General features: G+C 41.6%; 1 protein-coding gene across 1 annotated transcript; it reads right to left on the bottom strand.

Annotated features, from left to right (window-relative positions):
- Positions 1 to 34,481: 34,481 nt before the first annotated feature.
- Positions 34,482 to 51,520, bottom strand: LOC311127247 (zinc finger protein 518A-like). The gene is made up of 2 exons (XM_084159048.1): positions 51,475 to 51,520; positions 34,482 to 39,045 (listed from the first exon to the last, which is right to left on the bottom strand). The coding sequence occupies exon 2, from the start codon at positions 39,025 to 39,027 to the stop codon at positions 34,639 to 34,641; it is 4,389 nt and encodes a 1,462-aa protein (XP_084015174.1). The 5' UTR covers positions 39,028 to 39,045; positions 51,475 to 51,520; the 3' UTR covers positions 34,482 to 34,638.
- Positions 51,521 to 53,541: the final 2,021 nt, after the last annotated feature.

The following is a 53,541-nucleotide window of genomic DNA, read 5'->3' as shown; positions in this document are numbered from 1 at the left end:
GAACTGAATTTACGAACTGACAATCTGACAACGCTCTGAGTTTACGAACGCCCAAAAACATTTTATGAACACACCCGTAGTATAAACCAACCTTTAGTCTTGAAATATTTGGTTGTTTAGTACATGGCCTCACATGTGAATCCTTAAAGAGATGGGTGGGGCTAAAGCTTAAGAGGGTGTGAACGATGCTGAATGGATGTAGAGCTTTCCAGTATGTGTACCAAAACGTTCAAGGGCCATTTTCTCAAAAGTGATTTTACAAGTTTATCAACTTTCAAAGCATATACTTTCCCATTGTTCCTCAACTGCAGTGTATGATATACCATTTTCTAGCACTGAGTCTCTACTTTTATCCAATGTAAAAAACACAATATCAAATTTTGCTACATAAGACCGAATCGAGCCGGTCGGTCACATATGTTCTAAGTTAAGATAGGACACGGTGCCAGACACATGCAGGAACCAACCCTATACTATTACCGGATATGCTGTATGAATAGAACACTAGTGTAAATATTTAAACCCCTGAATGAATAGAACACTAGTGTAAAGGAGGTCTAATGGGTTACTAGAGATTTGATAAAGTAACAATAATAATAATAGTAATAATATACAACTTGCACACCCACACGTAGTTGTACGTAAGTGGTTTAAAAGGTATTCTGAGAAATTCAGAGTGGTCCCTTTTTGGATAATTTGATAAAGATAAGGTTAAAGCATTGTATGACTGTCTAAAGGGTCTGGGAAATAAAGTCTCAGACAAAGATTGGTTCGTATCCACTTTTGGTAAAGGTATGGGACTTGACTTACCCCTAACCAATAAAACTATAAACGCGTATGAGATTTCCTCCACCCCGGTAATACATTTTGAAACAAAACCCATGCCCTGTTAAATAGAACCAAAGAATGTTGAACATGTAGAGACTTGTTAACTAAACTTAAGGCTACAAGTTATTGTACTCCCAATGGAGTTTTCGTTGATATCCCAAATGATTAAGTTCTAAACCGATTCGTGAGTAGGCTAAATTTAACCACTCCCCGAGACAGAGTCGGAAACTGGCTCTGTTTCCCAGTCTATCCTTTCTCAGGTGCCAGACTTATTATGGACAGAGCACTCCATCTACAGTGGACTGATAGACAGTGCCAACCCAGTTATAATACATTTTGATCCCAGAAAGTTTATCTTCCCTTCTGAATTAGCCAATGTATTTTATAAATTTGGCGCATTACATGTTAATTTTAAAATAATAGCCATTTAATAAGTGTGAAGAAGAAATTGAATATCCAACAAAATGTTGGTTTTGTTTTGTTTTTAAACCTTACCATAGGTGTAAAAGCAGAACATTGTTTGAGAGTGATATGTGTGTATTAGCAGTAGTAAGAATGTTTTTTTCTACAGGAAAGAGTGAATGGTAGTATTTTTGGCTTTAATATAGCACTCTAATAATGCAATATCTTGGTAATTTGAAGAAGTAAATGTTTCAATACAAGGTCAAATCAAAATTAAATCAAATTGCATTTGTCACATGTGCCGAATACAACAGGTGTAGTAGACCTTACCGTGAAATGCTTACTTTCAAGCCCTTAACCAACAGTGCAGCTCAAGAAATACAGTTAAGAAAATATTTACTAAATAAACTAAAGTAAAAAATTAAATAACATTAACAAGGCTATATACAGGGGTTACCGGTACAGAGTCAATGTGCTGGGGTACAGGTTAGTCGAGGTAATTTGTACATGTAGGTAGGGGTAAAGTGACTATGCATAGATAATAAACAGCGAGTAGCAGCAGTGTAAAAACAAAAGGGGGGGGGGTCAATGTAAATAGTCTGGGTGGCCATTTGATTAATTGTTCAGCAGTCTTATGGCTTGGCGGTAGAAGCTGTTAAGGAGCCTTTTGGACCTAGACTTGGCTCTCCGGTACCCCTTGCCGTGCAGTAGCAGAGAGAAGTGTATGACTGGAGCCTTTGACAATTTCTAGGGCCTTCCTCTGACACCGCCTAGTATATATAGGTCCTGGATGGCAGGAAGCTTGGCCCCAGTGATGTACTGGGCCCTACGCACTACCCTCTGTAGCGCCTTACGGTTGGATGCCTAGCAGTTGCCATACCAGGCGGTGATGCAACTGGTCAGGATGCTCTCGATGGTGCAGCCGTATAACTTTTTGAGGATCTGGTGAACCATGCCAAATCTTTTCAGTCCCCTGAGGGGGAAAAGGTGTTGTCGTGCCCTCTTCACGACTGTCTTGGTGTGTTTGGACCATGATGGGTTGTTGGTGATGTGAACACTAAGGAACTTGAAACTCTCGACCCACTCCACTACTTCCCGATCTATGTTAATGGGGGCCTGTTCAGCCCTCCCTTTCCTGTAGTCCACGATTAGCTCCTTTGTCTTGCTCACATTGAGGGAGAGGTTGTTGTCCTGGCACCACACTGCTCCTCCCTATAGGCTGTCTCATCGTTGTCGGTGATCAGGCCTACCACTGTTGTGTCGTCAGCAAACTTAATGATGTTGGAGTCGTGCTTGGTCATGCAGTCGTGGGTGAATAGGGAGTACAGGAGGGGACTAAGCACGCTCCCCTGAGGGGCCCCAGTGTTGAGGATCAGTGTGGCAGATGTGTTGTTGCCTACCCATACCACCTGGGGGCGGCCCGTCAGGAAGTCCAGGATCCAGTTGCAGAGGGAGGTGTTTAGTCCCAGGGTTCTTAGCTTAGTGATGAGCTTTGTGGGCACTATGGTGTTGAACGCTGAGCTGCAGTCAATGAACAGCATTCTCACATAGGTGTTCCTTTTGTCCAAGTGGGAAAGGGCAGTGTGGAGTGCGATTGAGATTGCGTCATCTGTGGATGCGAATTGAAGTGAGACTAGGGTATCCGGGATGATGGTGTTGATGTGAGTCATGACCAGCCTTTCAAAGCACTTCATGGCTACCGACCTGAGTGCTACGGGGCGGTAGTCATTTAGGCAGGTTACCTTCGCTTTCTTGGGCACACAGACTATGGTGGTCTGCTTAAAACATGTAGGTATTACATACTCGGTCAGGGAGAGGTTGAAGATGTCAGTGAAGACACTTGCCAGTTGGTCCGCGCATGCTCTGAGTACACATCCTTTTTAAAGCTATTTCTACTTTTTCTTTGCTTGGTCTCCAAGGGGAGGCTATTCCATAGACAAATGCCTGTATAGAAAAATGTACTCCTCGCAATAATGTTTATTCTTGGGATTTTACATAACACTAGCTCTGCTATTGTAACTGTGATGGTTATAGACCATATAAATGTGTTTTTTCATATAACCTGGGGCACGATCATTTAAGATGTCAAACATATGATTAAGTTTAAGTTGGTCCACTCTGGACTCTCTGGCAACAAGCCCACCTCCCGGAACTTCAGTGGGTAGGTACAGTGGGGGAAAAAAGTATTTAGTCAGCCACCAATTGTGCAAGTTCTCCCACTTAAAAAGATGACAGAGGCCTGTAATTTTCATCATAGGTACACGTCAACTATGTAAGACAAATAGAGGAAAAGAAATCCAGAAAATCACATTGTAGGATTTTTAATGAATTTATTTGCAAATTATGGTGGAAAGTAAGTATTTGGTCACCTACAAACAAGCACGATTTCTGGCTCTCACAGACCTGTAACTTCTTCTTTAAGAGGCTCCTCTGTCCTCCACTCGTTACTTGTATTAATGCCACCTGTTTGAACTTGTTATCAGTATAAAAGACACCTGTCCACAACCTCAAACAGTCACACTCCAAATTCCACTATGGCCAAGACCAAAGAGCTGTCAAAGGACACCAGAAACAAAATTGTAGACCTGCACCAGGCTGGGAAGACTGAATCTGCAATAGGTAAGCAGCTTGGTTTGAAGAAATCAACTGTGGGAGCAATTATTAGGAAATGGAAGACATACAAGACCACTGATAATGTCCCTCGATCTGGGGCTCCACGCAACATCTCACCCCGTGTGGTCAAAATGATCACAAGAACGGTGAGCAAAAATCCCAGAACCACACAGGGGGACCTAGTGAATGACCTGCAGAGAGCTGGGACCAAAGTAACAAAGCCTACCATCAGTAACACACTACGCCACCAGGGACTCAAATCCTGCAGTGCCAGACGTGTCCCCCTGCTTAAGCCAGTACATGTCCTGGCCCGTCTGAAGTTTGCTAGAGTGCATTTGGATGATCCAGAAGGGGATTGGGAGAATGTCATATGGTCAGATGAAACCAAAATAGAACTTTGTGGTAAAATCTCAACTCGTCGTGTTTGGAGGACAAAGAATGCTGAGTTGCATCCAAAGAACACAAATACCTACTGTGAAGCATGGGGGTGGAAACATCATGCTTTGGGGCTGTTTTTCTGCAAAGTGACCAGGACGACTGATCCGTGTAAAGGAAAGAATGAATGGGGCCATGTATCGTGAGACTTTGAGTGAAAACCTCCTTCCATCAGCAAGGGCATTGAAGATGAAACGTGGCTGGGTCTTTCAGCATGACAATGATCCCAAACACACCGCCCGGGCAACGAAGGAGTGGCTTCGTAAGAAGCATTTCAAGGTCCTGGAGTGGCCTAGCCAGTCTCCAGATCTCAACCCCATAGAAAATCTTTGGAGGGAGTTGAAAGTCTGTGTTGCCCAGCGACAGCCCCAAAACATCACTGCTCTAGAGGAGATCTGCATGGAGGAATGTGTGAAAACCTTGTAAAGACTTACAGAAAACGTTTGACCTGTGTCATTGCCAACAAATGGTATATAACAAAGTATTGAGAAACTTTTGTTATTGACCAAATACTTATTTTCCACCATAATTTGCAAATAAATTCATTAAAAATCCTACAATGTGATTTTCTGGATTTTTTTTTCTCATTTTGTCTGTCATAGTTGACGTGTACCTATGATGAAAATTACAGGCCTCTCTCATCTTTTTAAGTGGGAGAACTTGCACAATTGGTGGCTGACTAAATCCTTTTTTCCCCCACTGTATCTGTCCTATATCTGAGAGATATAAGAAATATCAGGGAACATGTGTTATTTTTTTGGACATGTATTTAACCACTTATCTTTGTGTCATGGAAAATGTTTATCCATTGTTCCCTGATAAAAAATCTCTCTCCCTCATTTCTGAATCACGCCTGCAACGTCAGTAGCTACAGTAGACTATGCATGCTTCAGAGGGAGGGGAGGGGCAGGTAGCCTTCAGACAATGTATCTCAATTGCTCACAAACGCATTGAAGATAAAATATAAATTCAGCTTAATCTCAAGTTATAACATTTATCTAACCAAATCAGCCCTACTGCTTCTCAAGACCCCGATAGAGGACTCCATCTCTACTTATGGAATCCCAATAGTTTCCCATTTTAAATATTTGGGAGTAGATATATTTCCTTCCTTAGATAAAACATTTGGCAGAAATTTTAACAGCACGCTCAAATCAATTCAATCCGACCTCAGTAGATGGAATAATATCCCAGTTCCTTTAACTGGCAGAATATCTATTGTCAAAATGAATATATTGCCACGGAGGAATTTCTGTAGTTCAATGCTTCCCATGGCTCCCCCTTCTGGCAATTAGGATAACATTCATATTGTGGTTTAAAATTGTACAGTGCCTTCAGAAAGTATTCATACACCTTTCCACATTTCACATTTTGTTGTGTTACAACCTGATTTCAAACTGGATTAAATAGATTGTTTTTCTCACCCATCTACACCCCATAATGACAAAGTGAAAACATGTTTGCAAATTCACTGAAAATGAAATACAGAAACATCTCATTTACATAAGTATTCACACCCCTGAATCAATACACGTTAGAATCACCTTTGGCAGAGATTACAGCTGTGAGTCTTCAAGCTCTGGCAAGTTGGTTGATCATTGCTAGACAGACATTTTCAAGTCTTGCCATAGATTTTCAAGCCGATTTAAGTCAAAACTGTAACTAGGCCACTCAGGAATATTAAATGTCGCCATGGTAAGCAACTCCAGTGTATATTTGGCTTGTGTTTTAGGTTATTGTCCTGCTGAAAGGTGAATGTGTCTCCCAGTGTCTGTTGGAAAGCAGACTGAACCAGGTTTTTGCCTGTGCTTAGCTCTAATACGTTTCTTTTTATCCCAAAAAATCACTAGTCCTTGCCGATGACAAGCATACCGATAACATGACGCAGCCACCACCATGCTTGAAAATATGAAGGGTGGTTCTCAATTATGTGTTGTGTTGGATTTGTATTCAGGACAAAACGTTAATTTCTTTGCCATATTTTTTTTGCAGTTTTACTTTTAGTGCCTTATTGCAAACAGGATGCATGTTTAGGAATATTTGTATTCTGTACAGGAGTCCTTCTTTTCACTCTGTCATGTAGGTTAGTATTGTGGAGTAACTACAATGTTGATGATTCATCCTAAGTTTTCTCCTACCACAGCCATTAAACTCTGTAACTGTTTTAAAGTCACCAATGGCCTCATGGTGAAATCCCTGAGCGGTTTCCTTCCTCTACAGCAACTGAGTTAGGAATGTAGTGACAGGGTGTATTGATACAATATCCAAAGCGAAATTAATAACTTCAACATGCTCAAACGAATATTCAGTGTCTGCTTTTTTTCATTTTTACCCATCTACCAATAGGTGCCCTTCTTTGCGAGGCCTTGGAAAACCTCCCTGGTCTTTGAGGTTGAATCTGTGTTTGAAATTCACTGCTTGACTGAGGGACCTTACAGATAATTGTATGTGTGGGGTACAGAGATGAGGTAGTCATTCAAAAATCATGTTAAACACTATTATTGCACAGAGTGAGTCCATGAAACTTCTGTGACTTGTTAAGCAAATGTTCTACTCCTTAACAGATTTAGGCTTGCCATAACAAAGGGGTTGAATAATTATTGACTGAAGACATTTCAGCTTTTCATTTCTAAAAACATAATTCCACTTTGACATTATAAGGTATTGTGTGTAGGCCAGTGACACAAAATCTCAATTTAATCCATTTTAAATTCAGGCTGTAACACAACAAAATGTGGAAAAAGTCAAGGGGTGTGAATACTTTCTGAAGGCACGGTATATGGCAAGGAGAACGGGGGTGCAAGGGGAGGTGCTCTGGGATTATTTAAGATACTCTTTGAAGAGGTATAGTTTTCAGAAGATGGGCAGAGACTCTGCTGTTCTAGCTTCAGGGGGAAGCTGGTTCCACCATTGGGGTGCCAGGACAGAGAAGAGCTTGGACTGGGTGGGAGCTGCCCTACTGTAGGGGTGGGAGGGCCAAGAGACCAGAGGTGGCAGAACGGAGTGCTGGATTGGGGTGTAGGGTTTGAGCATAGCCTGAAGGTAGGGAGGGGCAGGTCCTCTTGCCGCACCCTTTAACATGGTCCTTTAGTTGATGCAATGGAAGAGGTGTCCTTCACTGATATATCCCTTAAACAATGTAAACTATGCTTGCGTCCTATTATTGCTCACACAACTTCTATTTGGCGCAAAATGGAAAAACAATGTAACTGTATATTATCTGGGATCCCGAAAAGACTGATCTCTTTAAATCTAATATATAAACAACTTTTGGAAAGTTCATATTCTGAGCTAGCCATTAAAAAAATATGGTCCATAGATCTAATTGAATCTGAACAACCCTTTAACTGGAACAGAATATGGAAAAATATGACCTTGGCATCCCGCAATCCGAACCATCATTTATTTTTTGGTTGAGTTTTTACCACAAAGTTCTATTTTGGTTTCATCTGACCATATGACATTCTCCCAATCCTCTTCTGGATCATCCAAATGCACTCTAGCAAACTTCAGACGGGTCTGGACATGTACTGGCTTAAGCAGGGGGACACGTCTGGCACTGCAGGATTTGAGTCCCTGGCGGCGTAGTGTGTTACTGATGGTAGGCTTTGTTACTTTGGTCCCAGCTCTCTGCAGGTCATTCACTAGGTCCCCCCGTGTGGTTCTGGGATTTTTGCTCACCGTTCTTGTGATCATTTTGACCCCACAGGGTGAGATCTTGCGTGGAGCCCCAGATCGAGGGACATTATCAGTGGTCTTGTATGTCTTCCATTTCCTAATAATTGCTCCCACAGTTGATTTCTTCAAACCAAGCTGCTTACCTATTACAGATTCAGTCTTCCCAGCCTGGTGCAGGTCTACAATTTTGTTTCTGGTGTCCTTTGACAGCTCTTTGGTCTTGGCCATAGTGGAGTTTGGAGTGTGACTGTTTGAGGTTGTGGACAGGTGTCTTTTATACTGATAACAAGTTCAAACAGGTGGCATTAATACAAGTAACGAGTGGAGGACAGAGAAGCCTCTTAAAGAAGAAGTTACAGGTCTGTGAGAGCCAGAAATCTTGCTTGTTTGTAGGTGACCAAATAATTATTTTCCACCATAATTTGCAAATAAATTCATTAAAAATCCTACAATGTGATTTTCTGGAAAAATAATTCTCAATTTGTCTGTCATAGTTGATGTGTACCTATGATGAAAATTACAGGCCTCTCTCATATTTTTAAGTGGGAGAACTTGCACAATTGGTGGCTGACTAAATACTTTTTTCCCCCTCTGTATATAACATTCTATTGGTTGCAAGAATTTTGTATAATAATTTAAATGGAACAATGTTAAGTTTTGAATCCGGCGTTGTTTTGTGTATCAGTTCATAAACCATGTGCCGTGGAATCGGTACATCAAAATTCTCCCCCCAACTATTTTGCAACCTGTATGGTGCAGCTGTACATTTTTTGGTCCTTAAATGAAACTTTTATTTATCACAATTTTCTTTAGCCAATTTTGGTCTTTAATGCAGAGATGACAGACAAGTTCCTTACCTTCTCCCCTTTCCACCATTTTTGCGGTAATGCTGCAATCAGTTGGTTGTAATTTTGAATAGTGCAGACATTTCCATCTATTTTTGTTAACTGCATGTGTGACAACTCCACCAGTCCTATTTATGATATAATTTACAAAGATTATACTGTTTTTAAAATGTTTTCCCAAATTATATATACATTTTTTCAATTAGTATTTGAGTTTAACCATAATATTTGTTCTGTCTTTTCTGGTGGATTAAACTGAAATTGCAACCAGCCTTCTATTGCTTATTTTAAAAATAGCGATATTTTGGAGATTTCGTTTTCAAATAACCGAAAGTGAGAGGTAAGTGAGAGGTTGTAATCTGAATGAAGGGAAAAAGGCCATTCTTGAACACGGGGTGAGCCATTCTTACTAATCTGCTAGAGAACCAGTTTGGATTTAAGTATAGATTTTGTATGACTGAAGCCTTTAGTGAGAGGTCCAATGCTTTAATATTTAATAATTTCAGGCCGGTTTAATTTTGTCTGGATTGCTTTATTGGTTCCAAATAAAGTGGTAGATTTTTTGCTCATATAATTTTAAAACAAGTCGTTAGGTGTAGGCAGGGCCATAAGTAAATAGGTAAACTGGGATATGACTAAAGAATTAATCAGGGTGATTTCTCCACAAATAGACAGGTGTTGTCCTTTCCATGGTGGCAAAATCGTATTTAATATGGCTAACTTTCTATTTAAATTTGTTTCAATTTCTTTGTTTCGGAATATGAATACAGAGTATGTCCACTTCACCGTCGGAATATTTTATTGGTGAATTACACGGTACTGTAAAAGTTGTATTTTTTAGAGATCCAATACGTAATATGGTGCACTTATCATCATTCGGTTTTATTCCAGAGAGGTTAGAAAAATTATCTAGATCCGCTATGATGCTGTGCAGGGATCCAAATTGCGGATATAAAAGAAAACATGAATCGTCAGCGTACAATTACACTTTTTTATTTTCAAGCCCTGGATTTCTAGCCCTTTGATATTATTGTTGGATCTGATTTTTATAGCTAACATTTCAATGGCCATAATAAATAAATAAGCCGATAAAGGACAGCCTTGTTTTACTCTTGACAATTTAATACTTTCTGAGAAGTAGCCATTATTTACTATTTTACAACTGGGGTTACTATACATAATTTTAACCCATTGTATAAGCGATATCTCCAAAATTAATATAGTCCAGGCATTTATATATAAATTCCAGTCGTCCTTTCAAAAGCCTTTTCAAATTCAGCTATGAATACCAGGCCTGGTATCCCAGATTTTTCATGGTACTTGTCTTATATTATCTCCAATGTAAAAAAAAAAAAACTGTCCGATTAGGATGAATAATATCCGACAATACCTTTTTAATTCTATACGCTATGCATTTTGCTAAGATTTTGGCATCACAACACTGAAGTGTAAGGGGTCTCCAGTTTTTTAGGTGGACTGGATCTTTATATTTACAATCTGGGTCCTGTTTCAATAATAGTGAAATCAGACCTTCTTGCTGACTATCTGATAGTCTACCATTTTTATAGGAGTGGTTAAAATGTGTTAATAACGTACCTTTGAGTACTTGAAATACCTTTTTATTTTTATATTTGTTCACAGACTGTATTTAACACCAAGGAAAGGTTTTCGATGAAATTGGTTGTAACTATTGGGGTTATCTTTGTATGCATTTCTTTGATTGTTTTTGTACTTGTAACCCCCCCCCCCCCCCTCTGAAAAAAAGTCTAAACTAAATAAAAAGTAGTATGAAAAACATAATATGATACGTGTTGGTGGTCAGATGTTGTGCAGATTTAAATAGTATTATTTAAAATAGACTCCTGAGTGGCGCAGTGGTCTAAGGCACTGCATCGCAGTGCTAACTGTGCCACTAGAGATCCTGGTTCAAATCCAGGCTCTGTCGCAGCCGGCCGCAACCGGGAGACTCATGGGCGGCGCACAATTGGCCCAGCGTCGTCCAGGGTAGGGGAGGGAATGGCCGGCAGGGATGTAGCTCAGTTGATAGAGCATGGCGTTTGCAACGCCAGGGTTGTGGGTTTGATTCCCACGGGGGGCCAGTATAAAAAAATAATAATGTATTCACTAACTGTAAGTCGCTCTGGATAAGAGCGTCTGCTAAATGACTAAAATGTAAATGTAAAATAGTATACTCGTTCATAACAGACTTTATATGGGCAAATAAAATTCATAGAATAAAAAGGAAAGTTTTACATCTTCCTAAATCTGAGGGTGGTTTTAACCTTCCAGACTTGGAATAGTATCACACATTCTACAGCATTCTACAGTCATGTCTCAAGTGTAAAACGAATAATGATTCAATAATCCATGCTTTTTGGGAATGCTATAAAGTCCCAAAGTTATGGGCGGAGCTAGAAAGTTGGCTGTTAGAAGTATTACTATGTAAACTTAGTTTTAAATCCGTCTGTCTGCTTCAAGACATTGCATATGGGGTGTAGTGAGATACCCAATGGGCTGGACGAGTCTCTTCTCTTCACTCATCTTGAAAAAACGTATACTAAAAACTCGGCCATCATTAACACAATGGAAAAAAAAGAAGAAAAAAAAAGAAGAAAAAATATATATACAGTGGGGGAAAAAAGTATTTAGTCAGCCACCAATTGTGCAAGTTCTCCCACTTAAAAAGATGAGAGAGGCCTGTAATTTTCATCATAGGTACACGTCAACTATGACAGACAAAATGAGGGAAAAAAATCCACAAAATCACATTGTAGGACTTATAAATTTATTTGCAAATTATGGTGGAAAATAAGTATTTGGTCAATAACAAAAGTTTCTCAATACTTTGTTATATACCCTTTGTTGGCAATAACACAGGTCAAACGGTTTCTGTAAGTCTTCACAAGGTTTTCACACACTGTTGCTGGTATTTTGGCCCATTCCTCCATGCAGATCTCCTCTAGAGCAGTGATGTTTTGGGGCTGTCGCTGGGCAACACAGACTTTCAACTCCCAAAGCATGATGTTTCCACCCCCATGCTTCACAGTACGTATGGTGTTCTTTGGATGCAACTCAGCATTCTTTGTCCTCCAAACACGACGAGTTGAGTTTTTACCAAAAAGTTCTATTTTGGTTTCATCTGACCATATGACATTCTCCCAATCCCCTTCTGGATCATCCAAATGCACTCTAGCAAACTTCAGACGGGCCTGGACATGTACTGAGCAGGGGGACACGTCTGGCACTGCAGGATTTGAGTCCCTGGCGGCGTAGTGTGTTACTGATGGTAGGCTTTGTTACTTTGGTCCCAGCTCTCTGCAGGTCATTCACTAGGTCCCCCCGTGTGGTAATCTGGGTCCTGTTTTATACCTTTTACCTGACTCTGGCTTAATCTGCACTCGGATTGAACAAACGATGAGCAATGCATTTGTCACAACGGTTGTGCCATGGCATACCACAATGTTTGAGAGGTGTGATCACACTTGGGTACAACATGCGATGTGATGCGAATACACACCATTTTTATTTTAGAAAATGACATTCAGAAGTCAAATTCAACTGCAGTTAGCAGCCACATACTCATACAAGGCATTTACACATTTACAACACATCCAATATTTGAAGTGTTTTCGCATAGACACATTAATAAAAAATATCAGGTATCACTAGTGGTGAGCACCAATATTCATAATTAATGGGGCTTGTGAAGCAAGAGTACCCACTTTAAGTCTTCGACATACTACTTCTTCTTATTGTTGTTTGGAACGCTACTCCTCTTACACCGTTTAAACGAGAACTGTAATTCAAAGTTTAAAACGTGGAGACCGGTCTGGAATAGTGTGCTTGTATACAACTTATTGATATCTTTCATACTTTTTTAAATGATTAAGCTTTTAGTCCTTTTGTTGTCAATCTTTCATGGGATTTCCTCAACATTCTAAAGGTCCCATTGTGACATCATCACTTCCAACATTCCATTCCCTGTAATTGCAACAATGCACATTTTGACACAAATCGGCTACTTTGACAACAACTTACACAAAAAGTTAGAGCGTATGAAATGTTCCATTACTTCTCTGCTATTCAAATCTGGACTCCGAACAGAATTATCTCCTACCAAGCAAAAGTTACAGCTGTTTGTCTGAGTTTAGAGTGACAAAATGTAGCTAGTTAACAGCTCACTCATGTCTCATCCTTGAGCAGCTTCGCACTTCTTTCAGTTTTCACACGCAACACCTGTAGTTTAGACACTGATCACAACTACTGACCACAACCATACAACTACTGACCAAAACTACTGAACCATAACCACAACTACTGAACCACACACCTATTCACCCAAACTACTGACCACAAAACTACTGACCACAACCACACAACTACTGACCACAACTACTGAACCACACATCTACTTACCAAAACTACTGACCAGAACCACACAACTAATGAACCACAACTACTGACCAAAACCACTGACCACAACATCACAACTACTGACCACAACTGAGCCCTTGCGACGAAAAACCGTATATGTGACATGTTTAAATTTTTTTATAAACATCAAACATTATGATGTGGAGGTCCTAGGCTGGTGTGGTTACACATGGACTGCGTTTGTGAGGTCTGTTGGACGTACTGCCAAATTCTCTAAAACGAAATTAGAGGCGACTTATGGTAGAGAAATGAACATTCAATATCTGGCAACAGCTCAGGTGGACATTCCTGCAGTCAGCATGCCAATTACACGCTCCCTCAAAACTTGAGACATCTGTGGCATTGTGTTGTGTGACAAAACTGCACATTTTAAAGTGGCCTTTTATTGTCGCCAGCACATGGTGCACCTGTGTAATGGTAATGCTGTTTAATCAGCTTCTTGATATGCCACACCTGTCAGGTGGATGTATTATCTTGGCAAAGGAGAAATGCTCACTAACAGGGATGTAAACAAATTTGTGCACAACATTGTAAAGAAATAAGGTTTTGTGAGTATGGAAAATGTCAGTGTATGTTGCCCTAAAGCTTACTACAACCTCTACGCAGACGCAATATTTTTGTAATCACCATCTATCTTAATTCATGTTAAAAATAGAAAAAATGCCTTCTCTTTGCCTTTCCGCTCCTTTCCTTGTCTTTGGATGTTAACGCTTCATTAGTCATTGGATAAGGGTCCCCCCCCCTCCCCCCCCTCCCCCCCCCTCTGTAGCTTAGTCGACTTATTCTTATACTTGCCGGTGTAACCTAAAATATTATCCCAGTTTGATATGCTGCTTGTGTATTCATTCCCATATCAGCTAAAAATAGAACGGCATCATGTTTTGGTCACAGAGAAAAAAGCACATGGCTAGCTAGTTGGCTACAGCAGGTTATTACTTCGCTGAGATTATATTTGGTTATCAATGCCAAATAGAGCTATAGGTCAGAACCAAGCGACACAATTTTAAGGTAGTAAAAAAGTATGTTGGGCTCCCGAGTGGCGCAGCGGTTTAAGGCACTGCATCTCAGTGCTAGAGGCGTCACTACAGACCCTGGTTCGATTCCAGGCTGTATCACAATCCGGCCGTGATTGGGAGTCCCATAGGGCGGCGCACAATTGGTCTAGCGTCATCTGGGTTTGGCCGGGGTAGGCCATCATTGTAAATAAGAATTTGTTCTTAACTGACTTGCCTAGTTAAATAAAGGTGCTTCCTTTGGCAGCCATGTGGTGCCAAAGGGGTGTGAAGACATTCGCAATCCTTACATCCTCATTTTGTACAAACTTTTCTTTCACTTTGAAAATGTGGAGTAGGTTGTGTAGCTTGATAGGAAAAAAACAAAATGTAATCCCTTATTAGATGTGAAGACTGCAAGGGTTTGTAGACTTTCACTAACGACTGTATAGAGAGCGAGAGCAGGAGGGATGGATGAGGTGGAGGAAGAACAGAACTGGATGCAAGGATCTGAGGGGTGGATGTATGGAGGTATGGGAATGGAACTGAGCCCAACCTAGAGATGAAAACGAGGACCACACAAACGTTATTTCTTCTGAAATCATAACATTCATAGTTCCGATTTACTGTAGCTTAGTCGACATGTCTACTGATCCTCCATCTCAAAATGGTCAATTTCACAGCCCTTAGCCATCTTTAGAAATGCCATTTGTAATGATGTCATGACCTTGGTGAGAGGCCAAGAGCCTGTTTAAGATGTTCATTAAATCATGGAGACATGCACACACAAATAAGCTACGAATACAGCCGAACATACATGGACTCACACACACACCAGAACTACACTTAAGACACAGAAGAAAAAAAACATACAAAACAATTTAAAAGTCAAAAAATGTATGTAGCAATCACATTTAAACTAAGAGCCAACTCTGCTGTAGGGCTGGATGGCATACCAGTTGAGGTATTTCAAGTACTCAAAGGTACGTTATTAACACATTTTAACCACTCCTATATAAAATGGTAGACTATCAGATAGTCAGCAAGAAGGTCTGATTTCACTATTATTGAAACAGGACCCAGATTGTAAATATAAAGATCCAGTCCACCTAAAAAACTGGAGACCCCTTACACTTCAGTGTTGTGATGCCAAAATCTTAGCAAAATGCATAGCGTATAGAATTAAAAAGGTATTGTCGGATATTATTCATCCTAATCGGACAGTTGTTTTTTTTTACATTGGAGATAATATAAGACAAGTACCATGAAAAATCTGGGATACCAGGCCTGGTATTCATAGCTGAATTTGAAAAGGCCTTTGAAAGGACGACTGGAATTTATATATAAATGCCTGGACTATATTAATGTTGGAGATATCGCTTATACAATGGGTTAAAATTATGTATAGTAACCCCAGTTGTAAAATAGTAAATAATGGCTACTTCTCAGAAAGTATTAAATTGTCAAGAGTAAAACAAGGCTGTCCTTTATCGGCTTATTTATTTATTATGGCCATTGAAATGTTAGCTATAAAAATCAGATCCAACAATAATATCAAAGGGCTAGAAATCCAGGGCTTGAAAATAAAAAAGTGTAATTGTACGCTGACGATTCATGTTTTCTTTTATATCCGCAATTTGGATCCCTGCACAGCATCATAGCGGATCTAGATAATTTTTCTAATCTCTCTGGAATAAAACCGAATGATGATAAGTGCACCATATTACGTATTGGATCTCTAAAAAATACAACTTTTACAGTACCGTGTAATTCACCAATAAAATATTCCGACGGTGAAGTGGACATACTCTGTATTCATATTCCGAAACAAAGAAATTGAAACAAATTTTAATAGAAAGTTAGCCATATTAAATACGATTTTGCCACCATGGAAAGGACAACACCTGTCTATTTGTGGAGAAATCACCCTGATTAATTCTTTAGTCATATCCCAGTTTACCTATTTACTTATGGCCCTGCCTACACCTAACGACTTGTTTTTAAAATTATATGAGCAAAAAATCTACCACTTTATTTGGAACCAATAAAGCGATCCAGACAAAATCAAACCGGCCTGAAATTATTAAATATTAAAGCATTGGACCTCTCACTAAAGGCTTCAGTCATACAAAATCTATACTTAAATCCAAACTGGTTCTCTAGCAGATTAGTAAGAATGGCTCACCCCGTGTTCAAGAATGGCCTTTTTCCCTTCATTCAGATTACAACCTCTCACTTACCTCTCACTTTCGGTTATTTTAAAATGAAATCTCCAAAATATCGCTATTTTTAAAATAAGCAATAGAAGGCTGGTTGCAATTTCAGTTTAATCCACCAGAAAAGACAGAACAAATATTATGGTTAAACTCAAATACTAATTGAAAAAATGTATATATAATTTGGGAAAACATTTTAAAAACAGTATAATCTTTGTAAATTATATCATAAATAGGACTGGTGGAGTTGTCACACATGCAGTTAACAAAAATAGATGGAAATGTCTGCACTATTCAAAATTACAACCAACTGATTGCAGCATTACCGCAAAAATGGTGGAAAGGGGAGAAGGTAAGGAACTTGTCTGTCATCCCTGCATTAAATACCAAAATTGGCTAAAGAAAATTGTGATAAATAAAAGTTTCATTTAAGGACCAAAAAATGTACAGCTGCACCATACAAGTTGCAAAATAGTTGGGGGGAGAATTTTGATGTACCGATTCCACGGCACATGGTTTATGAACTGATACACAAAACAACGCCGGATTCAAAACTTAACATTGTTCCATTTAAATTATTATACAAAATTCTTGCAACCAATAGAATGTTATATACGGAGGGGGAAAAAAGTATTTAGTCAGCCACCAATTGTGCAAGTTCTCCCACTTAAAAATATGAGAGAGGCCTGAAATTTTCATCATAGGTACACATCAACTATGACAGACAAATTGAGAAAAAAAAATCCAGAAAATCACATTGTAGGATTTTTTATGAATTTATTTGCAAATTATGGTGGAAAATAATTATTTGGTCACCTACAAACAAGCAAGATTTCTGGCTCTCACAGACCTGTAACTTATTCTTTAAGAGGCTCCTCTGTCCTCCACTCGTTACCTGTATTAATGGCACTTGTTTGAACTTGTTATCAGTATAAAAGACACCTGTCCACAACCTCAAACAGTCACACTCCAAACTCCACTATGGCCAAGACCAAAGAGCTGTCAAAGGACACCAGAAACAAAATTGTAGACCTGCACCAGGCTGGGAAGACTGAATCTGCAATAGGTAAGCAGCTTGGTTTGAAGAAATCAACTGTGGGAGCAATTATTAGGAAATGGAAGACATACAAGACCACTGATAATCTCCCTCGATCTGGGGCTCCACGCAAGATCTCACCCTGTGGGGTCAAAATGATCACAAGAACGGTGAGCAAAAATCGCAGAACCACACGGGGGGACCTAGTGAATGACCTGCAGAGAGCTGGGACCAAAGTAACAAAGCCTACCATCAGTAACACACTACGCCGCCAGGGACTCAAATCCTGCAGTGCCAGACGTGTCCCCCTGCTTAAGCCAGTACATGTCCAGACGCGTCTGAAGTTTGCTAGAGTGCATTTGGATGATCCAGAAGAGGATTGGGAGAATGTCATATGGTCAGATGAAACCAAAATAGAACTTTGTGGTAAAAACTAAACTCGTCGTGTTTGGAGGACAAAGAATGCTGAGTTGCATCCAAAGAACACCATACCTACTGTGAAGCATGGGGGTGGAAACATCATGCTTTGGGGCTGTTTTTCTGCAAAGGGACCAGGACGACTGATCCGTGTAAAGGAAAGAATAAATGGGGCCATGTATCGTGAGATTTTGAGTGAAAACCTCCTTCCATCAGCAAGGGCATTGAAGATGAAACGTGGCTGGGTCTTTCAGCATGACAATGATCCCAAACACACCGCCCGGGCAACGAAGGAGTGGCTTCGTAAGAAGCATTTCAAGGTCCTGTTGTGGCCTAGCCAGTCTCCAGATCTCAACCCCATAGAAAATCTTTGGAGGGAGTTGAAAGTCCGTGTTGCCCAGCGACAGCCCCAAAACATCACTGCTCTAGAGGAGATCTGCATGGAGGAATGGGCCAAAATACCAGCAACAGTGTGTGAAAACCTTGTGAAGACTTACAGAAAACGTTTGACCTGTGTCATTGCCAACAAAGGGTATATAACAAAGTATTGAGAAACTTTTGTTATTGACCAAATACTTATTTTCCACCATAATTTGCAAATAAATTCATTAAATATCCTACAATGTGATTTTCTGGATTTTTTTCCCTCATTTTGTCTGTCATAGTTGACGTGTACCTATGATGAAAATTACAGGCCTCTCTCATCTTTTTAAGTGGGAGAACTTGCACAATTGGTGGCTGACTAAATACTTTTTCCCCCACTGTATATGGGGGATACAACCATCCCAGCTCTGCAGATTTATCTGCGAAGACCGAATCATTAGATCACTTGTTGTGGTAGTGCCCTTATGCAGCTTGTTTTTGGCCCCAGGTTCAGGAAAGGCTGAAAGAATTCAACATTTACTTGGAGCCAACTCTGCAAATAGCACTGCTGGGTGATTTGATAAGTCATAGTCAATCGATCAGTAATATAATAATATTCTTAGCAAAGGTGTTTATCTTTCATTTACAATCTGTAGAAAATATGAGAATAGAAAGGTTCAGAGCTTTTGGAAAACATCACAGCGGAAAAATATATGGCAGCTAGAAATCAAAACTGGATGGTCTTCAGAGATAGATGGGCGTGGTTGAGGGTAGCTGAAGGCTGGGGCTAAAAACAAACAAAAGATAACTCATGTAAAATATACTGTACGTGAAATGTATGTAGTATGTATAAACTGGAAGTGGAAGCCTAAGTATTGTTGTCGATTAGTTTACTCCAATTAGGGGAAGGGTGGTATGGTTAGGGGAAAATAATAAAGAAGGAAAATATGTTTAAAAAATATATATTAAAATAAACATATTTACACAAAAAAATATGGGGGATTGGAAATGATGCAGACAATTACATTGATAGAAGCCACAATCTGCAATATTAAGGCTGATCTACCCCCTAAAAAAAATCTGAAATAGGAAGTGGACTGATGGGAATAATAATGAATGCAACACTGCACCGGAGGAGATGAGATTAAAAAGTGGTAATTTCTTGAGCATCACCAGCAGCAATAGCCTCCAGAAGAACTGTATAGCACTGCCTTGGCACCCAAGAATAAACAGCTCTGGGGTGAAGTTTCCCCTAGGTACAGATCTAGGATCAGCTTCCCCTCCCCTAATCCTAACCTTAACCATTAGTAGGGGAAATGCTAAATATACCCAAGATCACTGCTATGGGGCATTTTCACCCTACACCGAATAAACAACTTATGGGTTGTGGTTGTTTGCATGTCTATATGCAAACACAAATGTGACATGTTGGTGTTTCTGTGGTCTATTTCTGATATATCAAGCGTCCCTGGTCTTATTCTGTGAAAGGTAAATAAGAAAGTCTTACACAGGCTGAAAGAAGCATTTCCATGAAAGCAAACAAAGAAAATTGAATGTAAACTATCAAATTCCTTCATTCTGATAGCTTGGCTGCAACACTAAAACGTGTAGGCATACAAATAACAGTGCCACCAATGTCTAAAATGTGATATGCGAAAGCAGAAGAATCTGTGCGCTCTCGGACAGGGATGAGAGTTCATCTTCAAAAAATGTACCTTGACATTTTACAAACCACATGATCACAAAAGTATTAAAATAAGGACATTGAATATGGTGTTGAGTTGTGTCATGTGCATTCTATTATACAGCATGTGCCTTAGCAAGGATTGTAGCTAACCACACAGGTAAACTAACAAGGCCTTATGATCAAAGAGCTAAGAAATCCTTTTTTGTAATCACCATCTATCTTAACACATTTTATAAAGAGAAAAAATGCTGCTTAAACCATGCCGACTGTGTTTTATTCAAAGGACAAAAGAATTACGGTTTAATCAGGTACTCTCGCTCCCTTATCTTTGCCTTTCCGCTCCTTTCCTTGTCTTTGGATGTTAACGCTTCATTTGTCATTGGATAAGGGTCCCTCCTCCCCCTTCTCCCCCCCACTCCCGGGCCACACAGCGGCCTGAACTACTTCTGGTAGCAGGAAGTCAGAAGCATTGCGCAGACATCCCTGATACGAGCCTGACCTATATAGAATCCAGCACAAGCCTGCAGACCTGTCTCTAGCTCTCACTGTGGCATTGAATGGCACTGGATACAATCAATAAATTGACCAATCAGTCAGTCGCTCTGCCAAGTGCCAACCAATCAAAGCACCAGTAAATCAGGCATCTATGTCAATTCCCCATCGACAAGGGGAGATTGTCAGCGAGCTCTGAAGGAATGAACGGTTGTGGGTAGATCTTAATGATTCTAGAGGTTGAATACCTTTATTTGATAGGTGGCTGCTTGAAATTATTCACTAGGAACAAAAGAGAAGCATACCGGCAGAAATGAGGAGGAACTACCAGAACTTGCCCATAATAAAGGCTTGCTTTCTTTTTCTGTTACAAACCGTTTTGTACACTAATGAATACAGCCCTGACCTGTCCCAGTCCAATAAAAACAGAAGGCATCTACATTGCCACCCAACCTGTCTTTTTATATTTAAAAGCATTGGATTGGTGTAAGCATGGACTGGACAGAGTTTCTACCATATTTCTTACACCAGTCCTTTACTTTTAAATATATAAAGGGAAGAGAACAAGTGCACACTTCGGGAGAAAGGACAGATTATTGGGATGTAGGTCTAGGATCTATAAAATATATTTTCTTAGACACCCAAGTAAAGTACTATTTGCATATGCTGATTTTTCAGATAGTGCATTTGTATTAGTTGCTTTTTTTCTTCCTAACTGCCAGCTAAAAATGCTGTCATATTATGGAATGATTATCTGCTTGCAGGGAGAATGAATACTGACATAGCAGTCATTTCTAATATACATAGAAGGAAAAGTCAAGGAGGAAAACTGGCAAACATCCAAATTCAATTATATACTGCCCTCATGTGGCTATGAATAAGTCCTCACTCGCAGCACTTCAATGTGGATGGACCCAATACAAATCATGGCACACCTGATATACTTGAACATGCCATCTATGCCATTTACAGAACATTGTTTGTCACAGTCTTCGAATTGTCTAAAATGAATTAGTAATGCATTCTCAAGGGGTTTTAATTCTTCAAGCCACATTCTGTAAGATTAACAGTAATTTCAACTAATGAAATATACCCTTTGATTTAAGAATAATAAAACTGAAAATGACAGATTAATACAACTACAACAATGGAATGTTTTTGCTTTTGTTGTCATAGGAGACTTGTAAGTAATTATGTATCGCTTCAAATCAATCATATCTACCATTATATTTCAAGTCCATCCACACCCGCAAAATATCCAACTTTGTTTTTCTTAAACCTGCCAATGACTCACAGCTATTTGTAACATTTAAGTTAGTCAAATCTTATTCTTCTGAATATGTTCATGAATCAAATAGATGAATCTATTAAATCGGTGTTCATGTGCCCAAAGATCCAAGTCAATTTTTGCAAAACACAAGACATTGGTTATTTTCCAAAGTATTTACATTTATTTGAGAAGATAGAACAACAAGGAGGTGAATACAGTACAATATTGTGTCAACCTGGCGCACAACATTTCAGGCACTTAGCTTAAAAACATTTTACTTTTATTCTCAGGTAAAAAGACCCGGCAACTATTCTGACTGGGATATTAAAACTGAAAACTAAATAATGTTATTTTTTTCCTACGAAAGGAGAATTCCATACAAATAAGAGAATTACTATTTGTTTGTTGAATGAAGAGGTATTGGAGAGAGAACAATGTTGTGTCAAGCGTAATTTGTCAAATGAAACTGATTGTACAGATGCTTCAGAGAAAGTGTTGACAGAACTCCCTCTACTATTACAAAACAAATATATTGGACGTTGGAAATCACAGGTGTCAATTAGCATATGAACAGAAATACAAACTTGAATGAAATGAGGTCTGCAATGACGCAGTGTGTCATTGCAGACTGGTGGTGGCTGTTTAAACTGTGGTCTAGTCTTATTTTGTGCAGGCTGTTTTACCAGTCTTTCATGAAGCCATATGATAACATATTTTGTAGGCCTATTCATTTTCAACTACAATTACAATTTAACTAGTACAGCTTTGATCAAGGGAACATATTTTTCTGCCCGCTAAATAGTACTAAATGCGCAAAAATGACATTACTCATTAAAACGTCCAACTTGTTCCTCTAAAAACTTTCACGAACGCCATATACGGCTCGAATCAGACATCAACGAAACATCCAATGCATATAAAAGGAAGGACCTGCATTTTCACATCACAGACCCACTGGAGAAAAACTAACAGAATACAATGCAAATTAAATTCAGTCATCATCCCCCCCCGCCATTCAATATATCAAAAACTGACAGTGGCAAGTGTAAAGACAAAAAATAAGGTTGTGTAGGTTATTTAGGTTAGTTGTTCGATTTGAAATATGTCATTTCATACAGTATCTCACGAATGAGGTGAGCCCCTCTCCTCTTCATAAGACGACACTCGCCCCGCCTCTGGTCATTCTCGCCTCTCTTCCTTGTGAAGAGTTCTCTATAACTCCTGAAGCTCTCCTCAGCACGACTAGATTTCAGTCTTCCTACTGAACTGTTCACTGGTGAACTGCAAGGTTGACGCTGCTGAACGTAGGACCCCAAATCCTGTCGAAAGTGTTGAGTACTGACTGAAAGTAAAGTTTTGCTTAGAGTATAATTTATTTTCTACTCCTCAGTCTCTGGTGGTAGCTTGCGTCACAGGCTAGCTATCTAGACTTGGTTAGCCCACGCCGCGAGGCTACAGCTAACTTGGCTAGCTAGATGGAAAGCTAGCTAACCCCACAAAGGGCCAGTTATCATCGAAAGGCTTACCTAATCTGGGTAACTCGCCGCAACGCTTGCTATACTTAACTAGCTTTACTACCTGGAAATGTTGAATTGCTAGCTTCCCTCTCGTTTAGCTTAAAATAAGAGATAGCATTGTACTAACTAGCTAGGCTATCGGCCGCGTGGATGATGCTAGCTAGCTTGTATTTTGCCTGAGGAAAACGTTTTCTTGAAGCCATGGAGTCTACTGCCCATGTTAAGGAACAGGGGGAACCAAGCAGGACTCCTGCTCCTGCCAGACTACAGGTACACCCGTGCTTGTCTGGGGCGACCCTATCAGGCAAAGACATACACGACTCGTTTATTGTCTGCCTGGGGGCAGAGCACGCAGCAGCTGCACTCGCTAACCCCAAGTACTGATTACACTACAAGCCTTTCACCAGGCCCGCCCTTAAGCGAAGGCTACCCCACCATCTCAAGACACTTGGGCCGAGATAGAGGATGGTTATCCCGAGGACCTTGTACCACTGTTTGATGACTTCAGAACAAGGGAAGAAGGAGAAGGGGAAAGTGACCTCGTCATCAACGATGGCGAGGTCATGGCACACCTCATCCCAGAGGATGAAGAGTGAGAGGAATCCAAAAGGCCCTCTTCCACCCTCAGCGGAGCTTTGATACCTGACAAAAGATACGGGCTTATCGATGTCTGCAAACCGGCAGCAGCCAGACTAAACATTGGCTGGCCCGAACCCGTAGGTGGTGGTAGTTCTGAAAGGGACTTCTTCGGGTAAACAACTCTTCCCAGCAGTCCCAGCTTGCGTGGCGGAAGTACAGACCAATTACTTTAATAACATTGGTATTCAGGACATGGAGGGTTGAGTCGTCGTGGACCAACCACCTCATGAACCAAGGCATCGTGGTAGGGAGAGGGCAACAAGCTGGCCCAAGGGTTTTCCGCAACGCGAAACGCCCAGTTATGCAGCAGGCTGCAAACCCACAGTTCGGCTCTCCCAGAGGCCGACAGTGGAGGAAGCGGTCCTCCCCTGGAGGGAAGAAGGTGCGTCCGACCTAGGGGTACATCCCCCGCAGTAAAGAGGGGCAGCCAACTGTTCACTCTGTGTTCTGGCCTGTCACCTCTAGGGTGGAGCACAGACTCCCCCCCCAAATCACTATGTGGGAGAGGCACATCTGTACTCCTAAAACCCTAGCCGTCGTGCACCTCTATGCATCCGCTCACAGGGAAGCCCCCCATGCCACAGCTCTCCCCTCAACACTTTCACAAGCAGCCGAGGCAGGAAGACATATTCTCAGCCATCACCACGTACTGTCCCGAACATTCAGCAAGTGTGAGAATCAGGGGACTAAGAGTATCCGCTTACATAGACGATTACCTGCTGCTTTGCTCCCCTACACAGGAGCAAGCGGTATGAGACACGGCTTCTTTTGTAAGCCACCTCACCGAGCTAGGGTTCAAGATCAACCAGAAAAAGAGCTGTTTGGTGCCCACACAGAGAATAGAATACCTAAGCTGAATTCTCTCTCTTACCGGGTTACACTATCGGACGGTCAAATCATGTTGTTCCGACAGTGCCGTTCCCTGTTTCACAGGGGGAGTTCGGTCACGCTCAGAACGTGTCTCAGAGTGCTGGGGTTGATGGTGTCCACCATCTCCGTAGTACCACTAGGACTACTGACAATGAGACTTCCAGCGTTGAGTAACTGCCCATCAGCTGTGCCCACGTCCCCTAGGGGTAGAGTCATCGAGGAAAATGGTGACAACAGACACGTCACTCACAGGGTAGGGCGCAGTTCACGAGGGAAGAGCAATAAACGGACTGTGGTCACCACAGCTCCGCCACACTCATATAAATTACGTCGAACTGCTGACAGCGTTTCATTCACTGATACACTTTCTGCCCCTCCTTCGAAATTGTCACATCCTGCTCAGGACAGACAATACAACTGTGGTGGCATACATCAACCGCCAGGGTGGCACTCGCTCTCCGCGCTTACACAGACTATCTGCAAAGATTATTCTGTGAAGCAGTGCACATCTCTCATTATGCGCGACTCACGGCTCAGGTGTACCGAATGTGCGAGCAGACTTGTTGTCCAGAGGGAATCCCCGTTATGGGGATCGGAGACTCCTTCCCCAAGTGGTGTTGCAGATCTGAGAAATATTGTTTAGCCACTGTAGATCTCTTGGCATCGCACAAAGACACGCACTGTCCGTTTTTCTTTGCAATAGCAGGAAACGCACCACTTGGGGTGGACGCGCCAGCACACCCTTGGCCAAGAGTGTTGCTTTTCCTCCTTTATGCTTGATCCTCCCTACTCTGAACAGAGTGAGGGAAGAAGGCTTATCCCTCATCTTGATAGCCCCTTGATGGCCAGGCAAGCTCTGATTAGCGGAGATCACTCTCCTGCTTTACGACGAGCCCTGGCAGCTACTGTTACGCAAGGATCTACTGACCCACGTGACCTCCACCTGGCCCATCGTCCTCTGGGCCTGGCCCGTTAGAGCATGAATCTGAATGCGACAGGCTTGACCAGAAGGTCTATTTAGCTGCCATCTCGTCCTGTCATATAGGCTTCGACAATAACACAGTAAGGAAAACACCCTCTGTTATGTCGATTTATGAAGGGAGCGTGTCGTTTACACCCTGTCTCCAAGCCTTTAGCTCCGTTTTGTGACTGGTCTATTGTGCTTGAGGCTATTTCTCAGCAGCCTTTTGAGCCGCTGGAAAGCGTGGAGATGAAATCTATCCTTCAAAACTGCTTTACTGATTGTCCTTGCATCCACAAAACGAGTGAGTTTGCCCCGGGGTTATCCAAGGGAACAATGTTACTCCAACCCCACTTTCATGCCCAAGGTCAGCGACAATTACACGTCTAGCCTTAAGCTCTATGGCTTTCCACCCGCCGCCCTTTACTTCTACGGAAGTAGAGCGTCTCCACAGTTTGTGTTCGGTACGCGCTTTGCGCATATAGGGAGGGCCCCACTCTCGTCAACAGCTATCCCCATTGGATAGTGGACACTATTATATTGGCTTATAATAGCAAGGATTTGCAGCCCCTCAAGAGCCTGAAGGCTCATACCTCTTTGGCCTGAAGGCTCATACCTCTGTTTAAGGGAATCTCTTTACAAGAGATTTGCGATGCTACATGTTGGGCCACCGGTAAAACCTCATGTGGGGTGGCCCAACATGCAGCATCACAAATCTCTTGTAAAGAGATGCCCTCTGTAGCTCAGCTGGTAGAGCACGGCGCTTCTAACGCCAAGGTAGTGGGTTCGATCCCCGGGACCACCCATACACAAAAAAAAAAAATGTATGCACGCATGACTGTAAGTCGCTTTGGATAAAAGCGTCTGCTAAATGGCATATTATATTATTATTATTATATTAAACAGTTACTTGCATAACCCTGGTTCTACGATCATACGAGTGAGATATCTCACCGCTTTTCTCTGCTCACAAGAGAGGCACGCTTGAGAATGACCAGAGGCGGGCAAGTGGCGTCATATGAAGGGGAGAGGTGCTCACCTCATTCGCCACCAATAGACATTGTGATTGGTACTTCCGTTAGCGAATCCGCTAGAGCGAATACCCATAAAGTGAGATCTTACTCATATTATCATAAAGTTCTCAATATCCTCAATTTATCATAAAGTATCACTCATGCATTAATTTATCAGTTGAGCTATTCTTTCATACTGAACATGGATGTGGAAACAAACCAACAAAAAAACTGTTAAGAGAGCTAAACTCAACATAAGTATGTGATGAGTAATGCTAAAGTCAAGCACTGACAATTAAGAGATTAGACATAATGGCATTGTGTTGCAGTAAAAGAAGCTAAAACATCCATGTCACCCCAGAAATAAAAACGGGTAAAAGTGAGACAAACCAGGATGTATGTTGGATGTGCCTTCAGAAATTATTCACACCCCTCGACTTTTTCCACAATTTGTTGTGTTACAAAGTGTGATTAAAATTGATTTAATTGTCATTTTTTGATAACAATCTACACAAAATAGTCTGTAACGTCAAAGTGGAAGAACAATTCTAACATAAAAAATAAAAAAAGGTTTTCAACTTCTCAAACATGTTAGAATCACCTTTGGCAGCGATTACAGATGTGCATCTTTCTGGATAAATCTCCAAGAGCTTTCCACACCTGGATTGTGCAACATTTGCCCATTGTTCTTTACAAAATTCTTCAAGCTCTGCCAAATTGGTTGTTGATCATTGCTAGACAACCCTTTTTAGGTCATGCCATAGATTTTCAAGCTGATTTAAATCAAAACTGTAACTCGGCCACTAGATTTGGCCTTGTGTTTTAGGTAATTGTCCTGCTGATAGGTGAATTTATCTCCCAGTGTCTGATGGAAAGCAGACTGAACCAGGCTTATGCCTGTGCTTAGCTCCATTCAGTTTCTTTATTTTTATCCTGAAAAACTCCCCAGTCCTTAGCGATGACAAGCATACCCATAACATGATGCAGCCACCACTATGCTTGAAAATATGGCGAGTAGAACTCAGTAATGTGTTGTATTGGATTTGCCCCAAACATAACACTTTGTATTCAGGACAAAAAGTGAATTGCTTTGCCACATGCTTTTGCAGTATTACTTTAGTGCCTTGTTGCAAACAGGATGCATGTTTTGGAATATTTGTATTCTGTGCAGGCTTCCTTCTTTTCACTCTGTCAATTAGGTTAGTACTGTGAAGTAACTACAATGTTGTGAATCCATCCTCAGTTCTAACACTGCCATTAAATTCTGTAACTGTTTGAAAGTCACCATTGGCCACCAAATCCCTGAGCAGTTACCTTCCTCTCCGGCAACTTAGTTAGGAAGAACTCCTGTATCTTTGTAGTGACTGGGTGTATTGATACACTATCCAAAGTGTAATTAATAACTTCACCATGGGATATTCAATGACTGCTTTTATTATTTTTTACCAATCTACCAATAGGTACCCTTCTTTGCGAGGCATTGGAAAACTTCCCTGGTCTTTGTGGTTAAATCGGTGTTTGAAATTCACTACTCTACTGAGGGACCTTACAGATAATTGTATGTGTGGGGTATAGAGATGAGAAAAATTATGTTACAAACTATTGCACTTATGTGACTAAAGCAAATGTTTACTTCTGAACTTATTTAGACTTGCCATAAAGGGAATTAATACTTATTGACTCAAGACATTTCAGCTTTACATTTTTAATTAATTTGTAAAAAAATCAATTAAAAAATCAGTCTGTAACACAACAAAATGTGGAAAAAGTCAAAGGGTGTGAATACTTTCTGAAGGCACTGTATCTGCTACAAATAAACATTTTTACCTATTTGTATACTAGTAAAACAATTTCCTCACAATTTCTGAACACTTTAAAAACTACGTGAAGAGAACATGAAAAACCAAATGCTTGGATTTCAGGTCTACAAATTAAGTTCTGACCTCATGAATGGAAGTATTAAAGGGCATTAATAAAAGGAATTAAAACAATTACCACACAATGTTCTCTAAAACCTTCGAAAAGCAGATACATGTCAAAGAATAGCTTATGTTACAAACCAGATTAGTTGAATCAGAGAATATGAAATCACCTGAGTAATTTGGTACATTTCTGAATACAAAAATAAGTAATCATCAACAATGTCCCCCTCCTTCAAAATCAGTGCTCTCTCAAATATGCTCCATTACAGTGTGCCCAGTTTTCACAGTTCAATTCCATCTGTACATACATATGAGTGTAGCCCTTTACACTCGTACCTGTATACAGGTTGATAATGGCATATGTGTACTGATAAACACCTAAATTGGAAGGCAGTGGCTGTACAGTAACATGCTATACATGACATCAGAGCTCTAGCTATGTGCATCACAGCACTGTATGGGTTTTGACTGCCAGCAGTATTGAACTTGAGCACCTCACGCGACAAGACGTTGTTGCCGCCCCTCCCCCATCCCTCCCGCTAATTGAGCAACTTTTGAAAATGGTTCGTTGCCTGAGTGAGGGAAATGCTGTAAATGATAGATTCTATGCATTTTGAAAGATGAGACACTGAGGATTATAATAAATACCACTTTGACGTCATACAAGCAAGCCAAACACCTGTGAGTCCAAATGTGCACTTCACATTTCCATATCATAAAACTCATGTCATATACAGTGTCAACGTTTATGTTCACCATGTTTGATGTACAGTTACCAGAATGAGCCTGTTTGTCTATTGTGAAGAAAATTTGTCACCGCACACGCACCTGAATGCACTCATGACTTTCTATGCACACAAAAATTATGATCGGTTTCTCTTAATTGCATTGTGAAAGCCTAACACTGCAATATCGTATTTTATAACTAAGCTAGTCATGTTGGCAATAGAACAAGCTTTCAAATTATGCCCACCTGACCCAGATTGCAATTTATTATTCACCGTTTTTGGATTGCAACAGTAATTGTGTGATGGCGGTGACGCAGGGTTGTGTTCCAAACAAAACAACTAAAAGTGTGCTTACTCTAGTTCCTCAACGGCACAGCTAGGAGGAGCTCAAAAAAGCACCTTATAGTTGAAGACTTCTTTGAGTCATAAAAGTGCATTGAAATTACTTAGGAACTGTGCACACTTTGGAGAGGTGTGTGACCACTTGGAGAAACCAGTTGGTCCTCTCACTCAAACCTTTAACTTTTTTGTCTTATGTTGCACCAACCCCAAATATTCCAGGTATATTCTTATGTTATTGAATGTATCCAGAGTATTTTATCAACAAATGCAGAGAAAAGTAAAGTAAATGTAAAATGCACATAAAATCCACAGCGGATTCAGTCTTGTGTCAGGTGAACTGTTGTGTCCTCACCTTTGGTCTAATAAATTCCCCATAACCGCCAAACTGTTCCCTTTCAATTGCTACCATAGTTATGCATTTTGATATTTATTCTATAAGAAACATTTCAATTTAGCCCTATCCATGCCAATTCCCATGAGTGTAAAGGGTTAAGTCATACATACATATACACACACACACACACACACACACACACACACACACACACACACACTACCAGTCAAAAGTGTGGACACAACTACACATTCAAGGGTTTTTGTTTATTTTTACTATTTTCTACATTGTAGAATAATAGTGAAGACATCAAAACTATGAAATAACACATATGGAATCATGTAGTAAACAAAAAAAAAAGTGTTAAATTAAAATATATTTGTGATTCTTCAAATAGCCACCCTTTGCCTTGATGACAGCTTTGCACAGTCTTGGCATTCTCTCAACCAGCTTCACCTGGAATGCTTTTCCAACAGTCTTGAAGGAGTTCCCACATATGCTGAGCACTTGGGGGGGAGGTAAACAGAAGATAGCCCTATTTGGTAAAAGACCAAGTCCATATTGTGGCAAGAAAAAGCTCAAATAAGCAAAGAGAAACGACAGTCCATCATTACTTTCAGACATGAAGGTCAGTCAATACGGAACATTTCAAGAACGTTGAAAGTTTCTTCAAGTGCAGCCGCAAAAACCATCAAGCGCTATGATGAAACTGGCTCTCATGAGGACCGCCACAGGAATGGAAGACCCACGGTTTCCTCTGCCGCAGAGGGTAAGTTCATTAGTTATCAGCCCAAATAAATGCTTCACAGAGTTCAAGTAACAGACACATCAACATCAACTGTTCAAAGGAGACTGTGTGAATCAGGCCTTGTCACAACAAAACTGATTAGCTCAAACGCATTAAGAAGGAAATAAATTCCACAAATTAACTTTTAACAAGGCACACCTGTTAATTGAAATGCATTCCAGGTGACTACCTCATGAAGCTGGTTGAGATAATGCCAAGAGTGTGCAAAGCTGTCATCAAGGCAAAAGGTAGCTGTTTGAAGAATCTCAAATATAAAATATATTTTGATTTGTTTAACAATTTTTTGGTTACTACATGATTCTGTATGTGTTATTTCATAGTTCTGATGTCTTCACTATTATTCTACAATGTAGAAAATAGTAAAAATTAAGAAAAACCCTGCATAAGTAGGTGTGTCCAAACTTTTGACTGGTACTATATACACTGCTCAAAAAAATAAAGGGAACACTTAAACAACACAATGTAACTCCAAGTCAATCACACTTCTGTGAAATCAAACTGTCCACTTAGGAAGCAACACTGATTGACAATACATTTCACATGCTGTTGTGCAAATGGAATAGACAACAGGTGGAAATTATAGGCAATTAGCAAGACACCCCCAATAAAGGACTGGTTTGCAGGTGGTGACCACAGACCACTTCTCAGTTCCTATGCTTCCTGGCTGATGTTTTGGTCACTTTTGAATGCTGGCGGTGCTTTCACTCTAGTGGTAGCATGAGACGGAGTCTACAACCCACACAAGTGGCTCAGGTAGTGCAGCTCATCCAGGATGGCACATCAATGCGAGCTGTGGCAAGAAGGTTTGCTGTGTTTGTCAGCGTAGTGTCCAGAGCATGGAGGGGCTACCAGGAGACAGGCCAGTACATCAGGAGACGTGGAGGAGGCCATACGAGGGCAACAACCCAGCAGCAGGACTGCTACCTCCGCCTTTGTGCAAGGAGGAGCAGGAGGAGCACTGCCAGAGCCCTGCAAAATGTGTCTGCTCAAACGGTCAGAAACAGACTCCATGAGGGTGGTATGAGGGCCCGACGTCCACAGGTGGGGGTTGTGCTTACAGCCCAACACCGTGCAGGACGTTTGGCATTTGCCAGAGAACACCAAGATTGGCAAATTCGCCACTGGCGCCCTGTGCTCTTCACAGATGAAAGCAGGTTCACACTGAGCACGTGACAGTCTGGAGACGCCGTGGAGAACGTTCTGCTGCCTGCAACATCCTCCAGCATGACCGGTTTGGCGGTGGGTCAGTCATGGTGTGGGGTGGCATTTCTTTGGGGGGCCGCACAGCCCTCCATGTGCTCGCCAGAGGTAGCCTGACTGCCATTAGGTACCGAGATGAGATCCTCAGACCCCTTGTGAGACCATATGCTGGTGCGGTTGGCCCTGGGTTCCTACTAATGCAAGACAATGCTAGACCTCATGTGGCTGGAGTGTGTCAGCAGTTCCTGCAAGAGGAAGGCATTGATGCTATGGACTGGCCCGCCCGTTCCCCAGACCTGAATCCAATTGAGCACATCTGGGACATCATGTCTCGCTCCATCCACCAACGCCACGTTGCACCACAGACTGTCCAGGAGTTGGCGGATGCTTTAGTCCAGGTCTGGGAGGAGATCCCTCAGGAGACCATCCACCACCTCATCAGGAGCATGCCCAGGCGTTGTAGGGAGGTCATACAGGCACGTGGAGGCCCCACACACTACTGAGCCTCATTTTGACTTGTTTTAAGGACATTACATCAACGTTGGATCAGCCTGTAGTGTGGTTTTCCACTTTAATTTTGAGGGTGACTCCAAATCCAGACCTCCATGGGTTGATACATTTGATTTCCATTGATAATTTTTGTGTGATTTTGTTGTCAGCACATTCAACTATGTAAAGAGAAAAGTATTTAATAAGATTATTTCATTCATTCAGATCTAGGATGTGTTCTTTTAGTGTTCCCATTAAATTTTTGAGCATTATATATATATATACACATACATATATACACAGTTGAAGTCGGAAGTTCACATACACCTTAGCCAAACACATTTAAACTCAGTTTTTCACAATTCCTGACATTTAATCCTAGTAAAAATTCCATGTCTTAAGTCAGTTAGGATCACCACTTTATTTTAAGAATGTGAAATGTCAGGATAATAGTAGAGAGAATGATATATTTCAGCATTTCTTTCTTTCATCACATTCCCAGTGGGTTAGAAGTTTACATACACTCAATTAGTATTTGGAAGCATTGCCTTTAAATTGTTTAACTTGGGTCAAACGTTTCGGGTAGCCTTCCACATTTTGGCCCATTCCTCCTGACAGAGCTGGTGTAACTGAGTCAGGTTTGTAGGCCTCCTTGCTCGCACATGCTTTTTCAGTTCTGCCCACAAACTTTCTATAGGATTTAGCTCAGGGCTTTGTGATGGCCACTCCAATACCTTGACTTTGTTGTCCTTAAGCCATTTTGCCACAACTTTGGATGTATGCTTGGGGTCATTGTCCATTTGGAAGACCCATTTGCGACCAATCTTTAACTTCCTGACTGATGTCTTGAGATGTTGCTTCAATATATCCACATAATTTTCCTTCCTCATGATGCCATATATTTTGTGAAGTGCACCAGTCCCTCCTGCAGCAAAGCACCCCCAAGCATGATGCTGCCACCCCCGTGCTTCACGGTTGGGATGGTGTTCTTCATCTTGCAAGCGTTCCCCTTTCTCCTCCAAACATAACGATGGTCATTACGGCCAAACAGTTCTATTTTTGTTTCATCAGACCTGAGGACATTTCTCCAAAAAGTAAGATCTTTGTCCCCATGTGCAGTTGCAAACCGTAGTCTGGCTTTTTTATGGCGGTTTTGGAGTAGTGGCTTCTTCCTTGCTGAGCGGCCTTTCAGGTTATGTCGATATAAGACTTGTTTTACTGTGGATATAGATACTTTTGTACCTGTTTCCTCCAGCATCTTCCCAAGGTCCTTTGCTGTTGTTCTGGGATTGATTTGCACTTTTCGCACCAAAGTACGTTCATCTCTAGGAGACAGAACGCGTCTCCTTCCTGAGCTACGTGGTCCCATGGTGTTTATACTTGCGTACTATTGTTTGTACAGATGAACGTGGTACCTTCAAGCGTTTGGAAATTGCTCCCAAGGATTAACCAGACTTGTGGAGGTCTACAATTGTTTTTCTGCGGTCTTGGCAAGCAAAGAGGCACTGAGTTTGAAGGTAGGCCTTGAAATACATCCACAGGTACACCTCAAATTGACTAAAATGATGTCAATTAGCCTATCAGAAGCTTCTAAAGCCATGAAATCATTTTCTGGAATTTTCCAAGCTGTTTAAAGGCACAGTCGACTTTGTGTATGTAAACTTCTGACCCACTGGAATTGTGATACAGTGAATTATAAGTGAAATAATCTGTCTGTAAACAATTACTGTAGAAATTACTTGTGTCATGCACAAAGTAGATGTCCTAACCGACTTGCCAAAACTATAGTTTGTTAACAAGAAATTTGTGGAGTGGTTGAAAAACGAGTTTTAATGAATCCAACCTAAGTGTATGTAAACTTCCGACTTCAACTGTGTGTGTGTATATATATATATATATATATATATATATATATATATATATATATATATATACACACACACACACATACACAAAAGTGTTTCAGCTTGCACCACACATCAACAACCTCAAAAACCGTGATTCAATCATAGCTATTAGGGCATTTATGGGAATATAAACCGTTATAAGAATAAAGTATACTGATAAGTAATTTAAAAAATGCTTTAACCTCTCCATTTGTTTCACTCTATAGGACGGTATTCGGGCCCATCCAGGGGCTTTGTGACAGCTTTAAAAACAGCTTATTCCAGTCTCTGGTCGCCTCCATGAGATGCCGCTGGCCGTGGCCTATCCACTTCTCTTGGTTGTTGAAGAGTCGACCACAAAACCAGCAGGCGAACATTGATGACCTCTCTGCACCTCTAGATAAGGACTTCACCACCTCATACTTTTTCCTGCTAGACTTTCTAAACTTCAGTTTCAACAGAAATCGCTCTCGGACTCTGCTTTTTGAAGGCCGAAGTCTGGACCCACTGCTTTGTGACGAGGAACATTTAGCCTTGGAGCTTTTCCCCAGAAGTCCGGCAGGGCCGAGTTCAGACAGAGCTTGAACCGTGTTTTGGGACAGTGCCACCTTGGAAACAGCACCTTTGTACCTGTTGACGGACCTCATGATACTGGCCACTTCAGGAATGTCTGCGTCGGGATGGTTGAGAACAACCACCGGCTGATTTCGGCGAGGGCACTTAATCTCCTGTAGTGAACAGAATGGGTACAGTCTCAGTGTCCTCTCTGCATCTTTGGGTACAGGCTCCCAGAGCAAGGGAGACCCTTTTTCAGTTACCGCCTTGCTCGAGAGCCTCCTCGCTTTAGGCAAGTGCTCTGGGAGTTCATCACACAATGCTTTCCTGCGCCTCTTCCTTTGACTTAGCTGACGACTTGGCCTTGGGTCAAGGGGGGATTTATTCAGACCCTCTATGTCCGTTATCTGCCTGACCCTACCTTGCATGTTGGATTGGGGGGAAAGAAGATTTGAGAGCTGTGAGGCCGTGACAGGTTTGTGGGAGGCATTTTGTATGGGTATCAGTTTTTTCACTCCGGTAGAGACTTTATTTGATGACATCAGAAAACATGGCATCTGTGTGGAATTTGTGGCCAGATATATGGGCTTGTTGGCTGAGGAGTGTGCACCACCAGAAAGAAACGCGCTACCATTGGCAGTTCTGACTATCTTATATACAACTTTATTTCCCCTACTTTCATTAGGTTGACCTTTCTGGTTCACAGACTTCCGATCAGGAGTATTCAGAAGCATCCCTGACTTAGCTGGAGAGATATACCTAACCAAGATGGCTTGTCGCCCAGTGTGCAATGCAGTGGATGTGTTCACTGAGTTTGCAGACATTGCCAGAACTGGACGGGACAAAAGTGGAGACTGAGCGCTTAAGCGTACCAATTTGCTACCAGCATTGTGGGGGGCCTGGCCTACAGGGACTGGCCTCTGGACTAAGTAACAAGTCTGCGGCGACATTATGGTATTTTCTCCAGAACTATGTGCTGCACCTGACAAGAGCAGAGGACCTTTAAGAGCTGTGCTGTTGACTAGGTAGTGGCTTGCACTGGTGCTGGCTCCAGGCTGAACAGCAGACAACAGAGTTGCACCTTTTTCACTAGCACCTACAGTCTGTCCTAGATTGCTGAAACTTCCACCATTGAGGGTGAGTGCCAGCCCTGTGGTGTTATTCTGTCTTTCAATTCCTGGCTTAACATAGGACACATTGATCTGAGGACCAGATTTGGTTATCAGCTTGAATCCTGGTTTGCCTTGGAGCTGCACAGGTACAGCATACCGGTTCTCTGCAGTCTGTAAGAACATCTGCTGCTTTCCCTCTGCCGTTTTAAGGATTCTTAGCATAGTCTTAGGTGGCTTGACAGAATCATGGCTGGCAGCTGAGCAGCCTATTCTATCTTTCTCAAGCTGGTGGCTAATGATAGCATCCGAATGCTCCTCCAGTATGCGACCTAAGACGGCCAAACTACTTATGCTTCCTTTTGCCCTTTCCAACAAAGGAACACACTCCTCCTCCATTTTTACAATAGGTTGGACTTGGTGTGTAGACCCAGAGTGTCCATGATTCGCCTTCTCAGTTTCCACTGGGGTGGCCAGATCCTTTACAGTAGCGATGCACTCTTCGACCTCAATATCACTGTCTGACACTCTTTCCATTGCATTCTCAGTCTCCGTTTCCCCATTTCCAGATCCCTCATCTGGAGGTTGTGGGGATGCAGCCAATGTCAAGCTCCATTCAGGTGACTCTTTCATCCAAACATTTTCATCCTCTGTCGAAAGCTCTGATGGATTTTCACAAGGTTGTGTTAAGTTGGAGGAAATTATTGATGTTTCCTTTGAGTAATTATGAAAACTAAACAACTCTTGGTTGGGAGAATTCTGATTTTCAGCGATAATATCAGTCTCTCTGGTGTTGACAAATTCAGCTGGGTGTGACTCCAGTTGGGCCGTCAGATCTGGCGATAAAGTTTCAGTTTTAGTCTTATCAGCCACACTGGAATGAATCTTAACGGCAGTAGAATCAGAAGGATCCATCTTCTTGATAACTGAATGAGTCTTTTCAGCAGTATCATCAGAAGGTGGGATGTCACCAGTCATGGGTTCTGAGGGAGTCTTCTTAGGTTTGTCATTGGAGGGTAACGTCTCTCCATTGGGCCGAGAGGAATTTTCATTGATGGGGTCACTGATCTTCTCAGCTGTAGCTGTACTCATGTAACCAACTCCAAGCATGTTGATCGTCTCTTCAGAAACTGGATTGGGAAGCATGGTCTCATAAGCTGATTCAGAAGGCATGGTCTTATCTGTGAGCATTTTGGCTGGTAGGAGCTCCGCAGCAGTCACATTAGGGATTGAACAAGCAGACATTTTGTCTGCTGTATTGTTACTCAGTTTACCGTTCTCAATCGTGGAGTGATCTGACTCTTTGGTCATTGGAGAAACTGCCAAGGAAGGAATCTGGTCATCCTTAAACTTATGTTGTTCATCAATCCTCTGCTCCACTGTATGTTTTGCTTTCTGTGCTACTTTCTGTGCTAGTTTCTCCAGTATGGGCAACGTCTCCTCAATGCTAATGTCCTCTTCCTCTGGCTTCACTTGCACTGAAATTGCAGCATCTCTATCAGTCCCTGAGGGGCTTAGAACAGCCAAGTAAGGGGAGCTATTATTTACCCCATTTTCAGCCGAGTCTGAGCATTTACTTCCAGAGGTAGCATCTATCATTGGGCAGCCCACTTCTTGCTCTGTAGATAAAATTTCATTTTCTGCGGAGAAGTCCGGCTTTGCTGTTGGTATAACTTTGAGAACTAAATGTTTTTTGCCGTCAACCATCTTGAACCCCATTACTTTTGTAGTACAGTTAGGTGGAATAGAGATTTTATTTTTGACCATGAGAACAGTTAGTCCATTGGAGTTGTTGGGGTTTAGGGCGTCAGCCCCATAACTGTCATACATTTCCTGGGACTTAGGTGGTGGTATAGATGATGCAGCCTGGGAGTCAAATTGTTGCTCATTCTTAAGAGCGCCTTTGAACCACTTCTTACTGTCCTTTTTCACGCCTACAGCCCTTTCAAGGAACTGTTGGGATTCCGCCAATGTTTTCTCTGGTTTCAACAACCTTCCATTTTGGTCAAGTAAACCCACTCCAGGAAGAGAATTCAGTTTTGACATCCACTGGGATTCCTTTGATTGACCACCTGCAGCAGGGCTTTTCTTCAGCAGGAGTTTTAATCCTGGAGAGGAGTTTGCCAGGGTATTGTTGCTGTCCTCCGTTGCTCTCCATACATTTTTCTTGTCTGCCTCCTCACCATGGACAGTTACCATGTGCTTTGTGAGGTATTCTCTCCGTGCTGCCCCATATCCACAGACCAGACACGTAAAGGGGAAGGTACCCGAGTAGAGTTTTAGGTGCCTCTGGTGCTCACCTCGGTTAGAGCTCACATGTTGACATTTCACACATTTGAGCTGGCTCTCATTGTGATGATGGATGTGCTGCACAAATGTCCCTGCGTCAACTGTTGAAAACTCACATTTTTCACAGTGAAAGTGGCCATTCTCGCTGTGAGACATAATATAGTGTCTAGTGAGCAGGAGGAGAGAGTACTGTACATCATCATTACAGATCTCGCATGTGACTAAAGTGTTCCTGTGCCCGATCCGATGGCGCTGAAGTGCGGGGAACTCATTTGTGGCAAAGCCACACAAGTCACACGGATACGTCGGTAGGGTTCCCTTGTGGGCCCCCTGAAAATGTTTGAGGAGGTCATTGGGGCTGTAGGTAGCATCACCCTTACACTCTGAACACCCAAAGCTAAGTATTTTCCCAGAGAAGACTGCACCCTGCTGTATTTTACATGGGAACTTCTTAGATGCTTTTCTGGCTGTCTTGTAACTACCCGACTCTTCAACAGATGTTTCATCAGGGTCACATTGGTCACTATATGGCAACACAGAAGATTGACCTGCCATCTGGTCTGTGTGGTCCTTTGTGGATTCCTTTTCTTCCTCAGCCTCCATGATGTCGTCCTGGCTTTCAGCGGGATCATCCGGTGTCATCAGGTCCTCCTCCATGCTTCAATATACAGGCTCCTATGAACAAGAGAAAAGAGTGTCACAAACATGCTATCTAGCAGCACAATACATTTTTCTCACTACGGAAACCGCCTTTGATTGAACAGTCAGTCAATCACAACTTGGGAATTCTGACTGACCTTGCAAATCAGGCATTGGTGTCAATGGAGAAATTGTGTGAAAACGTTGAATCAGAATTTTTGTCACTTCACACATTTGAACAGGAAATTGTATTCAGGTTTTTGGGCAAAAATGAATGGTTATTTATGCTTAGATTATGTGACCCTCTATGGAATCTATTCAATGTATTGTGTGATTTGTTACAGAATTACTGACAAGTATAGTTTCTATTGATGTTACTGCTGTTCTTGAATGGCTCTGGTTCTGACTTAAAGCTGCAATATGTATCTTGGTGGGAGACCCAAACAAATTCACATAGAAATGTTTGTTATAGATCTGTCACTCATTGAAAGTGAGTCTAAGAAGCGATAGTTATGTTCTACGTGCGCAATTTCTGTGCTTCCCGTTCTTACGTTTTGTTTTTGCGTCTTTTACTTTCAGTTTTGTACACCAGCTTCAAACAGCTGAAAATACAATATTTTTGGTTATGGAAAATATTTTTCACAGCAGTTTAGATAGTACAATCATTCTCTACACTATACTTGCTTGTTTTGTCCCAAACTGAAATTATGCAAACTATTAGAATTTTAGCAACCAGGAAATGGCGGAGCGATTTCTGCATAGTGCTTCTTTCAAATTGAATCAAGCAATATAATAATGGACATGCAACAGGAGTACATGTTTTAAGATAGAGGTCAAAACTCAAGACATTTAAAAATAGTTTGACAACCCTATTTGTAAGCTTTAAAAGGATATCAAAATCAACCTTAAAATGTTGTAACATTTTTTACATTTACATTTTAGTCATTTAGCAGATGCTCTTATCCAGAGCGACTTACAGTTAGTGAGTGCATACATTATTATTATATATATTTTTTTCATACTGGCCCCCCGTGGGAATCAAACCCACAACCCTGGCGTTGCAAACGCCATGCTCTACCAACTGAGCTACATCCCTGCCGGCCATTCCCTCCCTTACCCTGGACGACGCTGGGCCAATTGTGCGCCGCCCCATGGGTCTCCCGGTCGCAGCCGGCTACGACAGAGCCTGATATAGATGTCAGTTCAAATCAAAGGATTGTGGTCAAAAGACTTCATATGGAATGACCCTTCCATGACTTAAGAAGGCTATGTGCTGTAGCCGTCATTCAGAATTTTGCCAATCAATTTTCCCACAGTTTTTGCCTCCAATGTCTGGACCTCCTGTGTTCATGCCCAACGCAAATACATCGATTGGCTATGATTTACGCCTGCGGTACGCGTGTATGCCTACACTTTGGTCACCACTAGTTACCACAAGCACAAAGTCATAAAGCCGCCTATTCTACAATCTCTTCTTAAAATCAGATTTTAAACCTAACATTAACCACACTGCTAACCTTATGCCTAACCTTAAATTAATACCAAAAAGCAAATGTTTGTTTTCATGAATTTTTACGATATAGCCAATTTAAAATGTGTGGCTGTGGTTACCCTATAATTTGTGTAGCAGTTAGCGATGATGCTAATGATAACCATCTTCTGGTGGAGATGGAAAGGATTTCTCAAAAACATGATCAATTAAAATGTTAACTACAAAGTAGCCTACACCTACCTGGCAGAATGATATCATGATTATTTGCATTAATCCGGTGGCCATTTGTTTTGCAAACTCTGCAATCACATCAAGACCGCTACAGAAACATTTCTAACCAAACAACAATCACTTGATGATGCACACTTGCATTAAAGGGTAACTGCACCCAAAAATCAAAATATATTAGATTGTTCCTTGACCTCCGAGGTGGTCTCCTGGTTTAAGCATTGTTGTAGACTTAGAAGATCAAATGTTGTTGTTTTTTCTAGTAAAACATTTAGGGAAAAAAACAGAATCAGGCAAAAATATAATCTGATTTTATAGGGCCCTATTACTTACATTGAAACAGGTGTACACTTAACCTTTTCACGTGTGAGTTCCAAATATCTCTAACGGTCGCCCCAGCTCGAGTTGTTTTATGCATGTGATGTAAGAATGCACTCACTTTTCCAAAATGTGATTGTTACGCAACAGGACAGTTAGCCTATAGATAATTAGCAGGCAGCGCGGTTGCTTCAAATGTCAATTTCAAATTATTTTTTAACAAGTTTTCTTTTCTAACAACAGTTTGAATTGAGGAGTGTGCCGCCTCATTAATTCACATAGAAGTAGCCCATTTCACTGCAGCGGACAATTTATGTTTGAGGCTTTACTGAGCAGGACAAACGTCTCTCTTCTCCACTCTTCGAGAGCCCAAGCACTTCCCCAGTGTTTCCGCAGATCAAGTATACAGACATTTGCGCAGTGTAGGTCAAACTTTTTCCCCTGGCACATTTTCTGGCTGGCGCTCGCATTGCCTTCACTGTTTTATTCCTTACAAATAATAACTGTGGACATGTGTTTGTTACTATCAAAGTAAGTGCCTTATTTTCTGTATATCGTGTTGACGTTTCTACTGTAGCATACAGTATGTACAGTACCAGTCAAATGTTTGGACACACCTACTCATTCAAGGGTTTTTCTTTATTTCTACATTGTAGAATAATAGTGAAGACATCAAAATTATCATGAAGTAATCAAAAAAGTGTTAAACAAATCAAAATATTTTTGCCTTGATGACAGCTTTGCAAACTCTTGGCATTCTCTCAACCAGCTTCACCTGGAATGATTTTCCAATAGTCTTTAAGGAGTTCCCACATATGCTGAGCACTTGTTGGCTGCTTTTCCTTCACACTGCCGTCAGACTCATCCCAAACCATCTCAATTGGGTTGAGGTCGGGGGATTGTGGAGGCCAGGTCATCTGATGCAGCGCTCCATCACTCTCCTTCTTGGTAAAATAGCCCTTATACAGCCTGGAGGTGTGTTGGGTCATTGTCCTGTTGAAAAACAAATTATAGTCCCACCAAGCACAAACCACATGGGATGGCGTATCGCTACAGAATGCTGTGGTAGCCATGCTGGTTAAGTTGAATTCTAAATAAATCCACAGACAGTGTCACCAGCAAAGCACCACCACACTATAACACCCCCTCCTCTATGCTTTACGGTGGGAACTACACATGCAGAGGTCATCCGTTCACCCACACCGCATCTCACAAAGACACGACGGTTGGAACCAACAATCTTCAATTTGGACTCCAGACCAAAGGACAAATTTCCACCGGTCTAATGCCCATTGTTCGTGTTTCTTGGCCCAAGCAGGTCTCTTCTTATTATTGGTGTCATTTAGTAGTGGTTTCTTTGCAGCAATTCGACAATGCAGGCCTAATTCAAAAGACTTGGTCTTTTACCAAATATTCCTCTCCCTACCTTCTCACAACAAAATTGATTGGCTCAAACGCATTAAGATGAAAATAAATTCCACAAATTAACTTTTAAGACGGCACACCTGTTAATTGAAATGCATTCTAGGTGACAACCTCATGAAGCTGGTTGAGAGAATGCCAAGAGTGTGCAAAGCTGTCATCAAGGCAAATGGTTGCTATTTGAAGAATCTGAATTATAAAATATATATTGATTTGTTTAACACTTTTTTGGTTACTACATGATTCCATGTGTGTTTTTTCATAGTTTTGATGTCTTCACTATTTTTCTACAATGTAAAAAATAGTAAAAGTAAAGAAAAACCCTTGAATGAGTAGGTGTGTCCAAACTTTTGACTGGTAGTGTATATATACACACAGTTGAAGTCGGAAGTTTACATACACTTAGGTTGGACTCATTAAAACTCGTTTTTCAACCACTCCACACATTTCTTGTTAACAAACTATAGTTTTGGCAAGTTGGTTAGGACATTGACTTTGTGCATGACACAAGTAATTTTTCCAACAATTGTTACAGACCGATTATTTCACTTATAATTCACTGTATCACAATTCCAGTGGGTCAGAAGTTTATATACACTAAGTCGACTGTGCTTTTAAACAGCTTGGAAAATTCCAGAAAATGATGTCATGGCTTTAGAAGCATCTGATAGGCTAATTGACATAATTTGAGTCAATTGGAGGTGTACCTGTGGATGTATTTCAAGGCCTACCTTCAAACTCAGTGCCTCTTTGCTTGACATCATGGGAAAATCATTAGAAATCAGCCAAGACCTCAGAAAAACAATTGTAGACCTCCACAAGTATGGTTCATCCTTGGGAGCAATTTCCAAACGCCTGAAGGCACCACGTTCATCGGTACAAACAATAGTACGCAAGTATAAACACCATGGGACCACGCAGTCATCATACCGCTCAGGAAGGAGACGCGTTTTGTCTCCTAGAGATGAACGTACTTTGGTGCGAAAAGTGCAAATCAATCCCAGAACAACAGCAAAGGACCTTGGGAAGATGCTGGAGGAAACAGGTACAAAAGTATCTATATCCACAGTAAAACGAGTCTTATATCGACATAACCTGAAAGGACGCTCAGCAAGGAAGAAGCCACTGCTCCAAAACCGCCATAAAAAAGCCAGACTACGCTTTGCAACTGCACATGGGGACAAATGGACAATGACCCCAAGCACACTTCCAAAGTTGTGGCAAAATGGCTTAAGGACAACAAAGTCAAGGTATTGGAGTGGCCATCACAAAGCGGCAGGTAGCTTAGTGGGTAAGAGCGATGTGCCAGTAACCGAAAGGTCGCTGGTTCTAATCCCTGAGCCGACTAGATGAAAAATCTGTCGATGTGCCCTTAGGCAAGGCACACTCATGTAAATCGCTCTGGATAAGAGCGTCTGCTAAATGACTAAAATGTAAAATGTAAAGCCCTGACCTCAATCCTATAGAAAATATGTGGGCAGAACTGAAAAAGTGTGTGCGAGCAAGGAGGCCTCCAAACCTGACTCAGTTACCCCAGCTCTGTCAGGAGGAATGGGCCAACATTCACCCAATTTATTGTGGAAGGCTACCCGAAACGTTTGACCCAAGTTAAACAATTTAAAGGCAATGCTATCAAATACTAATTGAGTGTATGTAAACTTCTGACACACTGGGAATGTGATAAAATAAATAATAGCTGAAATAAATCACTCTACTATTATTCTGACATTTCACATTCTTAAAACAAAGTTGTGATCTAACTGACCAAAAACAGGGAATTTTTTACTAGGATTAGATGTCAGGAATTGTGAAAAACTGAGTTTAAATGTATTTGGCTAAGGTGTATGTAAACTTCCGACTTCAACTGTATGTACAGTGGGGAGAACAAGTATTTGATACACTGCCGATTTTGCAGGTTTTCCTACTTACAAAGCATGTAGAGGTCTGTACTTTTTATCATAGGTACACTTCAACTGTGAAAATCCAGAAAATCACATTGTATGATTTTTAAGTAATTCATTTGCATTTTATTGCATGACATAAGTATTTGATACATCAGAAAAGCAGAACTTAATATTTGGTACAGAAACCTTTGTTTGCAATTACAGATATCATACGTTTCCTGTAGGTCTTGACCAGGTTTGCACACACTGCAGCAGGGATTTTGGCCCACTCCTCCATACAGACCTTCTCCAGATCCTTCAGGTTTCGGGGCTGTCGCTGGGCAATACGGACTTTCAGCTCCCTCCAAAGATTTTCTATTAGGTTCAGGTCTGGAGACTGGCTAGGCCACTCCAGGACCTTGAGATGCTTCTTACGGAGCCACTCCTTAGTTGCCCTGGCTGTGTGTTTCGGGTCATTGTCATGCTGGAAGACCCAGCCACGACCAATCTTCAATGCTCTTACTGAGGGAAGGAGGTTGTTGGCCAAGATCTCGCGATACATGGCCCCATCCATCCTCCCCTCAATACGGTGCAGTCGTCCTGTCCCCTTTGCAGAAAAGCATCCCCCAAAGAATGATGTTTCCACCTCTATGCTTCACGGTTGGGATGGTGTTCTTGGGGTTGTACTCATCCTTCTTCTTCCTCCAAACACGGCGAGTGGAGTTTAGACCAAAAAGCTCTATTTTTGTCTCATCAGACCACATGACCTTCTCCCATTCCTCCTCTGGATCATCCAGATGGTCATTGGCAAACTTCAGACGGGCCTGGACATGCGCTGGCTTGAGCAGGGGGACCTTGCGTGCGCTGCAGGATTTTAATCCATGACGGCATAGTGTGTTACTAATGGTTTTCTTTGAGACTGTGGTCCCAGCTCTCTTCAGGTCATTGACCAGGTCCTGCCATGTAGTTATGGGCTGATCCCTCACCTTCCTCATGATCATTGATGCCCCACGAGGTGAGATCTTGCATGGAGCCCCAGACCGAGGGTGATTGACCGTCATCTTGAACTTCTTCCATTTTCTAATAATTGCGCCAACAGTTGTTGCCTTCTCACCAAGCTCCTTGCCTATTGTCCTGTAGCCCATCCCAGCCTTGTGCAGGTCTACAATTTTATCCCTGAAGTCCTTACACAGCTCTCTGGTCTTGGCCATTGTGGAGAGGTTGGAGTCTGTTTGATTGAGTGTGTGGACAGGTGTCTTTTATACAGGTAACGAGTTCAAACAGGTGCAGTTAATACAGGTAATGAGTGGAGAACAGGAGGGCTTCTTAAAGAAAAACTAACAGGTCTGTGAGAGCCGGAATTCTTACTGGTTGGTAGGTGATCAAATACTTATGTCATGCAATAAAATGCAAATGAATTACTTAAAAATCATACAATGTGATTTTCTGGATTTTTGTTTTAGATTCCGTCTCTCACAGTTGAAGTGTACCTATGATAAAAATTACAGACCTCTACATGCTTTGTAAGTAGGAAAACCTGCACAATTGGCAGTGTATCAAATACTTGTTCTCCCCACTGTATATACACTGCTCAAAAAAATAAAGGGAACACTAAAAGAACACATCCTAGATCTGAATGAATGAAATAATCTTATTAAATACTTTTTTCTGTGCTGACAACAAAATCACACAAAAATTATCAATGGATATCAAATTTATCAACCCATGGAGGTCTGTATTTGGAGTCACCCTCAAAATTAAAGTGGAAAACCACACTACAGGCTGATCCAACTTTGATGTAATGTCCTTAAAACAAGTCAAAATGAGGCTCAGTAGTGTGTGTGGCCTCCACGTGCCTGTATGACCTCCCTACAACGCCTGGGCATGCTCCTGATGAGGTGGCGGATGGTCTCCTGAGGGATCTCCTCCCAGACCTGGACTAAAGCATCCGCCAACTCCTGGACAGTCTGTGGTGCAACGTGGCGTTGGTGGATGGAGTGAGACATGATGTCCCAGATGTGCTCAATTGGATTCAGGTCTGGGGAACGGGCGGGCCAGTCCATAGCATCAATGCCTTCCTCTTGCAGGAACTGCTGACACACTCCAGCCACATGAGGTCTAGCATTGTCTTGCATTAGTAGGAACCCAGGGCCAACCGCACCAGCATATGGTCTCACAAGGGGTCTGAGGATCTCATCTCGGTACCTAATGGCAGTCAGGCTACCTCTGGCGAGCACATGGAGAGCTGTGCGGCCCCCCAAAGAAATGCCACCCCACACCATGACTGACCCAAAGCCAAACCGGTCATGCTGGAGGATGTTGCAGGCAGCAGAACGTTCTCCACGGCGTCTCCAGACACTGTCACGTGCTCAGTGTGAACCTGCTTTCATCTGTGAAGGGCACAGGGCGCCAGTGGCGAATTTGACAATCTTGGTGATCTCTGGCAAATGCCAAACGTCCTGCACGGTGTTGGGCTGTAAGCACAACCCCCACCTGTGGACGTCGGGCCCTCATACCACCCTCATGGAGTGTGTTTCTGACCGTTTGAGCAGACACATGCACATTTGTGGCCTGCTGGAGGTCATTTTGCAGGGCTCTGGCAGTGCTCCTCCTGCTCCTCCTTGCACAAAAGCGGAGGTAGCAGTCCTGCTGCTGGGTTGTTGCCCTCCTACGGCCTCCTCCACGTCTCCTGATGTACTGGCCTGTCTCCTGGTAGCGCCTCCATGCTCTGGACACTACGCTGACAGACACAGCAAACCTTCTTGCCACAGCTCGCATTGATGTGCCATCCTGGATGAGCTGCACTACCTGAGCCACGTGTGTGGGTTGTAGACTCCGTCTCATGCTACCACTAGAGTGAAAGCACCGCCAGCATTCAAAAGTGACCAAAACATCAGCCAGGAAGCATAGGAACTGAGAAGTGGTCTGTGGTCACCACCTGCAAAACCAGTCCTTTATTGGGGGTGTCTTGCTAATTGCCTATAATTTCCACCTGTTGTCTATTCCATTTGCACAACAGCATGTGAAATGTATTGTCAATCAGTGTTGCTTCCTAAGTGGACAGTTTGATTTCACAGAAGTGTGATTGACTTGGAGTTACATTGTGTTGTTTAAGTGTTCCCTTTATTTATTTGAGCAGTGTATATCAAAAGTTTGGACACAGGGTTTTCCTTTATTTTTACTATTTTCTGCATAGTGAAGACATCAAAACTATGAAATAACACATATGGAATCATGTAGTAACCAAAAAAGTGTTAAATAAATCAGAATACACCACCGTTCAAAAGTTTGGGGTCACTTAGAAAATGTCCTTGTTTTCGAAAGAAAAGCCATTTTTTTTCTCCATTAAAATAACATCAAATTGATCAGAAATACAGTGTAGACATTGTTAATGTTGTAAATGGCTATTGTAGCTGGAAACGGCTGATTTTGAATGGAATATCTACATAGGCGTACAGAGGCCCATTATCAGCAACCATCAGTCCTGTGTTTCAATGGCACGTTATGTTTGCTAATCCAAGTTTATCATTTTAAAAGGCTAATTGATCATTAGAAAACCCTTTTGCAATTATGTTAGCACAGCTGAAAACTGTTGTGCTGATTAAAGAAGCAACAAAACTGGCCTTCATGAGACTAGTTGAGTATCTGGAGCATCATCAATTGTGGGTTCGATTACAGGCTCAAAATGGCCAGAAACAAATAACCTTCTTCTGAAACACGTCAGTCTATTCTTGTTCTGAGAAATGAAGGCTATTCTATGCGAGAAATTGCCAAGAAACTGAAGATCTCGTACAACGCTGTGTACTACTCCCTTCACAGAACAGCGCAAACTGGCTCTAACCAGAATAGAAAGAGGAGTGGGAGGCCCCGGTGCACAACTGAGCAAGAGGACAAATACATTAGAGTGTCTAGTTTGAGAAACATCTAGGCAGAGTTGCAAAGAAAAAGCCATATCTCAGACTGACCAATAAAAAGAAAATATTAAGATGGGCAGTCTGAGATATGGCTTTTTCGTTGCAACTCTGCCTAGAAGGTCAGCATCCCGGAGTCGCCTCTTCACTGTTGACATTGAGACTGGTGTGGAAAACATGGTCATTGTGGATATTGTTTCAAAAACTAACATCCAAATGGACAGCGCTTTCTAAGGTGATGATTAATTCATACACAAAAAAAAAAAAAAAAATGTATGCACGCATGACTGTAAGTCGCTTTGGATAAAAGCGTCTGCTAAATGGCATATTATCTTATCTTATCTTATTATCTAATTCAAAACACCCATACACATATTAGAGCTTATACATAAGCTATATACTGTATGAGTCCAAGCCTGAAAAAATGCTGAATTCAAATAATGATTGTGCCGTTTGTTATACAATACATAGCCTAACGCATATTATGCACAGCAGAAAAACTTTTTTAAATCTGATTTAAGATGTCTTTAATTAGTCTAGCCTATATTGAAAAACTCTAGTAAATCGCCTTTGAGTGTAGACTATTATCAAATATTTTTTTATAACTAAGCCAAGATAGACCACAGCCTGTCGTTTCCAATGGGAGCAAATTAATCAGTGGGCAGAACAAACAAGGAGGTGGGCAGAGACAAGCACAAGCTAGCGAGAGCCTATTGGCATGTTGGACACAGGGTTTTCCTTTATTTTTACTAATCCGCAGGGCCAGACGGATTACCAGGACGTGTACTCCGAGCATGTGCTGACCAACTGGCAAGTGTCTTCACTGACATTTTCAACATGTCCCTGACTGAGTCTGTAATACCAACATGTTTCAAGCAGACCACCATAGTCCCCGTGCCCAAGAACGCTAAGATAACCTGCCTAAATGATGACTACCGACCCGTGGCACTGACGTCTGTAGCCATGAAGTGCTTTGAAAGACTGGTCATGGCTCACATCAACAGCATAATCCCAGAAACCCTAGACCCACTCCAATTTGCATACCGCCCCAACAGATCCACAGATGATGCAATCTCTATCGCACTCCACACTGCCCTTTCCCACCTGGACAAGAGGAACACCTACGTGAGAATGCTATTCATTGACTACAGCTCAGCATTCAACACCATAGTGCCCTCAAAGCTCATCACTAAGCTAAGGATCCTGGGAATAAACACCTCCCTCTGCAACTGGATCCTGGACTTCCTGACGGGCCGCCCCCAGGTGGTAAGGGTAGGTAACAACACATCTGCCACACTGATCCTCAACACGGGGGCCCCTCAGGGGTGCGTGCTCAGTCCCCTCCTGTACTCTCTGTTCACCCATGACTGCATGGCCAGGCACGACTCCAACACCATCATTAAGTTTGCCGACGACACAACAGTGGTAGGCCTGATCACCGACAACGATGAGACAGCCTATAGGGAGGAGGTCAGAGATCTGGCCGTGTGGTGCCAGGACAACAACCTCTCCCTCAACGTGACCAAGACAAAGGAGATGATTGTGGACTACAGGAAAAAAAAGAGGACTGAGCACGCCCCCATTCTCATCGACGGGGCTGTAGTGGAACAGGTTGAGAGCTTCAAGTTCCTTGGTGTCCACATCACCAACGAACTATCATGGTCCAAACACACCAAGACAGTCGTGAAGAGGGCACGACAAAGCCTATTCCCCCTCAGGAGACTAAAAAGATTTGGCATGGGTCCTCAGATCCTCAAAATATTCTACAGCTGCACCATCGAGAGCATCCTGACTGGTTGCATCACCGCCTGGTATGGCAACTGCTTGGCCTCTGACCGCAAGGCACTACAGAGGGTAGTGCGTACGGCCCAGTACATCACTGGGGCAAAGCTCCCTGCCATCCAGGACCTCTATACCAGGCGGTGTCAGAGGAAGGCCCTCAAAATTGTCAAAGACTCCAGTCACCCTAGTCATAGACTGTTCTCTCTGCTACCGCACGGCAAGCGGTACCGGAGTGCCAAGTCTAGGTCCAAAAGACTTCTCAACAGCTTCTACCCCCAAGCCATAAGACTCCTGAACAGCTAATCATGGCTACCCGGACTATTTGCACTGCCCCCCCACCCCATCCTTTTTACGCTGCTGCTACTCTGTTAAGTATTTATGCATAGTCACTTTAACTCTACCCACATGTACATATTACCTCAACTACCTCAACTAGCCGGTGCCCCCGCACATTGACTATGCAACGGTACCCCCCTGTATATATAGCCTCCCTACTGTCACTTTATTCTATTGTATATATAGCCTCCCTACTGTCACTTTATTTTTTACTTCTGCTCTTTTTTTCTCAACACTTTTTTGTTGTTGTTTTATTCTTACTTTTTTGTTTAAAATAAATGCACTGTTGGTTAAGGGCTGTAAGTAAGCATTTCACTGTAATGTCTGCACCTGTTGTATTCGGCGCATGTGACCAATAAAATTTGATTTGATTTGATTTGATGTTGTAGCATGTATTTGCATACAGTATTTCCGTTAGGGAATCCCTACTCTGAAATGCGAGTGTACAATAACTCAATTTGCCCTTGCACTCCTTCTAAACAAAGCATTTTTTTGAAACTTTGGCAAAGTCTACAAAAATGTGTCCACTCCGTTCGCAACAGATTCTACTTTCAGAAACAGAAAACTGTATTGAGATCAAATGTTCCATCGATGAGAAAAATAGCAGAATGTCAGCCAAAATCCATCTCGCTCCATCATCTCCCACTGCAGGCCACCGTGCTTCCTCTCACCACCAGATCTGGTAGTGACTGGAAACGCCAACCGGTATACATCCGGTGAAATATCTGTCTCATTGTTCTGTGGTATTATTATGCATACCGAATGGACTGGTTATCTTATGCTATACTCCAGTTTTTATTCATGAGTCTGGGACAGAACGTATAGGCCTAGGCGATGCTGTTGGTTCATTGATTGTGCAGGGCGGATTACAGAGTTAGCCTACAATAGTGAATTTGTATTTGATTTTGAAGAGCCTAGTAAAATGGAATTATTTATAATTAATAGGGAGACACATTAGGCTACCTTTAGCTACAGAACATCTCGCCACTGTGTGTTTCCATCTCCTCCTCTCTCTCCTTCATTACTTTCTCAAGCACGCAGAGAGAGCAGCTGTCAACTATTTAATTAAATATGTTTTGTTGTGAAAACTTACTTTTGAGGTTTCCGAACAGATTTCACTTGGTTTCCCAAAATAAGCACTTGGTAGCTTTTTTCCCCCTGCCCATTGGATAATGGGCCATTCTAAATCAAAACAAATGTAATATATTAGTAAATACAATATTAAATTGAGAATAGTTTGATGGGTGATAATATGATCACTGGATGAGAGAACAGTGTGTGCAGCCTGCGGCAAGGAGGCAAGCTTTTTTTGCAACTTTCTCAAATCATCAATAGCCTATAGTCGCATCATGCAGCCCATATACGTTTTGATTTCTAAGACATTCTAAGGTTTGTTTCATTAACAACTAAAGTTGCCAAATAAGTCAATCTAGCATAGCCTATAGGACCTGTTTCAATTATAACTTTTACGCTCAACATAGCCTTCATATGCGCACTTGTTCTGTAATGGGAAAAATATTCTTTAAATTTTATTCAGCTAATTTCAATGATATTCTTCTTACAATAAAATCATATAATAAAATAATGACAAGGGACGTAAGCATATCGTGTCTGCTAAATGAACAAACCTACAGCATGCCGCAGTAAGTAGGCCAACTCATTCTGTTAATCTGAAATACATTTTCTTCATATCATAATGTTTCTTTAGACCTACCTAAACTAAATAATGGATTTATTATGGTTATGGTGTATATTGAAATGGAGTTATTAGACTTGTTAAAATGTAGATGTTCCAAACGGCACGCATCAGCAGCTTGTATGTGTGGAGGCCTGGAGATGCACTGTTTTTTTTTTTTATCAGTCAATTACCGTGAGACCGGCAGTCTTTTGCATGACAATAACCGGCTGACAAAATGTCATGACCGCCACAGCCCTAGTCTCAACTGAGGACGGGCACAACACAAAAACCTCAGATTAAGTAAAATAAAATAGGGTCTAAGGTACAATATGTGAAAATGAGAATAATCTGAGTTTACGTGTTTTTAGATCATTTATGTTTAACCATTTACACTTGTGTGAATTGGCCTATATGGATAGGGCTAAATTGAAGAAATATGAAAAGCATATGCATAACCATGGTAGCAACTGAAAAGGAACAGTTTTTGTACTTTTATTTATTCAGGTGAGCCCAGAGTTCAAACATTTTCACAATCAAGGAAATTAACATTCCTGCGAACAGGTTTGGTAGCTCATTATTCTATACTTTAGCAACGAAGTTAGGTAAGTCGGAAGCGTGTGTAGTAGAGCTTTGTAAACAAAAAGAGAGTAATTAAGTGATCTATGGGACTTCAACGAGGACCAGCCAACCTTTTGATACAGGATGCAGTGGTGAGTATTAAAACTGTCACCTGTGATAAAGCGAAGGGTGCTATGGTAGACAGCATCCAAAAGTGAGTACACAACAGATCACCTGACACGTCTGAATCCAAACATTACACTGTTGATTTTATGTGCACTTTACATTTACTGTACTTTTCATCGCATTTGTAGATAACTAAATCTGAAAATACTCTGGATACATTCAGTAACATAAGAATATTCCTGAAAAATGTGGAAAAGGCACAGAATTACAGTTGTTTACGGGGGGGGGGGGTAGTACAGCCCGCCGGGCACTTCCATCCAGCCCGCGATAAATGTTTTAAATGTATTAAATATGATTATATTTGAGTTTTGGCCTAAAATTACTCATTCCATGATATACAAACAACCTCCAATGGATGGCGCTGTAGCCTGGCAGCGCGCTCTGTATTTGGGCCTACAGTCAGATTCAGAATGCGCTCAGTCATCATAGCCACTTCATTGCTTGACAACTTTTGACGTGAAAAATTAGTGCTACGAAAATGAGAAAAGTGGACTGAGTGATGGGAACATCCGGGGGCTCTGACTTATGACAGGGTGTCTGCCTACTTGGAAAAAATGTATCTACCGTGGAGCAAACTGACAAACGTCACAACAGATGGATCACCAAATCTAACTGGTAAAAACATTGGCCTACTAAAAAGATTACAAGACAAAGTAAAAGAAGAAAGCCCTAACTCTGAGGAATGTATATTTCTTCACTGTATTATTAAATCACGAAACCCTGTGTAAAAGTGTGTTA

The sequence above is a fragment of the Coregonus lavaretus genome, assembly GCF_964263955.1.
Source record: "Coregonus lavaretus genome assembly, chromosome: 1".
Lineage (NCBI taxonomy): Eukaryota > Metazoa > Chordata > Actinopteri > Salmoniformes > Salmonidae > Coregonus > Coregonus lavaretus.
Note: the sequence above shows the minus strand (reverse complement) of the source record. Positions and strands in the feature narration are given on the sequence as shown.

Coding starts and splice junctions, on each gene's coding strand:
- LOC311127247 (XM_084159048.1), bottom strand. CDS start 39,027: ATGGAGGAGGACCTGATGACACCGGATGATCCCGCTGAAAGCCAGGAC.